Source organism: Leucoraja erinacea, chromosome 29 (genome assembly GCF_028641065.1).
Source record: "Leucoraja erinacea ecotype New England chromosome 29, Leri_hhj_1, whole genome shotgun sequence".
Lineage (NCBI taxonomy): Eukaryota > Metazoa > Chordata > Chondrichthyes > Rajiformes > Rajidae > Leucoraja > Leucoraja erinaceus.
Window position 1 is genome coordinate 2,632,759 of NC_073405.1, and position 72,089 is coordinate 2,704,847.

General features: G+C 48.9%; 2 protein-coding genes across 2 annotated transcripts in view; both read right to left on the reverse strand.

The window, feature by feature from the left end:
• Window positions 1-18,345: 18,345 nt before the first annotated feature.
• Window positions 18,346-40,635, reverse strand: LOC129710987 (cartilage intermediate layer protein 1-like). Its single transcript, XM_055658322.1, is given in 10 exon segments — window positions 18,346-21,234; window positions 24,097-24,151; window positions 24,153-24,246; window positions 25,396-25,504; window positions 27,399-27,713; window positions 28,570-28,728; window positions 30,332-30,514; window positions 32,278-32,547; window positions 37,071-37,166; window positions 40,403-40,635. Coding segments are annotated over 10 exon segments (3,717 nt in total). The 5' UTR covers window positions 40,461-40,635; the 3' UTR covers window positions 18,346-18,856.
• Window positions 40,636-56,486: 15,851 nt separating this feature from the next.
• Window positions 56,487-72,089, reverse strand: part of LOC129710921 (yjeF N-terminal domain-containing 3-like) — a 16,532-nt gene continuing 929 nt past the window's right edge. Inside the window, 5 exon segments of the mRNA XM_055658227.1 lie at window positions 56,487-59,361; window positions 63,458-63,605; window positions 65,069-65,182; window positions 68,174-68,266; window positions 68,268-68,285. Of these exon segments, the coding sequence (XP_055514202.1) occupies window positions 59,162-59,361; window positions 63,458-63,605; window positions 65,069-65,182; window positions 68,174-68,266; window positions 68,268-68,285 (573 nt within the window). The 3' untranslated portion in view covers window positions 56,487-59,161.

Consider the following 72,089-nt stretch of genomic DNA (forward strand, 5'->3'; position numbering starts at 1 on the left):
AGCATCTATGGAGACAAGGAATAGGCAACGTTTTGGGACTGAAGAAGGGTCTCGACCCGAAACGTTGCCTATTCCTTCACTCCATAGATGCTGATGTTCCTAGCTTGTAAGCTTCACCTTCTTTGAAAGGAGCTGAATGCAGGAGTCTGGCGGTAAACCTATTTTCTAAAGTCATAGAGTGATACAGTGTGGAAACAGGCCCTTCGGCCCAACTTACCCACACTGGCCAACATGTCCCAACTATACTAGTCCCACCTGCCAGCATTTGGTCCATATCCCTCCAAACCTGGCCAATCCATGTACTTGTCTAACTGTTTCTTAAAAGTTGGGATAGCCCCAGCCTCAACTACCTCTGGCAGCTTGTTCCATACACTCATCACCCTCTGTGTGAAAAAGTCACCCCTCAGATTCCTATTAAATCTTTTCCTCTTCACCTTAAACCTATGTCCTCTGGTCCTCAATACATGTACTCTGGGCAAGAGACTCTGTGCATCTACCTGATGACCTGCGTGGGTTATTCTGCGAGATCTTCGGTTTCCTCCCACGCTCCAAAGATGTACGGGATTGTAGGTTGATTGGTTTGGTGTAAATGTAAAATTGTCCCTAGCGTGTATAGGATAGTGTTAATGTGCGGGGATTGCTGGTCGGTGCGGACTTAGTGGGCCGAAGGGCCTGTCTTCATGTTGTATCTCTAAACTAAACTAAAAGAGATGTGAACTGAGGTACAGTGAAAAACCTTTGTTGTGTGCTAACCAGTCAGCGGAAAGACAATACATGATTAAGATATTTACAGTGTACAGATGCATGAGATGGGAATAACGTTTAGTGCAAGGTAAAGCCAGCAAAGTCTAATCAAGGATAGTCCGAGGGTCACCAATGAGGTAGAGAGTAGTTCAGCACTGCTCTCTGATGATTCAGGATGATTCAGTTGCCTGATAACAGCTAGGAATAAACTGTCCCTGAATCTGGAGGTGTGCGTTTTCACACTTCTGTACCTTTTTAATGCTGCAAAAGCCATCCACAGCCCAAATACCAATGACGGCCAAGAATATTCATAGAAATTTAGAAGGATAGGAGGGGATCTTATTGAAACATAAAATTATTAGGCTAGATGCAAGAAAAATGTTCCCCATGTTGGGGGAAGTCCAGAAGCAGGGATCACAGTTTAAGAATAAGGGGTCGGCCATTTAGGACTGAGATGAGGAAAACATTTTCACCCAGAGAGTTGTGAATCTGTGGAATTCTCAGCCACAGAAGGCAGTGGAGGCCAATTCACTGAATGTATTCAAGAGAGAGTTGGATATAGCTCTTAGCGCTAACGGAATCAAAGGGTATGGGGAGAAAGCAGGAACGGGGTACAGATTCTGGATGATCAGCCATTATCATATTGAATGGATGTGCTGGCTCGAAGGGCCGAATGGCCTACTCCTGCACCTATCTTCTATGTTTCTAACAGGGCGGATTCATCAGGAGTGGAGCAGTGAACTCATGTTGGAGGAAACACTGACGATCCCTCAAATGTGCCTGCCCTGAAGTGAGCTCCCCCGTTTCCATTCAATAGAAACAGGCCCTTCGGCCCACCAAGTCCGTGCTGACCAGCGATCACCCCATTCACCAGCACCAAATAACCTGTAACCCTGGGTACACAAAAAAGCTGGAGAAACTCAGCGGGTGCAGCAGCATCTATGGAGCGAAGGAAATAGGCAACGTTTCGGGCCGAAACCTTGGTTTCGGCCCGAAACGTTGCCTATTTCCTTCGCTCCATAGATGCTGCTGCACCCGCTGAGTTTCTCCAGCTTTTTTGTGTACCTTCGATTCTCCAGCATCTGCAGTTCCTTCTTAAACAACCTGTAACCCTGTACGTCTTTGGAGCGCGGGAGGAAACTGGTACACCCGGAAAAAACCCACGCAGTCACAAGGAGAGCGTAAAAACTCCGTACAGACAGCACCCGTAGGCAGGATTGAACCCGGGTCTCTGCCGCCCTCGTGGTTAGTGCAGAATTCTAACCTATTGAGGTCAAGAAGTCCAGAAACGAGTTACAAAGGAGATGCTTGAAAGTCCAAACCTGGATAGAGTGGATGTGGAGACGATGTTTCCACTAGTTGGAGTCTTGGACCAGAGGACACAGCCTCAGAATAAAAGGACGTACATTTAGAAAGAAGAGGAGGAATCTCTTTAGTCATAGGGTGGTGAATCTGTGGAATTCATTGCCACAGGGCTGTGGAGGCCAAAGCAATGGATATTTTTAAGGCAGAGATTGACTGGGGAGTTATAGAGAAAAGGCAGGAGAATGGGGTTGGGATGGAAAGATAGATCAGCCATGATTGAATGGCAGAGTAGACTAAATGGGTTGAATGGCCTAATTCTGCTCCTATAACGTATGAACAAGCATCCACTGCTATCAGTTCTATCTAGCACCTGAAGGAATCCCCTCTGCTATCCAACTCCTGAAGCATTCACCTCTTTCATACCATTCCCGGAGAAGCTGCCGTGGATATCTACTCTTAACTCTGCTTCATTGGTAATTCTGCTGCATTATTATTTTGCATCACTTGGCTTTGCACTCCAATCTTGTATTTTTTGTGTATCATTGTATTTTTTATTGCAATATGTCCACTGTTTGCTCTGTGAGTTTCATGTGAACAAGGATTTTCATTATACCCTGTAGTAAATGACAGTCTAATGTGTAATCTATACTAAACCATGACAGCAATTACAGTCATACATCATGTTTAATACAGCACAACATTCTAAAGCTTTTCACAAGAGTGCTTCTGAACAAAATGTGATTCCCAATGAGTTTAGACTTAAGAAATATAGCACGGAAACAGGCCCTTCGGCCCACCGAGTCCGCATGGACTAACGATCATCTGTACACTAGTTCGTTAATTCTAGGAGCAGAGTTAGGCCATTCGGCCCATCATGTCTGCCACGCCATTCAATAATGGCCGATCTATCTTTCTCTCAACACCATTCTCCTGTCTTCTACCCATCTATCCTGCACTCCAGGGACAATTTACAGAAGCCAATTAACATACAAACCTGCACATCTTTGGAATGAGGGAGAAACCCGTAGCACCCGGAGAAAACCCACGCAGGTCACAGGGAGAGCGTGCACACTCCGTACAGACAGCGCCCGTAGTCAGGATCGAACCCGGGTCTCTGCCGCAGTAACGCAGCAACTCCACCGTTGCGCCACCGTGCCGCCCTACGACAGACAACCAAACGTTTGTGCAAAAAGGATTGGTGCAAAGAGTTGTTAAAGCAGGAGGGAGAGCTGGAGAGGAGAGGAAATGGGAAACAAGGCTCAGAACAAGATATTTCTTGTGGCTGAGCACATTTTTTTTTATTTCTTCACCAGTTGTGACTCAATCTCAATTGAATTTGCATTTGCCAAAAAACAAATTCTGCAGCCAATTTGTTTGCACGTCCGATCGCTAAAAACTTGCAAAGACCACTCTCCATTGTGCTCAAGGCTTGGCACGGCGAGAACGACTGTGTCTCGTTCTTTGCCAGCAAGGTATTTCAGCATGAATAAGAGCTCAGTGTTCTTTGGCATGCAGGGTTCCATCTCCAGACTAGACAGCGGCCTGCGTTTGTCATTAACTGTTAACCTTGAAGAATTAAAAATGCGAGGAGTCAAATTGTCACTGACCTTCCTAAACCACACGTCCCGCGAGTGCCTGGCCTTCAAAGGAACAACCTGTCCCTGTTTTCATTCCTGCAAAAAGAATTTAGGAAATGTTTTCTTTCAAAATGGACTGGAAGAGACAAAGGAGGAAATGGTCGACTCACCACCTACAACCCAGAGCAATTCATTGACAGTGGCATAATGTTGTGGCGTGGAGGTTTTGAGTTTAATAGTTCCAGCCAAGCCGTCTGGCTCAGTGATAGAGTGCAGTGCGCGGCCTGTCTCAAGCAGCAAGACCCCAGTGTGTGCGGAGGAGGCGAGACGAGGTTGCAAGCAAGGGGATAGAGAGGGGATGAATCAGCCATGAGTCCTGGAAGAAAGACTGTGCACAGATTACATTACAAGATGGTGACCAGGTGGAGTGAGGCAGGACCTACATTAGTTTAGTTTAGAGTTGCAGTGCAGAAACAGGCCCTTCGGCCCACCGGGTCCGCACTGACCAGCGATCCCCAGATGATTAGTAAGGGTGTCAGTGGTTATGGGGAGAAGGCATGAGAATGGGATCGATCAGCCATGATTAAATGGCAGAGTAGACTTGATAGGCCGAATGGCCTAATTCTGCTCCTATCACCTATGATAGCACATTAACACTATCCTACACACACCAGGGACATTTTTTTACATTTATACCCAAGCCAAGTAACCTACAAACCTGAAGGTACACAAAATTGCTGGAGAAACTCAGCGGGTGCTTCGCCTATTTCCTTCGCTCCATAGATGCTGCTGCACCCGCTGAGTTTCTCCAGCAATTTTGTGTACCTTCGATCTTCCAGCATCTGCAGTTCCTTCTTGAACACCAACCTACAAAACCTGTACATCTTTGGAGTTTAGTTTCGAAATACAGTATGGAAACATGTGGGAGGAAACAGGAGATCTCGGAGAAAACCTACGCAGGTCATGGGGAGAACGTACAAACTCCGTACAGACAAGCACCCTTGGTCGGGATCGAACCCGGGCATCCGGTGCTGCAAGCGCTGTAAGGCAGCAACTCTACCGCTGTGCCACCGCGCTGCCCCTTAAGTTGGAAGAGTGGTTGAGGCATGAACTGATTGCTCATTTCTGTTCTCTTGTGGGACTAAATGATGTCTAGTGTGACGGACTTTAACAGACTGGTAGATTACAGAAGACACTGTGAGTGTGCAAGGCATCACTCATCCGCGGAGGCATTACTGCCGCGTGGGAGCGGATGCCTTCATTGATTCATGGAAGATACCTTGATGTTAACCGTGAATTATTTAGATTGGTTATAGATAATTACATTTTGTGATTTAATATATGAATAATATGAGAGTGAGTTTGCAGTATGTTCTCAAGGAGCAATCATTGTGTTTGGGTCTAGCGGAGAAGGGATTGATTGATGTGATTAGTTAATGACTTGTTAGATGATGTAATGATATATGTGGTAGACTATTGGAATAGGTTTATTGTTGTCGCTCGTACCTAGATACAGTGGGAAACTTTGCTATCCTGGCAAAAATCATGCTTAACTATATCAGGTCGTGCAACAGACAGAAGTAAACAGAATGTAGTGAACAGCTACGGAGAAAGTGCAGATAATAAAAAGAACATGGGCTGAAATTATGTAGATTGGAAGATCAGCTGTGCAGCGGTAGAGTTGCTGCCTCACAGCGCCAGAAACCCAGGTTCGATCCTGACTACGGGATGCATCCTGTACGGAGTTTATACATTCTCCCTGTGACTGCGTGAGTTTTCTCCGGGCGCTCCGGATTCCTCCTACATGCCAAAGACGTGCAGGTTTGTAGGTTATTCAGCTTCTGTAAATTGTCCCCAGTGTGTGTAGGATAGAACTAGTGTACGGGGTGATCGCTGGTTGGCGTGACTCAGCGGGCCGAAGGGCCTGTTTCCACGCTGTATCTCTAAACTAAACTAAAGTAAACCGAGTGGGAATTCATCCCTGCAAATGAGATTTATGCGATGTCTGATTACGAATACGAGAGCGATAACCCTCACTGTTTTCTTATCTAAAAGTTCCCAAATACTGATCCCCACTCAATGAAAACACTACAACTGCACCACCAAATAGTGTGACGTTATTAGTTATGAATCACAAGATTCAGGGGCAGTTTATTCCCAGCTGTTATCAGGCAACTGAAGCATCCTACCACAACCAGAGAGCAGTGCTGAACTACTATCTACCTCATTGGTGACGGACTATCTTTGATCGGACTTTGCTGGCTAACTGAACCATCTTATCCACAACTAAAGAGCAGTCTATCTACGATCTATCTACAGTGAAGTACTATCTACCTCATTGGAGACCCTTGGGCTATCTTCAATTGGACTATATCGGACTTTATCTTGCACTAAATATTATTCATGTTATTCCCTCTATCATGTATCTGTACACTGTGGACGGCTCAATTGTAATCGTGTTTTATCTTCCCATTGTCAAGAGACAAGATAAGAAACAAGAGACATTTATTGTCACATACACCAATTGGTGCAGTGACATTTGGGGTCACCACACAGCCATACGAATAAAAAGAGAAAAACAGAACACGATAGTCTTTAACATAAACACCCCCACACACAGTGGCATCAAAGCTTCCCACTGTGAGGGAAGGCACCATAGTTCAGTCCTCCTCCTCTGTTGTTCACCCGTGGTCGAGGCCTCCCGAGCCCTCCGCAGTCGCCGCTACTGGTGGCCCGATGTTCAGGCCCATTGTGTGGTTAGCACGCAACAAATGTTTTTCACTGTACCATGGTACATGTGACAATAAACTAAACTAAACTAAACTAAAACTTCATTGTTGCCTGCAGGATCGGGCTATTGTTAATGCACATACTGCCCTATGGCACCATCACCGTAAAGGATGGGATCAGTTTACACTGCCAACCAGTTCGACTACATTCTTTGTTGTTCAAGAAGGAACTGCAGACGCTGGAAAATCGAAGGTACACAAAAATGCTGGAGAAACTCAGCGGGTGCAGCAGCATCTATGGAGCGAAGGATGTGAGGAGACAGCTCGAGGGTTAAGGAAGGGGAGGAGACAGGGAGGAGACAGCAAGGGCCAAAGATCTTATAGCAGAGCATAAGATCTTTGGCAAGGGCTAGCAAAATTGGGAGAATTTTGCTAGCCCTTGCTGTCTCCTCCCCTTCCTTAACCCTCGAGCTGTCTCCTCCCATCCCCCCACCCTCGGGCTCCTCCTCCTCCCCTTTTCCTTCCTTCTCCCCCTCCCACCCCATCCTGATCACGGGTGCTGTCTGTACAGAGTTTGTATGTTCACCCCGTGATCTTCGTGAGTTTTCACCGAGACCTTCGGTTTCCCCCCACACTCCAAAGACGTGCAGGTTTGTTGGTTAATTGGCTTGGTATCAATGTAAAATTGCCCCTCGTGTGTGTGTGTGTGTGTGTAGGATAGTGTTTGTGTGTGGGAATCGCTGGCCGATGCTGACTTGGTGGGCCGAAGGGCCTGTTTCTGCACTGTATCTCTAAACTAACAGAGGTCACGGCTTTGTCTCTAAACTAAACAAAACGTATCTTTGCCATTGCTAAGACCACCTACTCCCCCCCCTCCATTACATGACACAACTCCTTGCCTGCCTAAACATATTGCGTTCTATGTTTTTGTTACGAAGATGGACACAAAATGCTGGAGTAACTCAGAGGGACAGGCAGCATCTCTGGAGAGAAGGAACGGGTGACGTTTCAGGTCAAGACCCTTCTTCAGAATGATAGCCACAGGAAAGCGAAACGCTACCAGAGGTTTCAATGTTTGACTGTTCTGGTCAATGCCCACTGCTTCATTCAGGAGATTTAAAAGTCTTCTCCCCCTGTGCAAACCTATATCATCACAGTCTCCATGCACCCTTGTGAACCTGCATGGGGTTTAAGTCTGAAGACATGTTACAGGGTGACGCCTGTACGGTGGTGAGTAGTCGCCCAAAGAGTCGTGCCTTTTTCTGGTCGCCGCTGGATTTTCAACATGTTGGAAATTTTCGGCCACCTGCTGCGACTATGACGGGTGCCGGCAAGTCACCGAATGTAAGTGGGACAGGGCCTTAAAGGTTACATGCAGTGTTCTATTGTTCAATAGAGACAAAAAGTTGGAGTAACTCGGTGGGTCAGACAGCATCTCTGGAGAGAAGGAATTGGTGACGTTTCGGGTCAGAGATGCTGCCTGACCCGTCGAGTTACTCCAGCTTTTTGAGTCTATCTTTGGTTTAAACCAGCATCTGCACTTCCTTCCTACCCTGTATGGTTCTATGCTCCTTGATCCCACCATGCCGTGTGCTTGTGGTCTCCTCTAGCTCCAGAACTCTGAGCTTTCTGCTCTCTGTTAATTAAACCCTTGAGCTCATTCCAGAGTGTAATGGCTCGACTGGTGTTTTTGTTGTGTCTGGGCTGTAAACAGCGGAAATTTCCCCTCCCGAAACCTCAGCCTTGTTTGTTGTCCTTAAACCCGGCTGCCTGGTCGATGGATTTATAAGCACTCATGTTCACGTGCACAAAAACAATGTAATCATGGTTGTATCATGCCAGTGGTCATTTCAACGTGAAGCTGTGGACATCAGTAATCTTTAGACTTCAGAGATCTGGCCTGGAAACACCCACCGAGTCAGTCCGCGCCGACCAGCGATCACCCCGTGCACTAACACTAACCTACACACACTAGGGACAATTTACAATTTTTACCAAAGCCAATTAACCTGCAAACCTGTCGGTCTTTTGGAGTGTGGAAGGAAACTGGAGAAAACCCACGCGGTCACTGTGAGAACGTGCAAACTCCATACAGACAACACCCGTGGTCAGGTTCGAACCCGGGTCTCTGGCGCTGTAAGGCAGCAACTCTATCGCTGCGCTACTGTGCCGTTGAGCAGTTTAGCATACCTGACCCTTTTTCTAGCATCAGATGCACATAGAAACATAGAAAATAGGTGTAGGAGTAGGCCATTCAGACCTTCGTGCCAGCACCGCCATTCAATACGATCATGGCTGATCATCCAAAATCAATACCCCGTCCCTGCCTTTTTCCCCATATCCCTTGATTCCATTAGCTCTGAGAGCTATATCTAACTTTCTCTTGAAAACTTACATTTATTGTGTTGCTATCATCTACATCGTTCCTCTTTAAGAATACAATGAGGTCAGTTAAAAAATCAATTCATGGCAATTTCCCTTCACTTTGCATGGATAACTTTATTTTTCCCACCACTGATTTTAAACTGGAAAGACTATATTTAATTTCCTTTCTTAAATGCAAATCCAACACACCTTTCATTCTGCCTCGACACCAGAAAACTTGAATAGCACATTATTTCAAGTGCCTTTGTATTCTCTATGTTGTTTTGGAATGTACATATGCGTTGGACTATCCATTGTAATGGATAGTGTAAAGCATATCTAATGATACATCTAATGATATTCCAAACCATGCATCAACTACTGGCTCCTATACCAGCAAAATTAGGCCGAGACCCGACTAGGCCCCGGAACCGTGGCAGCGGCAGCGACCACCCGCGGAGTTTGAACCGGCCCGTTCGCGGAGCACGGTTGAGCCGCGGGATTTACCATCACCCGGTGGGGTCACAACATCTGGAGCCTGGATCGCCTCGGCACAGAGGGAGAACAAAGAGGGAAGGGACAGAGACTTTAAGATTTTGCCTTCCACCACAGTGAGGACGTTTGGTGAACTCACTGTGGTGGATGTTAAATTTGTGTTGATTGTGTGTTTTTGTCACTTTTTATTATATGTATGCCTGCAGGGAAACTAAATTTTGTTCAGACCGAAAGGTCTGAATGACAATAAACAAATCTAATCTCTAATCTAATCTAATCTCTAAAACTAGATTTATTCAATGCAATCTACGGATGCTGTCTGTATAGAGTTTGTATGTAAGATTGTTAAGGGCTTGGACACGCTAGAGGCAGGAAACATGTTCCCGATGTTGGGGGAGTCCAGAACCAGGGGCCACAGTTTAAGAATAAGGGGTAAGCCATTTGGAATGGAGATGAGGAAACACTTTTTCTCACAGGGAGTGGTGAGCCTGTGGAATTCTCTGCCAGAGGGCAGTGGAGGCCAGTTCTCTGGATACTTTCAAGAGAGGGCTAGATAGGGCTCTTATAAATAGCGGTCAGGGGATATGGGGAGAAGGCAGGAATGGGGCACTGATTGGGGATGATCAGCCATGATCACATTGAATGGCGGTGCTGGCTCAAAGGGCCAAATGGCCTACTCCTGCACCTATTGTCTATTGTATGTTCTCCCCGTGACCGTGTGGGTTTTCTCTGGGTGCTCTGGTTTCATCCCACATACCATATTGGCTTCGCTAAAATTGTAAATCGTCCCTTGTGTGTGTGTGTGTAGGATAGTGTTAGTGTACGGGGTGATCGCTGGTCAACGTGGACTCGGTGGGCTGAAGGGCCCGTTTCCATGCCGAATCTCTGAAGTCCTTTGATATTTGGGAACCTGCAAAGATTTGAAGGGACACTGTGTAATTCTTTTCCCACACCTTTATTTAATCTTTATTTAAAGCAAACATTTATTCAACAAATACATTTGATCAAACACGTGGCAGCTTATTACACAGTTAACAGATATGTATAACTACAAATTAATATTCCACGTTTCCAGGGAGTAACACACAATAAAGACATGGATATAATGTTAACTTCACAGAAGGAAGCAATGAAGCCTTTGATGACGATGCGAAGCAAAGATACAAGAGAGATACCAGGAATTATGCAGTTGATTTTCTCAAAGAAGTTGGGATGGATCTTCAAAGAGAGAAGATTGCGGTCAGATTTAAAGCTGTCAAAGTAGTGCAGGAAGGCTGGATAGACACAAAATGCTGGAGTGACTCAGCGGGACAGGCAGCATCTATGGTAAGCTATTTAAAGTTTTCCAGCTCATTAGGAGTTTATTGAACAGGTAAATAAGACAAAACTCTTTGCCGGGTCTGTAACCGAGTTGGTGATTGTCAAAAGAAGAAAATGGGAATGTAGAAACATTTTGAAGTGTTGGAATGTGTCTGTGGAATTCACACACTAGATGGTGGAAGGGGATTCTTCAGGAACTTCCAAAAGGAATGGGATAATATACAAGGCAGCTATTTATTTCGCACTGTGCATGATCTCAAGGCATCCCAACATGCCTCACTACCAATGAAGAACAACACTTGAGTTATGAGCATGGTTAGCCAGTTTACCAGCAGTAAGCTTGCACAATTAGCTGTGATCGTTTAGTATAATTTAGAGTTACAATGTGGAAATAGGCCCTTTGGCCCACCGAGTCCATGCCGACCAGCAATCCCAGTGCAATAGTTCTATCCTACACACTAGGGACACTTTACCAAAGCCAATTAACCAACAAACCTGCAACGTCATCGGAGTATGGGAGAAAGCCGGAGCACCTGGAGAAACGGTCACGGGGAGAACGTACAAACTCCGTACAGACAGCACCCGTAGTCAGGATTGAACCCGGGTCTCTGGCGCGGTGAGGCAGCGACTCTACCGCTGTGCCACCATGCCGGTGACCATGTCTGATGCATTTAGCTAGAACAACTTTGAGACATGAGTGACTCTGTTCACCTGAGCAAGTGCGAGTTTAATAATTCATCTGCACTCAGTCCCATGTTCATACCCAAGTCTTCATCCTACGACCCGTTGATACTGTTTACTAGTTTTGTGAAACTTGTGCGTGCAAACCAGGTTCTGCATTTCTTACACTATAATAGTGGTGAAATACAGACTGTACACCATAATAGACTCTTACACTATAATAGTGACTAAACCTCAAATCTCATCACTGGTTGTAAGACGCTTGTTTTAAGGGTAAAACATAAGAGAGGTGATATAGAAATGCTAAATTTTTCTTGTTCAATATACATGAAGAGAAAACAGTTTCATGGATGTGGAGTCATAGTTACACAGCGTGGAATCAGGCCCTTCGGCCCAACTTGCCCATGCCGACCAACATGCCCCATCTACATTAGTCCCACCTTGCCTGCATCTGGCCCACATCCCTCTGAAACTGTCCTATCCATGTACACTAGTCCCATCCAGCCTCAACTACCTCCTCTGGCAGCTTGTTCCATACACCCACCACCCTTTGTGTAAAAAGATTGCCCCTCAGGTTCCTATTAAATCTTTCTCCTCTCATCTTAAACCCTCTGGAACTTGATTCCTCTATTCTAAGTCAAGAGAGCATGGGCAGCAGAGTAGCGTAGAGTTACTGCCTTACAGCGCCAGGGACCCGAGTTTGAACCTGACTGCGGGTGCTGTCTGTGCAGAGTTTGTACGTTCTCCATGTGAGCGCGTGAGTTTTCTCCGGGTGCTCCGGTTTCCTTCCACAACCCAAAGACCTACAAATTTGTAGGTTAAATGGCTTTGGTAAGATTGTAAATTGTCCCCAAACATGAAACATATAGGATTATTTAGGGTTTGGACACGCTAGAGGCAGGAAACATGTTCTTGATGTTGGGGGAAGTCCAGAACCAGGGGCCACAGTTTGAAAATAAGGGATAAGCCATTTAGAATGGAGACGAGGAAACACTCTTTCACACACAGTTGTGAGTCTGTGGAATTCTCTGTCTCAGAGGGCGGTGGAGGCCGGTTATCTGGAAACTTTCAAGAGAGAGCTAGATAGGGCTCTTAAAGATAGCGGATTCAGGGGATATGGGGAGAAGGCAGGAAAGGGGCACTGATTGTGGATGATCAGCCATGATCACATCAAATGGCAATGCTGGCTTGAAGGGCCGAATGGCCTACTCCTGCACCTATTGTCTATTGTCTAGTGTGTAGGGTAGTATTAGTGTACGGGGTGATCGCTGGTCGGCGCGGACTCAGTGGGCCAAAGGGCCTATTTTCGCGCTGTATCTCGAAAGTAAATTCAACTGAAGTTGTCAGCAGAATGATACTAACTTCTCATTTCATGAATAAAGATTGCAGTACATTTCCCCGTGTGTTACTTGCGAGCAAAGCACCAAGGCAAATTCGTAGGTAGACAAAAATGCTGGAGAAACTCAGTGGGTGAGGCAGCATCTATGGAGCGAAGGAATAGGTGACGTTTCGGGTCGAGACCCGGAAGGGTCTCGACCTGAAACGTCACCTATTCCTTCGCTCCATAGATGCTGCCTCACCCGCTGAGTTTCCAGAAGGGTCGAGATCCAAAACGTCACCAATTCCTTCGCTCTATAGATGCTGCCTCACCCGCTGAGTTTCTCCAGCATTTTTGTCTACCTTCGATTTTTCCAGCATCTGCAGTTCCTTCTTAAACATAAAGCAAATTCCTTGTATGTTTACATACTTGGCTCATAAAATTTATTCAACTCAAATTCAATTCAATTCAAAATAAGAAATATAAAGATACAAAACCAAACGTGCAGTAAATAAATTAAATAGAAACATAGAAAATAGGTGCAGGAGTAGGCCATTCGGCCCTCCGAGCTAGCACCGCTATTCAATATGATCATGGCTGATCATCCACAATCTGTACCCCGTTCCTGCCTTCTCCCCATACACTCTAATATTTAAACCCAGCTGAGTAAGATGAGTATATACCACAAAGCCGGCCAAAAAAAACCAAATAAAAATGTTTCCAACTGAACGGTTTGTATCCTTGTAGCAGATTGCCATTATTTTTTATTTGCTCTGGCTTAATAATACGTCTTCTTCTGGGATGTAGATCATATGTAATCTCTCCTACTTGATTTTGCCAAGCTCTACTGAATCCATTGCAGACATTCTGAATGAGAAGTCCCTGATTCCAGCTAACTGCATCCTTATGCCCCTGTCACACTTAGGAAACCTGAACGGAAACCTCTGGAGACTTTGCGCCCCCACCCAAGGTTTCCGTGCGGTTCCCGGAGGTTGCAGGTGGTTGCCGGAGGTTGCAGGTAGTGGAAGCAGGTAGGGAGACTGACAAAAACCTCCGGGAACTGCGCGGAAACCTTGGGTGGGGCGCAAAGTCTCCAGAGGTTTCCGTTCAGGTTTCCTAAGTGGGACAGGGACATTACAATCCGTCACCTCTGCGTTCATCCAATTTTGGCCTCTTGTACTTCTCCAATTGACGTTGCTCCTGTTTTGACAGTATTCAGCTCTCTAGCTCCAAAATTCTCTCAATAAACTTTCCTCCTTCTCATGACAAAAGGACGAGTCTCTCAGAATAAAAGGACGTATCTTCAGAAAAGAGATGAGGAGGTATTTCTTTAGTCAGAGGGTGGTGAATCTGTGGACCTCTTCGCCACAGAAGGCTGTGGAGGCCAAGTCATTGGGTATTGTTAAAGCAGAGATTGACATGTTATTGATTAGTAAGGGTGTCAATGGTTTCAGGGAGAAGGCAGGAGAACGGGGTAGAGAGAGAACGATAGATCAGCTGTGATTGAATGGCGGACTAGACTCGGTGGGCCGAATGGCCTAATTCTGCTCCTGGAAATTGGACAGGTACATGGATAGAACTGGTTTAGTGGGTAATGGGACACGCGCAGGCAGGTGGGACTAGTGAGCTAGTTTGTGGGCTAGTTTGGCCGAAGGGCCTGTTTCCACGCCGTGTGTGACTCTGTAAGCACGAACAACGAGACCTCTTCCAGTTTGTCAAAGTTGCTGTGAAAGCGAAACATAAAAGATGTTGGAAATGGCTGCGAGTCTGAGACAAGCAGTTGGCTAGCCCCGACCTTCACTGTCAATGAAGCATTTCTCAAGCATTGTCATCAATTTAGAGTGAAAAATACAGTAAAATTTACACTCAAGTACTAATTCCCCGTGTGGGGGCTGTTGGAAAATTGGGCGGAAGGTTCGTGTGACGGTCTAATACCTTAGAGGTAATTTTTCACTCGTTACTTGGCAGTGACCTCATCCATAGAATGCAACACCAGGTTCCCTTTGCCAAGTTATTTCAGTGTTGGCCCAATTTGCTGCAATCATCTGCTTACAGTGTGGCGTTCAACGTTGAACTGTTTTCCATTCACATCTACAAAGAGAACCTTCGGTTAAAATCCAAGGCCCATTGCTGATAAAAAAAATTAGGGAGAAGTGTTCAAGTACTTGCATTTTATGGTGCCTTTCACACCCCTTAGTCATCCCAAAGTTTCTTTACAGTCAATGAAGTAAAGTCTAATGCCCCTGTCCCACTTAGGAAACCTGATCGGAAACCTCTGGAGATTTTTGCGCCCCACCCAAGGTTTCCGTGCGGTTCCTGGAGGTTTTTGTCAGTCTCCCTACCTGCTTCCACTACCTGCAACCTCCTGCAACCTCTGGGAACCGCACGGAAACCTTGGGTGGGGCGCAAAGTCTCCAGAGGTTTCCGTTCAGGTTTCCTAAGTGGGACAAGGGGCAATAGAATCAGACAGCGTGGAAACAGGACCTTTGGCCCAACTTGGCCACACCGGCTAACATGTCCCATCTAACTAGTCCCACCTGCCTGCCATTGGTCCATATCCCTCCAAACCTGGTCTATCCATGTACCTGTCTAACTGTTTCTTAAACGTTGCCTCAACTACATCCTCCGGCAGCTCGTTCCATACACCCACCACCCTTTGTGTGAAAAGGTTACCCCTCAGATTCCCATTACAACATTCCCCCTTCACCTTAAACCTACATTGTCTGATGCTCGATTCCCCTACTCTGGGCAAGAGACTCCGTGTGTCTACCCGATCTATTCCTCTCATGATTTTGTGCACCTCTACGAGATTGCCCTTCAAACTGTATCATTCTATTACCTAAGATAGACACAAAGTGCTGGAGTAACTCAACAGGTCAGGTTTCATCTCTGGAGAACGGATGGGTGACGTTTTGGGGCTGGGACCCTTCTTCATCCTGAGGCCTAGATTTAAGAACCCCTCTCTGAACCTCCCAATTTAATTTTCCCTCCTTTCATTTACTTTTATGACCAAAGGAATCAGCTATTTGCCCTAATATCTCAGAGTCTGAAGAAGGGTCTCGACTCATACGATCAGCCATTCCTTCCCTCCAGAGATGCTGCTGTCCCGCTGAGTTACTCCAGCACTTTGTGTGTACCTTCGAACATTTCCTTACTTGATACGGTGTCGGGTTTTGTTTGATAACGCTCTTGTGTAGCTCCCGAGATATTTCTCTCTGTTCAGGGCACTGCTTAAATGAAATTTGTTGTAATCTGAGCCATCTGCCAGCACTCAAAACTCAGCCTTGGCTGCTCTTGTTCCCTAAAGGACATAAATGGCTGAGTTTTTTTATGACAGTCTAAAATCGTTAAAGTATTATTTACTAAGCCCAATTTTTTATTTCCTGATTTCCACTGGTAGGAACTGGCTAGGAGCATGTTCATAAGTCATAGAAGCAGAATTATGGTGTGGTGAATTTGTGGAATTCCATAGATGCTGCCTCACCCGCTGAGTTTCTCCAGCATTTTTGTCTACCTGTGGAATTCTGTGGTGAGGGGTGGTGATTCTGTGGAATTCTTTGCCACGGAAGGCTGCGAAGGCAAAGTCAGTGGATATATTTAAGGCAGAGATAGATAGATTCTTGATTAGTATGGGTATCAGAGGCCATGGGGAGAAGGGCCGAATGGCCTACTTCTGCACCTATTTTTCTATGTTTCTAAGGCAGGAGAATAGGTTTAGCATGGAGAAATAGATCAGCCATGATTGTATGCGGAGTAGACATGATGGGCCGAATGGCCTAATTCTACTATCACTTATGATCTTATGAAGTAGTACATTCGGCCCATCAAGTCTACTCTGCCATTCAATCATGGCTGATCAATCTTCCCCTCTTAACCCCTTTCCCCTGCCTTCTCCCTATACCCTCTGACACCCGCACTAATCAACAATCTGCCAATCTCGGCGTTAAAATGTCCTTGCATTGCAAGGTGTGACGTTGTGTTGTAGGATGCGAGCACCCCAAGGGCCTATTAAGATAGTCTCAACCATTATGGCAAAATCATAAGCCCATGAAAATAACGTGCAAACTCCGTATAGACAGCACCCGTAGTCAGGATCGAACCCGGGTTTCTGGCTCTGGTTGGCAGTAAAAAGGTCCTGTCCCACTTATGCGATTTTTTTCGGTGACTTGCCGGTACCCGTCAATAGTCGCAGCAGGTTGCCGAAAATTTTCAACATGTTGAAAATCCAGCGGAGACCAGAAAAAGGTACTACTCTTTGGGTGACTACTCACGACCAATAGTTGTACCTTTTTCTGATCGCCGCTGGATTTTCAACATGTTGGACATTTTTGGCAACCTACTGCGACTATGACATGTGCTGGCAAGTCGCTGAAAAAATCGCGTAAGTGGGACAGGCCCTTTACTCTACCGCTGCGCGACCGTGCCATCCATAGCACCAGCATGTCATTGCGGTAAACTGGACCCATGATCAAGAGGTGCAGACAGATCCTGAGCAGAGAAGGATGCCAAGATTCCTTTGTGTGGGCAGTTTGATTGTTGATTTTTATTAATAACAGCTTTTATTAACAAGTTTTGAAGCAAACGAGTTTGAATTCGCAGACTGACATGGCAGTATCTCATCTGCCACCCTCAAATAACACAATACAGTCCAACACACCAAACCTTTTCAAATATACTCTTGTCTGAAATGTCGCATCAATAGAAGATAGGCACAGAAAGCTGGAGTAACTCAGCAGGACAGGCAGCATCTCTGGAGAGAAGGAATGGGTGACGTTTCGGGTCAAGACCCTTGTTCAATAGACAATAGGTGCAGGAGTAGGCCATTTGGCCCTTCAAGCCAGCACTGTCATTCAATGAGATCATGGCTGATCATCAGACCTTCTCGCCAGAGATGCTGCCTGTCCCGTTGAGTTACGACAGCTTTTTATGTCTATCTTCCGTTTAAGACAGCATCTGCAGTTCCATCCTGCACATCAATAGAAGCCCCCATTGAAGAAACTCGGGGACTCTCTTTAATCAGAGTTTACTGGCATTGATTTTGCGCTAAACATTATTCCCATCAGGCAAGAGGAACAGAAGCAAATAACAAAGAAAGAACTAAAGGGTCTCGACCCGAAACGTCTTCGATTCCTTCTCTCCAGAGATGCTGCCTGTCATTTTGTGTCTATCTTAAACTAATCCCAAACCAGTCCTAACAACAGACACCCAACCGAACGCAAGGGTCCGTCCCACTTACGCGACCTTTTCGGCGACCGCCGGCACCCGTCATAGGTCGCCAAAAATGTTCAACATGTTGTAGACGCTACGACTCAGGTACACAAAATTGCTGGAGAAACTCAGCGGGTGCAGCAGCATCCATGGAGCGAAGGAATAGGCGACGTTTCGGGTCGAGACCCGGAAGGGTCTCGACCTGAAACGTCACCTATTCCTTCGCTCCATAGATGCTGCCTCACCCGCTGAGTTTCCAGAAGGGTCGAGACCCAAAACGGGAAATAGGCGACGTTTCGGGCCGAAACCCTTCTTCAGACCGCTACGACACTTTGGGAGACTGATACAATATGGGTGAAGCCTGAAAGCTACTCTTTGGTCGACTGAGGAGACGACTCATGACCGTACAGGCGACATGTGGCGGGGTGACGCCTGTACGGTCGTGAGTAGTCGCCCAAAGAGTCGGACCTTGTTCTGGTCGCCTCTGGATTTTCAACATGTTGAAAATTTTCGGCGACCTGTAACATCCGACATCGAGTGCCAGCAGTTGCCGATAAAGTCGTATGACATAGAAACCCATGACCGCCCAGAATCAAACTCCCAGCTACACCAGGTTCCGAGAAGTGAATGGATGAGAGGTTTGCCCGGGAACGTCCTCAGTAAACGTCCATGAGAGGTCTCAACCCGAAACGTCACCCATTCCTTCTCCCCAGAGATGCTGCCTGGCCTGTTGAGTTACTCCAGCATTTTTTGTGTCTACAGAATTAGGCGTGGTCTTCCCTGGTTGTCTCATAGAAACATTGAAAACATAGAAAATAGATGCAGGAGTAGGCCGTTCGGCCCTTCGAGCCAGCACCGCCATTCAATATGATCATGGCTGATCATCCAGAATCAGTACCCCATTCCTGCTTTCTCCCCCATATTCCTTGATCCCCTTAGCCCTAAGAGCTAAATCTCTCGAAAACATCCAGTGAATTGGCCTCCACTGTCGAATTCTTCACTTCTTGGTTTAAAATGTTTTTTTTATTAATCTTAAAGTCACTTAGAACACGAGCTGCAGAGTTCGCTATGTACAGAGTTTACATTGAGCCTGGGCCAAGGATGGTCCACGCTATCTACTGTGGTCTGTTCCTCCTCTGGCCTGCCCTGGTCCTGCGGTTTCTTTGAACAGAGGGATAGGCGATGACCCGAGCTGGGCCGGGCCGTGTTTGGACCAGTCTCCTCATCTCCGCCCCGATCTGGGCCACGGTGTCGGTGGGCGAATTCTGGAGGCGCTGGAAGAGGCTCTGGCGACTCACTGCCTTCTCCATGCAGGTGAAGGTGAGGGCGGTTCCAGCGTCCACCTTCATGGCCCGGGAGAAGCCATCGGAGGTGCCGTGGAAGCAGCGGCCGATGGCGATCTCCTTGGCCAACCGCGGGTTCTGGTCGGTGACGGTGTAGATGCCGTAGTTGTGTCCCAGCGGATCGACTGGCGCCAGCATGCTGAAGGCGGTCGTGTCGTTGTCGCGGCCGTGTCGGGCGTGGGGCGGGTGCCGGCGCAGGTACTCCCGCAGGAGGCTGTTGGTGGCGGTGTGCCGGCAGCTGCCTTGTGGAGTAACGGTGACTAGGGTACGGTCCACCCCACTCTGATCGAACAACATGCCGCCGCATTTAAACTCCACGCACGCCGACGACACGTTGGGTCGTAGCAGGTCGCGCACGCTGCGGGAGTCGCGGATGCCGTAGAGTTTCCCGGTGGTGTCAGGGTGGTTGCCGCCACTGTTGCGCGACCTGACCATCACCTCCTCGGGCCCCGACACACGCACCTTGATGTAGCAAGCCCGGAACTCCTGGGGGTTCGGCCACCAGGACAGGTGGTCGCCCACCCAACTGGTCAAGTCGTCCTCCTGGAAGGGAACCACGTTGTACTCGTACTTGTCCACCTCCACCTTGTAGAACCTGAAGTGGTTGGAGGAGACTGGAGCGTCCTCGCACTGCCTCATGTTCTGGTAGGGGTAAATCGGCCCGTCTCCCTCCTCCGCGCTGGGCTTGGGCAAGTTGATCTTGAAGGCCGTCTTCTTCAGCTGCTCATCCTCATGGTCGCTCCTCCTGTACTCCAGCTTGGCCAGCAGTGGCTGGGGAACCCCGACCACGTTGGGATTCATCTTGGGGGCCGAGGGGGCGGCCTCCAGCTCCTCCGCGCTCAGGGTGGCCGTCACGTAGGCGGTGTAGGCGTCCGGCCGCTCGGCATCGCAGAAGGCGGGCAGGCAGGCCCCGTTGGGTCCTGTGATCACGCTGTCGAAGCGGCCCCAGGCCCGCGGGTTGGCCTTGTAACCGGGCAGCGGCTCGAGGTTGATGAGCGACACCACCACCCCCTCCAGCTGTTCCCCCGGTAGGAACTTGTCGCTCATGTAAGCCCGCACCTTGACATAGCATCGCCGGCTCTCGGGGACATCCAGGTTGAAGAGGCGACGCTCCCGGATCTCCAGGTTGCCCACCAGGAAGGTCCTCTCCTCCCTCTTGTTCCTCCTCTTGCCCCCCTCGCTCCCCGGGGCGCGGAGGGTGCTCTCCTCCTCCCAGAAGCCGGTGTCGGGGTTGAGGGACCAGAGCCTCATCTGCCTCACATGCTCCGGCATCTTCACGCTGGCCGTGTCTAGGTACACCCGCACCCCTTCCGCGTCTAGGGGCAGGCCGGACGACTGCTCTCGGAAGTCCGCAGTGAACATGCCGTAAGTCCGCAGTGGCTTCACGTCGCCTCGCTGGTCGACAAAGTTGAGGTCGCTGGACGCGGCCATGGCCAAGCTGATGTTCCTCGGGTCCAAGAAGGTCACACTGGCTTTAACCTTCCCGCTGTAGGGTTGCCCGTCGCGCCGGCGGAAGGAATTGGCTGGGATTTCCAGCTCCCCAATAGTGTCCTGACCTCGCATCTCCCCCAGAGGTATGGTGACGCCTTGGGTGGAATCCACCTCGATGGCCTCCGATTTCCTCAGCAGCTTCACCTGGAAATACACCGCGCCGCTCCGGCGATCGAAGGGAAAGACTTTGACCGTGTCCACAAACTTGCCCGAGCCGTCCACAAACCTCACCACCAGCCTGTCCGTCTCTGCGGGGACCGGGATGGTGAATGTGCCCCGGTAGCCCGTCAGCCCCACTTGCTCGCCGCCGATGTAGATCTGGCCGAAGCGGAGAGGTTCCCCGTCGTCCGCCGCCGACGCCTGTCCTCGCACCGACACCCGGGGCTCCTGGCACCTCTGGCAGCCGCACTCGGTCACCACCTTGACCGGGAGGGTGTAGCCCTGGCACGGGATCTCCCGCAGATCTATCCGCTTCACCCCACAGCAGTAGCCCTTGCCGTCCTTACACCTCAGCTCATCGTCCAGGCTCCCCGCACAAGCCAGGCTGGGGCAGCGGCCCACGTTGTGGTAGAGGGTGCCGCTGGCCGCCTGCAAACAGTCGCCCGGCAGCTTGATCAAGCGCTCCAGCGGCTGCCGCCTGCAGCTCGGCTGCCCCTTGGCTAAGGAGGGAAGAGGTAGAAACACACAGAGACAAAACCATGAGAGGAATACCACATCTTGTGGTCAAACCAGCGGTGGCTGTTCCTTCCTGCACATCTTTTACTCTCATATGTCCCGCAACAGAACAGTGACAATCTTTCTTATCTATCCATTTATCTCTATCTGTCTGTCTATCTATCTATCTCTATCTCTATCTCTATCTCTATCTCTATCTCTATCTCTATCTCTATCTCTATCTCTATCTCTATCTCTATCTCTATCTCTATCCGTCTATCCGTCTATCCATCTATCCATCTATCCGTCTATCCATCTATCCATTTATCTCTATCTGTCTCTGTCTATCTATGTCTGTCTATCTATCTATCTATATCCGTCTATCCATCTATCCATCTATCCATCTATCCGTCTATCCGTCTATCCATCTATCCGTCTATCCGTCTATCCGTCTATCCGTCTATCCGTCTATCCGTCTATCCGTCTATCCGTCTATCCGTCTATCCGTCTATCCGTCTATCCATCTATCCATCTATCCATCTATCCGTCTATCCATCTATCCATTTATCTCTATCTGTCTCTGTCTATCTATGTCTGTCTATCTATCTATCTATATCCGTCTATCCGTCTATCCGTCTATCCGTCTATCCGTCTATCCGTCTATCCGTCTATCCGTCTATCCGTCTATCCGTCTATCCATCTATCCGTCTATCCATCTATCCGTCTATCCATCTATCCATCTATCTGTCTATCCATCTATCAGTCTATCCGTCTATCAGTCTATCCGTCTATCAGTCTATCCGTCTATCTGGCTGTGTGAGTCTGTACAGTATGTTGGCAAAGTCATAAGGAATAAGAGTAGAATTAGGCCATTCGGCCCATCAAGTCCACTCCGCCATTCAATCATGGCTGATCTATCTCTCCTTCCTAACCCCATTCTCCTGCCTTGTCCCCATAAGCACTGACACCCGTACCGATCAAGAATCTATCTATCTCTGCCTTAAAAATATCCACTGATTTGACCTCCACAGCATTCTGTGGCAAAGAATTCCACAGATTCACCCCCCATGACTAAATACATTTCTCCTCTTCTCCTTCCTAAAATAATGTCCTTTAATTCTGAGGCTCTGACCGCCTGCCCTAGACTCTCCCACTAGTGGAAACATCTTCTCCACATCCACTCTATCCAGGCCTTTCACTATTCTGGACGTTTCAATGAGGTCCCCCTTCATTCTTCTAAACTCCAGCGAGTACAGGCCCAGTGCCGACAAACGCTCATCATATGTTAACCCACTCATTCCTGGGATCATTCTTGTAAATCTCCTCTGGGCCCTCTCCAGAGCCGGCACATCCTTCCTCAGATATGGGGCCCAAAACTGCTCTCAATGATTCCAGATGTGGCCTTACCAGGGCCTTATAGAGCCACAGCATTACATCCCTGTTTTTGTATACAAGGCCTCTTGATATAAATGCTAGCATTGAGTTTGTTTTCTTTACTACCGATTCGACCTGCAAATTAACTTTTTGGGAATCCTGCACCAGCCCTGCCAAGTCCCTTTGCACCTCCAATTTCTGGATTCTCTCCCCATTTGGAAAATAGTCTATGCCTTTATTCCTGCAACCAAAATGCACGACTCCACACTTTGCTGCACTCTATTCCATCTGCCACTTCTCTGCCCACTCACCCAACCTGTCCAAGTCCCCCTGCAGAATCCCTGTTTCTCTGCCCCCCCCCCCCACCTATTTTCGTATCATCCACAAACTTGGCCACTTTCATTTCACTGCACATCTCGTATGTGTATGTGACAAATAAACTCGACTTGACTTGACTTCAATCCCTTCGTCGAAATGATTAATATACAAGAACCCGTTCATCTGTCAACGCCCTGAACCAGCTACTTTTCCCTTCATTCACTTGTGTATAGTTGTTGGCGGATGTACAGGGAAATGTTATGGAGCCATTTAAGTGCACAATCTAAACTTCTCTTTGAACTTTATCCATGTTAAATTGCTGTGCAGCAAGGCAGACTTGAGCAATTTAATCGCAAGGGCCAGGAACACAGTTGAACCAGATCCTATACCCATGTACACAAAATCCCTGGCGGGGAAGATGGTGACCCTCAGACTATCCTTGATCGGACTTTGCTGGCTTTACCTTGCACTAAACGTTATTCCCTTATCCTGTATCTGCACACTGCGAATGGCTCCATTGTAATCATGTATTGTCTTTCCGCTGACTGGATAGCAGGCAACAAAAGCTTTTCACTGTACCTCGGTACACGTGACAATAAACTAAATTGAACTCGTTTTAGCTTCCCAGGTGTTTAAGAAAGAACTACAGATGCTGGAAAATCGAAGGTAGACCAAAATGCTGGAGAAACTCAGCGGGTGAAGCAGCATCTATGGAGCGAAGGAATAGGTGACGTTTCGGGTCGACCCGAAACGTCTTCTATTCCTTTGCTCCATAGATGCTGCCTCACCAGCTGAGTTTCTCGACCCGAAACGTTGCCTATTCCTTCGCTCCATAGATGCTGCCTCACCTGCTGAGTTTCTCCAGCATTCTACCTTAGCTTCCCAGATGGGGGAAACGAGGGGCAGGTATATCTCCACTTTTTTCTTTTTTTCTTTTTTCCCCTTTTCCTCTCTTATATCTTTATTCACTCTCTGTCCCCACTACGTTGGTGGTCTAGGGGTCCTATCTTTTCACCTTTCACTTTTCTTCTCTCTTCTTTTCTCTCATTTTCAGGTTAAAAGATCAAAATGGAAGCAGTGCAATAATTGTACAATTTTACATTCTGCCGAATGTTTTATTCTTGTACAATTGCTTCTAATAAATTTTTTTTTTTTTTTTTTTTTTTTAAACTCACCGATGACTGTGAGAGTCGCTGGAGCCGATAAGATGGAGCCAAAGCCATTGGTGGACGTTGCATTGGTACACCCCTCCCTGCCGCCTCTTCAGCTTCCTCAGCGTGAGAGTTCTGTCATGCTCTGTGTCCAGTTGTGTGCCGTTGTGGTACCTGGGCACAAGCAGTAATTGTTCAGATCAGAAGCATCGCAACACTTATCATCTGCTCCCAGCATCACGTAAACATCCACATTTCCCATTATGAGATTCATCGGTATTTAGATTAAAAACCTAAAGGGCCCTGTCCCACTTAGCAATTTTTTAGGCGATTGCCGACGATTGTCACAGTCGTATCGGGTCGCCAAATAACCGCCGGTTCCCCCCCCTACGACAATGCCTACGGCAACCTAGTCGACGACACCCATCCGTTTTCTCCGGAGATGCTGCCTGTCCCGCTCAGTTACTCCAGCATTTTTTCGGTTTAAACCAGCACCTGCAGTTCCTTCCGACACATTTGATAATTGTCGCTGCAAAATGAGTGGACAATTGGCATCCCGCTTGTCCTTTGTCTGTATAAAGAGGCCGGCACAGTGGCGCAGCGGTAGAGTTGCTGCCTCACAGCGCCAGAGACCCGGGTTCGATCCTGACCACAGCTGCTGTCTGTACGGAGTTTGTACGTTCTTCCCGTGACCCACGTGGGTTTTCTCCGGGTGCTCCAGTTTCCTCTCACATTCCTAAGACGTGTGGGTTTGTAGGTTAATTGGCTTCTGTAAATTGTGCCTAGTGTGTGTAGGATAGAACAAGTGCTGCCTCACTAGTTGGCATGGACTCGGTCAGCAGGGGTTCGAGGGTTTCGGCCTGACCGTTGCCATTTCCTCGCATAGTCTGCTACCGCTGAGTTTCTCCAGCTTTTTTGTGTCCAGCCGTGATATGGAAGGGCTGCCGGAGGAGGTAAAAAGGCTGGGAATGTTTTTGGATGGGGACATGGATGGGACAGGTGTAGAGGGATATGGGACAAACACAGGCAGGTGGAACCAGTGTATGTGGGACATAAAAATGCTGGAGAAACTCTGGAGCGAAGGAAATAGGCAACGTTTCGGGCCGAAACCCTTCTTCAAAAGTGGGACATGTTGGCTGGCTTGGGCTGGAAGGCCTGTTTCCCCGCTGTATCATTCTATGAAACATCTCCCCCTCCCCCTCTTACCCCCACATGATGCTGTAGAAAGCGGAAACCTACACGGTTACCAACTGACCCCACCCCCACCTCCACCTCCACCTCCCACAGCCAGAGCGTTGACGTCAAGACATCTTCAAATCTCACCAGAAATATTTCAGTGGTGTTGGAGCCCCCGTGGCTCTGCAGCAGAACACCACCTGCTGATCCTCAAACCGCACTTTGGACTCCGGGTGCTTCACGATATAAGGGCTTTCTGTTGGTGAGAAGGAGACTCAGTGAAAGGCGATCACAACAGACTCACAGGTGTATCCACTCCAAAATGTAGACGGCCGCACTTCATTCTAAGAGTAGAACTCACGGTGCGGGCAATCTAAACATATACCAAACACTGTGTAGAGCGGCACGGTGGCGCCTTACACAGGTAGAGTCGCTGCCTCACGGTGCCAGAGACACGGGTTCGATCCTGACTACGGGTGCTTGTCTGCACGGAGTTTGCGCGTTTTCCCCGTGACCTGCGTGGGTTTTCTCCGGGTGCTCCGGTTTCATCCCACCTTCCACGCACATGCGGGTTTGTAGGTTAATTGAGGTAGTTCATTGGCTATATTTAAGAGGGAGTTAGATGTGGCCCTTGTGGCTAAGGGGATCAGGGGGTATGGAGCGAAGGCAGGTACAGGATACCGAGTTGGATGATCAGCCATGATCATATTGAATGGCGGTGCTGGTTCGAAGGGCCGAATGGCCTCTACTCCTGCACCTAATTTATGTTTCTATGTAATTGGCCTCGGTAAATTCAGTAAATAGACCTTTGTTTCGTGAAGTGATTGCAGAAATAAAGTTATGTGTGGGAAGGAACTGCAAATGCTGGTTTACACCGAAGATGGATAGAAAATGCTGGAGTAACTCAGCGGGACAGGCAGCATCTCTGGAGAGAAGGAATGGCTGAGGTTTCGGGTCGAGACCCTATTTCAGACTGATAGTCAGGGGGAGAGGGAGTCTAGAGATATGGTGAAGGGCCTGACCCACTTGGTGATTTTTTTCGGCGACTGCCGGCTTCATATCAGTGTCGCCAAAAGATTTTGAACATTTCAAAATCCAGTGGCGACAAAAAAAAAAAAAAATGTTGGGACACTTGAAAAAGCACCTGATACGCCAGTCAATGAAGCCGGCAGTCACCGAAAAATTCGACCAAATGGGACAGGCCCTTAAGGGCAAGGTGTGAAAACGACAGATCAAAGCAGACGATGATAAAGGAATGTAGAATGTTTAAGAAGGAATTGCAGATGCTGGAAAAAATCGAAGGTAGACAAAAATGTTGGAGGAACTCAGCGGGTGCAGCAGCATCTATGGAGCGAAGGAATAGACGACGTTTCGGGTCATCAGTCTGAAGAAGGGTCTCGACCCAAATCGTTGCATATTCCTTTGCTCCATAGATGCTGCCTCACCCGCTGAGTTCCTCCAGCATTTTTTGTCTACCTAGGAAATGTGGACTGGTTCATTGTTGGCTGAGGGGGAAGGTGATGAGGAGGTGTACAAGCAAACAGTAATATTAATCAGAAGGACAGTGAAACTAGTCGGAGAATTTTGGGGCACAAATGGAATAACGTTGGCTGACAGAGTGAACTGCAGATGAACCACAAGCTAATAGAGGACATCCTGGAGCTCTGCTAATGGGGCCATTTTATGCTGCGTTTTCCAGCCCACTGATTACTGGTTTTATAAGACAGAATGACATGTTGTTTCTGACAGGGACCACTGTATAACAGCAGGGGGGGGGGGGTGTGAGATCATAAGGTCAGGAGCAGAATTAGGCCATTCGGCCCATCAATTCTATTCCGCCATTCAATCATGGCTGATCTATCTCTCCCTCCTAACCCCATTCTCCTGCCTTCTCTCCCGACACCCGCACTAATCAAGAATCTATCTACCTCTGCCTTAAAGATATCTACTGACGTGGCCTCCACAGCCGCCTGTGGCAAAGAATTCTACACATTCACCACCCTCTGACTAAAGCAATCTCCTTCCTAAAAGAACGTCCTTACATTCCGAGTCCCAGACTTTCCCACTAGTGGAAACATCCTCTCCACATCCACTCTATCCAAGCCTTTCACTGTTCAGTACGTTTCAATGAGGTCCCAGTGGTGACTGACCCAGTTTGGTGAGTGTGGCGTTGATGATGGAAGTTTCTGAGCTGTTCTGCACAGAGTGGAAGACGGATGGAGCATATTTCCTGTGTTGGACCAGCAGATGTGTCCTTGCGTGGGAACACACGCCGTCGATGTGGAACCAGCCGGTATGGTCGGTCATTGCCAACGTGACGAGAGGCTGTTCCACCGTGGCCACCGTGCTGCCGGAGATGGCAGCCCCGTCTGTCGAGCGGACCGTCCCTGCCAGCATGTGTTGGGCACAAACGCAGCCGCGGCATTCACCGCCCACGCCGCTGCTCCGACACGCGTGTGGGCACTCTGCGGGGAAACAAGTCCATCCGTCGGCATTGAGAAACACTGCTGCCCCTTCACCCTGCAACGCCCACCCGAAACTACCCCATCCCACCCCCACCTCCCCCACCCCCCCCACAAACTTTCCCCCCACACCTTCACCCCACCCAAACCTCACCCCATTCCAACCCCCACCCCCACACAAACTTCACCCACCCCCCACACAAACCTCCCCCATCCACCCCCACCCCCACATAAAGTTCCCCCCACCCCCCACAAACTTTCCCCCCACCCCCCCCAAACCTCCCCCATTGGTTTATACTCTCTAGAATTTAGGAGATTGAGAGGGGATCTTATAGAAACTTACAAAATTCTTAAGGGGTTGGACAGGCTAGATGCAGGAAGATTGTTCCCGATGTTGAGGAAGTCCAGGACAAGGGGTCACAGCTTAAGGATAAGGGGGAAATCCTTTAAAACTGAGATGAGAAGAACTTTTTTCACACAGAGAGTGGTGAATCTCTGGAACTCTCTGCCACAGAGGGTAGTTGAGGCCAGTTCATTGGCTATATTTAAGAGGGAGTTTGATGTGGCCCTTGTGGCTAAGGGGATCAGGGGGTATGGAGAGAAGGCAGGTACGGGATACTGAGTTGGATGATCAGCCATGATCATATTTAATGGCGGTGCAGGCTCGAAGGGCCGAATGGCCTACTCCTGCACCTAATTTCTATGTTTCTATGTTTAACCCCACCCCCACACACAAACCTCCTCCCCATCCCACCCCCACAGTGCGAGAGCCCCTTGCTGCCCACCCCCACAGTGCGAGAGCCCCTTGCTGCCCACCCACCCACCTTCTCCGTCACTACCTGATCCCACACCCCCGTACCTGAGCAAGGTTCCCCGGTGCATCTTTTGACTTCGGTTGTACGCCCGACACAAGCCTGCCCGCCTGCGGTCCGGATGCAGTTCCGATGTCGCAGGGAATGCCCGCTGCCGCAGCTGACCGAACATGCCGTCCAAGATGCCCACTCCGACCAACGCGCCTCTTCACCACCGCACAGAGGGACAGGTGGAATAGGCGGCCAGCCACAGGTTTGGGTTTAAAAAAAAAACAAAAAATAAACAAATTCAATCAGCGATTGGGATAATATATAGGGTGATTACACGAAAGGTCACTGGAGCGTAGATCCGCACCCACGTGACCGAAAATCTCAACTGGAGTACATGCTATACATCCGGTACATGTTAGTGAATGGGAAAACACGCACTTTCGGACAGCGGACATTTGCCGTGGAGATTTAAAGGTCCAAAATATCGGGAATTATCGCGTTTGCTCGCTGAATTTCATCAAAAGTAAGGCAATAATGCCTTACTTTTGATGAAATTCAGCGAGCAAACGCGATAATTCCCGATATTTTGGATCTTTAAATCTCCACGGCAAATGTCCGCTGTTCACTTCCGCTGGATTGGCACCTTCAGCTCCCTCTTTAATTTACCTTAGTTTCTATCTTTTTTTTGGACTGTAAATCTAGGTAGCTGTGCCTCACGGTCACCCCGACTGGCACAGTAAATTGCAGCTCAAAAACTGTCCGTTTTCGATGTTTTTAACGGGTGGGAAAGTCCGTGTTTTCCCATTCACTAACATGTACCGGAAGTCTAGCATGTCCTCCAGTTGAGATTTTCGGTCACGTGGGTGCGGATCTACGCTCCAGTGACCTTTCGTGAAATCACCCTATAGGACTGGACCGCTGCAGGAGGACATGCTGAGGGACGCACTGAAGCTCGGTGCAGCCAACGCCAAGGCTCGGTGGGAGAGGGTAGGGGGCCAAGGCTGTCCGGGTTGGGTTGCCCCTGGGCCTGGCCAAGCTGACCATCCGCGAGTCACGGTGCCAGGCGGTGGAGGACTCTGCCCGAGCCGGCTGCCCGCCACTTTTCCGGGGTTAGGTGCGTGCCCGGGTGGTGTTAGAGAGGGAGCACGCCCTGTCCACGGGCACCCTGGGAGAGTTCCAGGACCGCTGGGCACCGCGGGGGGTGGAATGTATCCTTGACAAGGAGTGTAACATAGTTGTATACTAGTTTATTTAGTATATTTGTTTGTCTTGTATTATGGGGGTGGGTTCTGCTTTGTTTTATTGTATTGGAAATATTATTTTTAATAATTGAATACATTTGTTGATTAAGAAAAATCTCTGTGGGGGAGGACCACAGAGGGCCGAAGGGCCTGTTTCCGTGCTGTATCTCAAAACTAAACTACACTACAGTGAAAAGCTTTTGTTGCGTGCTAACCAGTCAGTGTAAATACAATACATGACGTGGACTCAGTGGGTTGAAGGGCCTGTATCTCTAACGTCCAAAGTAAAGTCTTTAAGTTGGGAATGTAGGAGTCATCTCCTGCTCGTCTCCCCATATGTGTCAGGGGTCACGGGGAGAAGGCAGGAGAATGGAAAGATAGATCTGCAAATTATTGAATGATAGAGTAGACGATAATAATAATAATAAATTTTATTTATGGGCGCCTTACAAGAGTCTCAAGGGCACCTTACAAAAATTTAGCAGGTAGAGGAAAAACATGTAAGGGGAATGAAATAAATAGTAGAGACGATGGGCCGAATGGCCTAATTCTGCTCCAAGAACAGGTTCATTCTCACCTTGACATGCGGGCATGGTGCATTTCCGCTTCTCGATGGCCTTCCCCTTGCACCTGGGAAAGATGAGGCGACGGAATCGCAGGTTGTTGGCGCAGGTGCGCTGCCGTGCTTGGACACCTGGAGCACCGCATGACATGGCCGAGCACGGACTCCACTCCGACCACTGTGACCAGCGGTTGTGAACTGTGTGTGTCAAGCAGACGAATGGAGGTGAAGCCCGAGTCTTTTACACAGCATGTTACAGTCTAGTTTATTGTCACGTGTACAGTGGTAAGCTTTTTCAATCAGCGATTGGGATAATATATAGGACTGGCCCGCTGCAGACTGCAGGAGGACATGCTGAGGTAACATAGGTACAGTGAAAAGCTTTTGTTGCGTGCTAACCAGGCAGCGGAAAGACAATACGCAATTACAATCGTACAGATACATGATAAGGGAATAACGTTTAGTGCAAGGTAAAGCCAGCAAAGTCCGATCAAGGATAGTCCGACATTGTAGATACTAGTTGAGCACTGCTCTCTGGTTGTGGTAGGATGATTCAGTTGCCTGATAACAGCCGGGAAGAAACTGTCCCTGAATCTGGAGATGTGTGCGTTCGTTTTCACACTTCTGTACCTCTTGCCTGATGGGTGAGGGGAGAGGAGGGAGTGGCCGGGGTGAGACTGGTCGTTGATGATGCTGCTGGCCTTGCCGAGACAGCGTGAGGTGTAGATGGAGTCAATGGAAGGGAGGTTGGTTTGTGTGATGGTCTGGGCTGCGTCCACAATTTGTTGTGGTCTTGGACGGAGCTGTTCCCAAACCATGCTGCAGTTGTACAAGACGTTGGTGAGTCTGCGTTTAGAATATTCTGTTCAGTTCTGGGACCATATTATCGGAAAGATGGTGCCAAGATGGAACGGGTGCAGAGAAGATTTACGAGGATATTGCCAGGATTCGAGTGCCTGAGCTATAGGGAGAGGTTGAGCAGGCTGGGACTCTATTCCTTGGAGAGCAAGAGGATGAGGGGAAATCTTATAAAAGTATATAAAATCATGAGACAAATAGATTGGGTAGATGCACAGTCTCTTGCCTAGAGTGGGTGAATTGAGGACCAGAGGACAAATGAGGGGGAAAAGATTTAATTGCAACCCGAGGGGTAACTTTTTCACACAAAGGGTGGTGGGTGTCTGGAACAAGCTGCCAGAGGAGGTAGTTGAGGAAGGTGCATTTAAGAAACATCTAGACAGGTACATGGAGAGAGGGATATGGGCCAAATGGGACCAGTGTAGATGGGGAAGTGGTTGAGGAAGGTGCATGGGTGCCAGGTACCGTGATGGCTCATTCAAAATGGCAACTCCCACCATTCAAAATGGCAACTCCCCCAACAACAACTTACATTTACGTAAGTTAGTATAGTACAGCATGGAAACAGGCCCTTCGGCCCACCGAGTCCGTGCCGACCAGTGATCAACCCGCTCACACTAGTTCTACACCCTACACACTAGGGACAATTTACAGAAGTCAACGGTTCACAAGTTCCAGTTATAGGAGAAGAATCAGGTCATCAAATCTACTCCGCCATTCAATCATGGCTGATCTATCTCTCCCCCCTAACCCCATTCTCCTGCCTTCTCCCCATAACCCTCGACACCCGTTCTAGCCAAGAGAGTTCTGGAAAGTCGCTGGTGGACACGTCCGTGGATAGGACCCGTTTGGAAGGTTTTGAAGAGACAGAAAGTCATAGAGTGATACAGTGTGGAAAGAGGCCCTTCGGCCCAACCTGCCCACCCTGGCCAATCCACTAGTCACTGGATGTGGGCCAAACGCGGGCAGGTGGGACTAGTGTGGATGGGGGGGGGGCGTTGGTCGGCGCGGGCAAGTTGGGACAAAGGGCCTGTTTCAACGCTGTGTGCATCTAAAAGCCCACAGAGGAGGGAACATCTGCGGCAGGTCAGGGGTGAACCTACCTACGGGGCACCTGAAGCGTATGTGATAGTTGGAGCAGATCCGGCCATGAGGCTGCTCCTTATTGACACACCAGAAGCCGCGGTCTGGGCTGTGATGGACCACCTCGCCCGTATGCTCCGCCTTCACCCAGTCGGTGGTGCGAGCCTCCATGGCCGCCGGCCGCGCGCACAGGCGCTCGCGGTAGTAGAAGCGGATCGCCTCCAGCCGCTCAAAGTCCCCGTTCCCCCCCGGGTGGTCGATGTTGAACCAGGAGGTCCACTCCGTGGCATCTGCAAGCAAGACCAATCATCAACGTCACACACACACACAACTGGATGGAACTGCAGATAGTGGAGGTGTCCATGACTAGGGGGACATACAGTGGGTGTGGAAGTTTGGAGATACAGCGCGAAAACAGGCCCTTCGGCCCACCGAGCCCGTGCCTACCAGCACATCCTACTAGCCCCATCCTACACCCACTAGGGACAATTTACTGAAACATAGAAAACATGGAAAATAGGTGTACTAGTAGGCCATTCGGCCCGTCGAGCCAGCACCGCCATTCAATACATCATGGCTGATCATCTGAAATCACAGATAGATTCACAACCCTCTGGATTCCCCCAACAATGTGTACATTCTCCCCATGACCGCGTGGGTTTTATCCAGCTGCTCCGGTTTCCACCCACACTCCAAAGAGGGCAGTTTGCATACCGTCCGAACAGGTCCACGGACGATGCGGTCTCCCAGGTCTTGCACACCGCTCTCTCCCATCTGGACAGCCAGAAGGGGGGCTACGTGAGGATGCTGTTCATAGACTACAGTTCAGCCTTCAACACGATAGTCCCCACCAGACTGGCCGGGAAGCTACTGGAATTGGGGCTCAACACCTCCCTGTGTGCCTGGGTCCTGGACTTTCTCACCGCCAGGCCCCAGGTAGTCAAGATGGGAGGGAATACATCGAAGTCCCTCACCCTGAGCACAGGATCGCCCCAGGGTTGCGTCCTCAGCCCCCCTATTGTACTCTTGTACACATGACTGTGTGGCTTTCAGCTCCAACTCAATAATTAAGTTTGCTGATGACACTGTGGTGGTGGGCCTGATCTCAGACAATGACGAGAAGGCCTATCGGGAAGAGGTGGCTGATCTAGCACTCTGGTGCCAGGATAACAGCCTCCTCTTGAACATCAAAAAAACGAAGGAGCTGATCATGGACTTTAGGAGGGCACATCGTCCGAGGACGTACACTCCATTGAGTATAAATGGGGATCCTGTGGATAGGGTGAACTGTTTTAAATATCTGGGAGTCCACATCTTTGAGGATATGACATGGTCATCACACGCCTCAGCACTGGTGAGTAAGGCAAGGCAGCGCCTTTACCACCTCAGGCAATTGAGGAAATTCAGAGTGTCTCTGAGGATCCTCCAGTGCTTCTACGCAGCAGCGGTGGAAAGCATCTTGTCCGGGAACATTACCATCTGGTTTGGGAATTGCTCTGCAAAGGACAAGAAGGCTCTGCAGAGAGAAGTATGAGAGCTTCAATCACCCCCCTGCAGGAACTATACAACAAGAGGTGCAACTCCAGAGCAAATAAAATCATGAGAGAGACATGTTCCAGCCGCTGCGGTCAGGCAAACGCCTCCGTTGCCATGCAGTGAGAACGGAGAGGTTGAGAAGGAGTTTCTTCCCAGAGGCAATTCGGACTGTAAACGCCTTTCTCACCAGGGACTAACTGTACAGAACGTTTTTCCTTCTATTATTTATTACGTAAAATAATATGTGTGATTGTGTTTAGAATTTGTTTGGTTGTTTTGTTGTTCCGTGAGCATTGCCACTTTCATTTCACTGCACATCTCGTATGTGTATGTGACAAATAAACTTGACTTGACTTGACTTGACTTGTTTCCCTCTCCCCTGACTCTCAGTCTGTAGAAGGGTCTCGACCCGAAACGTCACCCATTCCTTCTCTCCGGAGATGCTGCCTGTCCCGCTGAGTTACTCCAGCATTTTACATCCTAGCCATGTACCTGTCTAAATGTTTCTTACCCGTTGCGATAGTCCCTGCATCAACTACCTCCTCCATCAGCTTGTTCCACACACCCACCACCCTTTGTTCAAGTTCAAGTGAGTTTATTGTCATGTGTCCCTGTATAGGACAATGAAATTCTTGCTTTGCTTTGCAATGCATTTCGTTGTCTCTGTACTGTACACTGACAATTAAAATTGAATCTGAATCTGATTCAGCAAACAGAACATAGTAGGCATTTACTACAAAACAGATCAGTGTGTCCATATACCATAATATAAATATATACACACATGAATAAATAAATTGATAAAGTGCAAATAACAGATAATGGGTTATTAATAATCAGAGTTTTGTCCGAGCCGGGTTTAATAGCCTGATGGCTGTGGGGAAGTAGCTATTCCTGAATTCCTGAACCTGGACGTTGCAGTCTTCAGGCTCCTGTACCTTCTACCTGAAGGTAGCAGGGAGATGAGTGTGTGGCCAGGATGGTGTGGGTCTTTGATGATACTGCCAGCCTTTTTGAGGCAGTGACTGCGATAAATCCCCTCGATGGAAGGAAGGTCAGAGCCGATGATGGACTGGGCAGTGTTCATCCTTTGTGTGAAAATGTTACCCCTCAGGTTCCCATTAAATCTTTACCACCCCCCTCACCTTAAACCTATGCCCTCTGGTTCTTGATTCTCCTACTCTAGGCAAGAGACTAGGTGATCTATTCCTCTCATGAACTTTCACACTTCTGTTCTGAGGCTCGTGTGTTTGGGTGATCTATTCTGGTCTGGTCTGTTCTTGCCTCAACTCCTCCGCCATCCCCTACCTGAAACGCCACCTGTTCCTTCTCACCAGAGATGCTGCCTGACCCGCTGAGTTACTCCAGCACTTTGTGTCTATCTTGGGTGTGAACCGGCATCTGCAGTTCTTTGTTTCTGCACTGATCTCACAGAGTTACTGACTCACAGACGAGCAGCTGCCCACACCACCCCTGGGCTAGATGTCATCGCTTTGATGCTGGGCTCATTGCTGATCAGAGAGCGGTGATCAATGATCAAACCCTCTGTCGGGGAGAGCAAGAGCATTGAACGACAGTCCTGGTGAGGGCAAGAGAGAGCGCTGCTGGAGGACAGGCGTACCGTTAGCGATTGGCCGCTCCTCTAACGCAAACACTCAATCACTCACAAGTTCACGTTATAGTACAATTAGGCCATTCGGCCCATCAAGTCTACTCCGCCATTCAATCTTGACTGATCTATCTCTCCCTCCCAACCCCATTCTCCTGCCTTCTCCCCATAACCTCTGACACCCGCACTGATCAAGAATCCATCTGTCTCTGCCTTAAAAATATCCACTGAAGTGGCCTCCACAGCTGTCTGTAGCAAAGAATTCCACAGATTCACCACCCTCTGACTAAAGAAATTCCTCCTCATCTCCTTCCGAAAAGAACGCCCTTTAATTCTGAGACTGTGCCCTCTGGTCCTAGACTCTCCCACTAGTGAAAATATCCTCTCCACATCCACTCTATCCAAGCCGCTCAGTGTAGGTGTGGGCAGTGGAGAGGTGGGGAGGGGAGAGGGGGGGGGGGGGGGAGGGGGGGGGGGGAGGGGGGGGTGGGGGGGGGGGGGGGGGGGGGGTGGGAGAGGGGGTGGCCCCTCTCTGCATGGTCCCACCAGGCCCGGAGAGACCCAGTGAAATTACACAGATTCACCACCCTCTGACACACACACCCTATTGTCTGCAATGTGTAAGGAGGAACTGCAGATGTTGGTTTAAATTGAAGAAAGACACAAACAGCTGGAGTAACTCAGCGGGTCAGGAGGCATCTCTTGGAGAGAAGAAACGGGTGAGGTTTCGGGTCTGAAGAAGGGTCTCGACCCAAAACGTCACCCACTCCTTCTCCCCAGAGATGCTGCCACAGAAGGGTGTGGAATTCTCTGCCTCAGAGGGCGGTGGAGGCAGGTTAGACTTAGATCCTTTATTTGTCATTCAGACCTTTAGGTCTGAACGAAATGTCGCTCAGTGTAGGTGTGGGCAGTGGAGAGGTTGGGGCTGACCACCTGCTTCACGGTGTGGTACAGCAGTTGCACCGTAGCGGACAGGAAGGCACTACAACGGGTGGTGAAAACCGCGCAGTACATCATCGGTGCCCCGCTCCCTGCCATGGATGCCCTCCACCGAAAACGGTGTCTGAGACGGGCCGGGAAGATCATCAAAGACCCCTCACACCCCAACCATGGACTGTTTGCCCTCCTCCCATCAGGGAGGCGGTACAGGAGCCTCAGGTCACGTACTAGTAGGATGAGGAACAGCTTCTACAACAATACAATCACATTGCTGAACTCGGAGTCCCCACCGATAGATTTCTCCGGTCCCTCCGTCCCCATTGTTTAATTATTCTGTATTTTTCGATTATTCTGTATCTTCTCTCTTTCTATTTTTTTTATTTCTTTATGTACAACTACTACGGACTGACGCAAAACTGCATTTCGTTGTACTCATACTTGTATTTGTGCGATGACATTAAAGTTGAATTGAATTGAACTTTCAAGAGAGAGCTGGATAGGGCTCTTAAATATAGCATAGTCAGGGGATATGGGGAGAAGGCAGGAACGGGGTACTGATTGGGGATGATCAGCCATGATCATATTGAATGGCGGTGCTGGCTCGAAGGGCCGAATGGCCTACTCCTGCACCTATTGTCTATTGTCTAATGTCTGCCTGTCCCGCTGAGTTGCTCCAGCTGTTTGTGTCTCTCTTCTCTGCAGTGTTGTGTTTGTGGGACTACCGTTTACCTGGGCGTAGTTCCTGCACCTCGTTGGACCCCAGTTTGCGGTTCCTCTGTTTCCATTTCTGGGCTGTGGCTTCCTTCACCTCGGCTGCCGAGGAAACTGTGGATGGAAAGAAACCGTTTCAAAAGGAGCTGGGTATTATTTTAAAACTTGCCTTGATATATCGCTCGTCAGACACAAATTAAACACTGAGAACAGCAAAGATGAAGGAGAGAAGGAGGTGGCGTCCCAGATCTCAGTACTTCCACTTAGACGACAAGCATTGATCACAGCTTCAGACAGGATTCTCTCAGTTTCAGCAGATGTGTACACACACGCACACTAAAATAACGAGCAGAGTGCACGACTTGTGATGGAAGGAACTGCAGATTCAGCCCTTCGAGCCAGCACCGCCATTCAATATGATCATGGCTGATCATCCAGAATCAGTACCCCATTCCTGCTTTCTCCCCATATCCCTTGATTCCATCAGCCCTAACTCTCTCTTGAAAACATCCAGTGATTTGGCCTCCACTGCCTTCTTTGGCAGAGAATTCCACAGATTCACAACTCTCTGGGTGAAAAAGTGCAGGGAACATCGTGCAGGGAACATTTGTCCTGCATCGAGCCTGTCCAATCCCTTAATAATGTTTCATCAGATCTCCAAAGCCATGCGGGGGAGTCTTTATCTGCATTGAGTCACGACATTTAGTTTAGTTTAGTTTCACGATACAGCGTGGAATATTTCAATAGATTTTTTAAAGGCACAGATAGATAGATTCTTGATTAGTACGGGTGTCAGTGGTTATGGGGAGAAGGCAGGAGAATGGGGTTAGGAGGGAGAGATAGATCAGCCACGATTGAATGGCGGAGTAGACTTGATGGGCCGAACGGCCTAATTCTGCCCCTATAACATAAAACCTTATGAAGCAGGCCCTTCGGCCCATCGATGATCACCCGTACGCCAGCACTACCCTACATACATTAAGGGGAATTTTCAATTTTACCGAAACCAAACCTGTCTGTCATTGGAGTGTGGGAGGAAACCTGGTGCACCCGGAGAAAACCCACGCAGGTCACACAGCGGGGGGGGGGGGGGGAAACGTACAAACTCCGTACAGACAGCACCCGTAGTCGGGATAGAACCCGGGTCTTTGGCCCTGTGAGGTAGCAACTCTACCGCTGCGCCACCGTGCCAGCCTCTGCCTTGTAAATCAAGATCCCACAAAGAGCACTCTCATGACAAGCAAATAATATGCTTTAATGTGTAATGGTGATGGGGAATAGTTTCAGCTCGGGACACTGGGAAAGACTCTCCCACTCTAGTTCAGAACAGAACAATGTCAGTTTTCTCTAACGTCAAGTAACCCTTACATCCCCTCTCCCTCCGTCCCCAACCCACCCAACTCGTACCAGCTTCAAAGTCGTCTTGTTGAGTCTCATTGTCGGCAACTTGTTGTCACCTAGACCACAGCTAACAATGGCCTGTTCCCTTCATCATCGTTAATTTGTTGCATATCTTTCATTCATTTGTTCTATATCTCTCTACATCATCGCCTATATCTCTCGTTTCCCTCTCCCCTGACTCTCAGAAGAAGGGTCTCGACTCGTAAAGTCACCCGTCCCTTCTCTCCAGAGATGCTGCCTGTCCCCCTGAGTTACTCCTGCATTTTTGTGTCTATCTTCGGTTTAAACCAGTGCTTGCAGTTCCCTCCTACACAATGTGAGTGTTTACACACAACTGAAAGAGGAGAAGTGCCGAGAGTCAAAAACACACAGCGTGCTGGAGTAACTCAGCGGGTCAGGCAGCATCTCTGGAGAACATGGATAGGTGATGTTTCACAGAGTGCTGGAGTAACTCAGCGGATGCAGCAGCTTTTATGGAGCTAAGGAAATAGGCAACGTTTCGGGCCGAAACCCTTTCGGGTTTCGGCCCGAAACGTTGCCTATTTCCAGAAGGATTTCGGCCCGAAACGTTGCCTATTTCCTTCGCTCCATAGATGCTGCTGCACCATAACTCAGCGGGTCAGGCAGCATCTGTGGAGAACATGGATAGGTGACGTTTCACAGAGTGCTGGAGTAACTCAGTGGGTCAGGCAGCATCTGTGGAGAACATGGATAGGTGACGTTTCACAGAGTGCTGGAGTAACTCAGCGGGTCAGGCAGCATCTGTTCACATGGATAGTGACGTTTCACAGAGTGCTGGAGTAACTCAGCGGGTCAGGCAGCATCTGTGGAGAACATGGATAGGTGACGTTTCACAGAGTGCTGGAGTAACTCAGCGGGTCAGGCAGCATCTGTGGAGAACATGGATAGGTGACGTTTTTCTGGTCGGGACCCGTGTCCACACTGCCAAATCAGATTCCAACCCGGATCATCACCTATCCAGCAGCATAATCAAGGACCAGTCTCACCCCCGGTCACTCCCTCTTCTCCCCTCTGGCAAGAGGTACAGAAGTGTGAAAACGCACACCTCCAGATTCAGGGACAGTTTCCTCCCAGCTGTTATCGGGCAACTGAATCGTATTTTCACCAACTAGAGAGCGGTCCTGACCTCCCGTCTACCTCATTGGAGACCCTCGGACTATTTTTTATTGGACTTTACCTTGCACTAAATGTCATTCCCTTTATCCTGCATCAAGGACCTGTATCATGTAGTCGTGTATTGTCTTTCCGCTGACTGGTTAGCGCGCAACAAAGAACTTTTCACCAGACAATAGTAAACTAAACTAAACTAAAACTAAAATTATATAAACATCCTCGAGGGAAAATAACCTTAGAAAAAAGAAGAAATGAAACAAGATGAAACAGATAGACGCAGAAAGCTGGAGTAACTCAGCAGGAGTTACTCTGGAGAGAAGGAATGGGTGACGTTTTGGGTCGAGACCCTTCTTCAGACTGAGAGAAGAGGGAATCTATAGTCTGAAGAAGGGTCTCGACCCGAAACATTACCTATCCTTTTCTCCAGAGATGCTGCCTGTCCCGCTGAGTTACTCCAGCATTTTTGTGTCTATCATCGGTCTAAACCAGCATCTGCAGTTGCTTCCTAAACAAGATGTAGCAGACCTGATTGAAATCATTCTCAGGTGGGAGATCGGATGTGGGCTGGGGGGGTCTGACAACAAAGAACCATTTAAGACATTTGATGTTCTTTGGTAAATTGGGAAAGGCATCACAAAATTGTTTAAAGGTTGTTGGGGAATCCCTTGGTGGAAAATTCAGTGGGAAAAAATCACAAAATCGTTTAAATGTTGTTGGGGAATCCCTTGGTGGAAAATTCAGTGGGAAAAAACAAAAATGAGGAAAAGATGGCTTTAAAATTAAAAAAATATATACATTGTTAAGCAGTGTCTTACCTCGAGCTGAAATATACTGTTGCAAGACGAGGAAAATCCAGACCGCACAAACCTCCATCTGCAACTCCACGAATGGTTTTTGTCGGTGCCTTTTAGGAAGAAGTCAAGTCGTTTTAATAAAGGAACAGTGGCGACTTTCTAAAGTGCAGGTCAGACCTGTGGTGTGTCACAGTGCGGAGGCTCTGGATATCTGTACAGAGAGCTGAGACTGTTTGCTGCTAGACAGCTCTCTCTCTCCCTTTATATATGTTGCTGGCTCTATCCCTAACATTAACATGACTGGGGCAAGATTACAGACACATTACTGACCTTGATAGGCAACGTGAGCCAGGCAGGGAGGGTCTGATGAGGGTGTGATTTGACTTTTGTTTGGTTGAAATCCAAAGAATAATAAATAAGTGAATTCCCACTTTTATTCATTAGCAAATTAAAAAATATATATTTTTTAAAAATCTTTCCACTCCCCACCTGACCTGGGTGTGCCAAGGGCTTGGCAGGATTCTTGCAAGCGACTGTATTCCCTGCTGTGCCCCCGGAATCCACTTAAAGTCTGTTTGTGCCGATGAATAGATTGTTTTAAAAAGGTCCCTGGTGTTGAGAAACACTGGCAGGTCCAAGGATTCACGGGTACGCAGGAAGGAACTGCAGATGCTGGTTTACACTGAAGACAGACACAAAATGCTGGAGTAACTCGGCGGGACAGGCAGCGTCTCTGGAGAGAAGGAATGGGTGACGTTTCGGGTCGAGACCCTTCTTCAGACTGACCCAAAACATTGCCAATTCCTTCTCTCCAGAAATGCTGCCTGTCTCGCTGATTTGCTCCAGAATTTCGGACAATAGACAATAGGTGCGGGAGTAGGCCATTCGGCCCTTCAAGCCAGCACCGCCATCCACCCGGCGCGGCCTGCGGACTTTGGAAGCCGCCGACTCCGGTAGAAGGGGGCCGACTCTGGTGTCCACGCCGTTGAGGACATCCCTCAGCCCCGACGTCAGACTTGCATCACCCTGGCGAGCGGTCCTGGACATCGGGCCGCCCGTAGCTGCAACTGCGGAGGGCTTGGGGAGGCCCTGACAACGAGGAACAGTGGAGGAAGAGACTGACTTTGGTGCCTTCCCACACAATGGGGAAACTTTGATTCTGCTGTGTGGGGATGTTTTATGTTAAATTCTATAGTGTGTGTTCTTTATACCCTTTCTGGCTTAATCCCTCCCTTCACCACCTCCAGTTTAAATTCCAGTTGGAATATTTTGGAGGACCCAAGAACCAAGTTATGTGATCATGGCAGACCATCCACAATCAGTACCTTCTCCCCATGTCCCCCTGACTCCACTATCTTTAAGAGCCCTATCTAGCTCTCTCTTGAAGGTACCAAGATAACCGGCCTCCACCACCCTCAGAGGCTGTAACGGGTATAGCTTGGACCCAATAGCAGCACAGAATCAGGCAGGTATAATTGGTCATGAACTTTATTACGATACTGTAACACAGAGTAGAAACACAGGAATGGGTACACCGTACTCACACAGAGGCTCAGGATTGAGCGAGGGTTCCGAAGAGGGGCAGGCAGGAGACGTAGTTGGGGTAGCGGAAGGTCCGGTAACCAGGAGATCCAACACACGATGCAAACAAACCAGCGAGGGACAGACGAAAGGAGAGTCGAAGCCAGGCAGGAAGTCGAGGAGCCGTTGCAGGGATACACCAAACAGCCCAGGAGAGAGGCAGACAGAAACCAGGAGGTACGGGACAAAGGCCGTGGTCGGGGACAGAAGGCTGAGGTGATATCCGGGAAGACGACAGGACGGAATGGTCAGGGGCAGGCAGGTTTGAATCCGTGTAGGCAGTCGGGAAATCGCTGGAGAGTCTTGCATGAATGCTGAGAACAATCTGGCCCTGTGTGAGCGGTGAGGAGAGTCTATATACCGGGTTAATAGGTGATCAGAGGCAACTGAGTGCAACAGGTGAGGAGAGTTGGGCTGATGAGAGGGGAGTGGCAGGCAGGCAGGTGAGGAGAAGGAGGGACCGGTGGAAAAGTACTGGGAGGTGAAGTGGATGAGAATGAGGAGAGGGCAGACTGTGACAGAGACAGAGAATTCCACAGACTCACAACCCTCTGTGTGAAAAAGTGTTTCCTCATCTCCATTCTAAATGGCTTACCCCTTATTCTTAAACTGTGGCCCCCGGTTCTGGACTCCCCCCAACATCGGGAACATGTTTCCTGCCTCTAGCGTGTGTGTCTTCGATTTAAGCCAGCATCTGCAGTTCATCCCTACACAGCATGCCTTCTTGGCACAGGTCGATGCCACAGATACTTTAGACTTTGGAGATACAGGGGCGGAAACAGGCACTCCGGTCCACCGAGTCCGCGCCGACCAGCGATCACCCTGTACGCTAGCGCAATCCTACACACTGGGGACAATTTACACTCTTTCTGACTGTCGGGGGAGAGGGAGATAGAGAGATAAGGAAGCGTGAGGTGTGAAAACAAGACAAAGGGGGCGGTGATCATGCACAATGTAGAATAGATCATCGTGTTTAAGAAGGAACTGCAGATGCTGGAAAATCGAAGGTAGACAAAAATGCTGGAGAAACTCAGCGGGTGCAGCAGCATCTATGGAGCGAAGGAAATAGGCAACGTTTCGGGCCGAAACCCTTTTGGGTTTCGGCCCGAAACGTTGCCTATTTCCTTTAGGGTTTCGGCCCGAAACGTCGCCTATTCCTTCGCTCCATAGATGCTGCTGCACCCGCTGAGTTTCTCCAGCACTTTTGTCTACCTTAGAGTGTAGCGTTGAATGAGTGGACTTGTTGCCTCCGTAATGTTGAACATGTTACATATATTTCACTCTGACAGCAGTAACTGGGACATGATATTGGCTGGTCAGACCCATATAAGCGTGAAGATCAACGCTGGGACCACGTTATATATTCTCGCCCATTCAATGATGGAGAAGGTTTACAATGAGCCAACAAACATAGAAACATAGGAACATAGAAAATAGGTGCAGGAGTAGAGGCCATTCGGCCCTTCGAGCCTGCACCGCCATTCAATAAACGTTGCCTATTTCCTTTCAGACTGGGAGAAGGTAAGAACAAAGCAAACCGAGATAAAATGTAAACTTCGACAGTCAGACTGGTCGGAGAAGTGGAAAGGGGAGAGGGATGGAGAGAGGGGAAAGCAAGGGTGCCTTGAAGTTAGAGAGGTCAATATTCATACTGAGGATAGACACAAAAAGCTGGTGTAACTCAGCGGGACAGGCAGCATCCCTGGAGAGAATGAATGGGTGATATATTCATACCGCTGGGGTAGAAGTTGCCCAAGCGAAATATCAGATTCACTGCTGCTTTAAGTAAGTAAGTAAGTAAGTTTATTGGCCAAGTATTCACATACAAGGAATGTCACATGTGCTAAAATGCAGTGGAATTCTTTCCAGAGTCGTCAGATGTTGGCTCCATTTCCATTCTCCTCTCCTCTCCCCTCCTCTCCCCTCCCGCCCGGCCATCCTTGTGTCCCTTGAGGGCACTGGAGTGTAGACCACGGTTCCCTTTCCTCCCGGCCTTGCTCCTGGCGTTCCCTCCCCACCAGCTTCTCCGGTTGCCGCGGGGAACTAGGAGTAGGCCCGGGCTCAGCGGCTCCCCCTACTGGCAACGGCCCACAGGATCTCCCCGGGCCTGGTGGGACCATGCAGAGAGGGGCCACCCAGCCTGGGTGTTGGACCCTACCCCTCCTCTCTCCCCCTCACTCTCCCCCTCACTCTCCCCTCCCCAACCCCTCCCCATCCCCACCACCGCCCACACCTACACTGAGAGGCCTGGATAGAGTGGATGTGGAGAGGATGTTTCCACTAGTGGGAGAGTCGAGGAACAGAGGGCACAGCCTCAGAATTAAAGGACGTTCTTTTAGAAAGGAGATGAGGAGGAATTTGTTTAAGAGGGAACTGCAGATGCTGGAGAATCGAAGGAATTTCTTTAGTTAGCGGTGGATCTGTGGAATTCTTTGCCACAGACGGCTGTGGATATTTTGAAGGCAGAGATAGATAGATTCTTGATTAGTACGGGTGTCAGAGGTGACGGGGAGAAGGCAGGAGAAGGGGGTTAAGAGGGAGAGATAGATCAGCCATGATTGAATGGCGAAGTAGACTTGATGGGCTGAATGGCCTAATTCTACTCCTATTCCTTTGACCTTATGAGAGTCTGCTTCCCCACTGTGCCACTCAATGACTCGTTCTTCAGGATGCTTCGTTTAGTTTAGAGAGAAACAGGCCCTTCGACCCACTGAGTCCATGCCGACCGGTGACCCTTGTACATTAACACTATCCTACACGCTGGGGACAATTTACAATTTTTACCGGAGCCAATTAGCTTTTGAATCTGTACGTCTTTGGTGTGTGTGAGGCATATTTGATTATCAAATCTTATTTTATTGAAAATATTTCCAAATGTAAATGCTCGACAAACTTGACTTGACAAAGTATTCCTGCACTTTGTGTCTACCTCCAGCTTGCCGTAAAAGGGACAATTTCCTATTTTGCAGAAGCCAATTAACCTGCAAACCTGTATTTCTTTGGAATGTGGGAGGAAACTGGAGCACCCGGAGAAAACCCACGTGGTCTCTGGTCTCGAGAAAAGATGCAGTCGTCGAAACATAGAAACATGGAAAATAAGGTAGACAAAAATGCTGGAGAAACTCAGCAGGTGCAGCAGCATCTATGGAGCGAAGGAAATAGGCAACGTTTCGGGCCGAAACCCAAAGGAAATAGGCAACGTTTCGGGTCGAAACCCAAAGGGTTTCGGGCCGAAACGTTGCCTATTTCCTTCTCTCCATAGATGCTGCTGTACCCGCTGAATTTCTCCAGCATTTTTGTCTACCTTCGATTTTCCAATTTTCCAGCATCTGCCGTTCCTTGTTGAAAACATAGAAAAAAAATAGTGCAGGAGGAGGCCATTCGGCCCCTCGAGCCAGCATTGCCATTCATTGTGATCATGGCTGATCGTCCCCTATCAATAACCCGTTCCTGCCTTCTCAACATATCCCTTGACTCCACTAGCCACTAGAGCTCTATGTAACTCTCTCTTAAATCCATCCAGTGACTTGGCCTCCACTGCCCTCTGCGGCAGGGAATTCCACAAATTCACAACTCTCTGGGTGAAAAAGTTTTTTTCTCACCTCAGTCTTAAAATGACCTCCCCTTTATTCTAAGACTGTGGCCCCTGGTTCTGGACTCATCCAACATTGGGAACATTTCTCCTGCATCTAGCCTGTCCAGTCCTTTTATATGTTTCTATAAGATTCCCCCTTATCCTTCTAAAGATACCCCCTCATCCTTCTAAACTCTAGTGAATACAAGCCTAGTCTTTTCAATCTTTCCTCATATGACAGTCCCGCCAGTCTTCACAAGTGTGTAGATAATACAGGAGTCAGCTGGGAGAAGAGGAGAGGAGTGGAATTTTATTGAAAGAGGCTTTCTGAGGGAAAGAGTTAAGGATAATTCCATGTGCAGACAGACTCCAATAACCTCATTCCCCATGTGCACAGATATTTTTATTTCTTGGACACAAACATCAATTTACATGTTCTGTCTGGCTCTGAAATTGTGTGCAAAAAAATGGGAAGTGATTTGGGAGTTTGGAATTTTAATGCTGCGATCACGAGAATTCCGATATAACGTGCTGGATTGGGAAGTGATTTGGGAGCTTGGAATTTTTCACCAGTCTGTATGAGTTGTGCTGAAGAGTTCCGGTGTCTGAGCAGTAGTCCACAGTCAATACTATTCTGATCAAAGGCACTGAATTATACGACCAGTCGGAGACCATTCGGGCCTGTCGTGCCGGTACTAGACCTTTGGCTCTCTGTCTGAGGGGTGGTATCGACCTGAAACTTTGCCGATTTCTTTTCTCCAAAGATGCTGTCTGACCCGCTGAGATACTCCAGCTTTTTAGGGGTCTATCTTTGGTTTAAACCAGTGTCTTCAGTTCTTCCTGCACATTTGCACGGCTCCACTTGGTTCAGGATAGTTTTGTTTGGTTTAGAGATACAGCGCGGAAACAGGCCATTCGGCCCACCGAGTCCGTGCCGACCAGCGATCCCCGCACACTAACACTACCCTACGCACACTAGAGACAGTTTTATATTTTAGACCAAGCCAATTCACCTACAGTCTGATCAGTCTGATGAAGGGTCTCGACCCGAATCGTCACCCATTCCTTCGCTCCATAGATGCTGCCTCACCCGTTGAGTTTCTCCAACATTTTTGTGTACAAACCTGCACGTCTTTGGAGTGTGGGAGGAAACCGAAGATCTCGGAGAAAACCCACGCAGGTCACGGGGAGAACGTGCAAACTCCGACAGCGCGGAGCTCCCTCACTGCCTTTCTGACACAGATCATCACAGCACAGCACAGGAACAGGCCCTTCAGCCCATAATGTCTATGCAGACCATAAGTCATTTAAACTACATGATATGTATCCCTTCACTCCTGCTTTATCTTGTTTCTGTTTAAATACCTCTTAAACATTTGGTATCATTCTTGTTTCCACCACTTCCTCCAGCAGTGTGTTGGAGTTACTTACTGCAGTCTGTGCAAAAACAAGCTTGCCTTGTAAACCTCCTTTAAACACTCCTTTCTCATGTCAAAGCCATTCCCTATGGATTTACCTAGGCTTAAGATGAGGGGGGAAGATTTAATAGGGACCTGCGGGGCAACTTGTTCACACAAAGGGTGGTGGGTGTATGGAACGAGCTGCCGGTGGAGGTAGTTGAGGCATGGACTATCACCTTTGGACAGATACATGGATAGGACAGGTTTAGAGTGATATGGACTAAATGTAGGCAGGTGGTATTAATGTAGATGGGGCTGTGTGGGCAAGTTGGGCCGAAGGGCTTTTTTCCAAGCTGTTTGACTATATAATATTTGACATTTCTACCAGGGGAAAAAACCCTCTAACTTTTTACCCTGTCTTTGCCTTTCAGTTTTATACACACATTTAGTTTCATTCATTTAATAATTATTTAGTTTAGTTTAGAGATGCAGCGCACCGTGTCTGCGCCGACCAGCGATCACCCCGTACACTAGTTCTATCCTACACACTAGAGACAATTTACACAGGCCAATCAACTTATAAACCTGCACGTCTTTGAATGTGGGGGTAAATCAGAGAACCCTGGCACAAGGGGCGGCACGGTGGTGCAGTGGTAGAGTTGTTGCCTTACAGTGCATGCAGCGCCGGAGACCCGGGTTCGATCCCGACTGCGGGTGCTGTCTGTATGGAGTTTGCACATTAACCCCTTAACCGTGTGAGTTTTCTCCGAGATCTTCGGTTTCTCCCCACACTCCAACGAAGTGCAGGCTTGAAGGCTAATTGGCTACAAGTGGATAGTGTTAATGTGCGGGGATCGCATGGATGATCAGCCATGATCATATCGAATGGCGGTGCAGACTCGAAGGGCCGAATGGCCTACTCCTGCACCTATTTTCTATGTTAAGGATCTGTTTCCACGGCTGTATCTCTAAACTAAACTAAACTAAAATTTGAACCGGGATGTGGATAGGGATCGGGATAGCGCTAGTGTGCAGTTGTGCGGGGATCGCTGGTCGGCGTGGACTCGGTGGGCCGAAGGGCCTGTGTCTCTAAAGTCTAAAGTCATTGCTGGGAACAGTCGCGCTGGCCTACATGCAACCTTACAGGGACAGAACAAATGGCCTGCCAATATTCAGCAGGACTACATCACACATTGCCGACAGTTACAAATATATCCTGGAGGAACCATAGCAGGAATGCTGCCACTAATCACTGAAATGTCGATCTCTGACATTTCAGCCCCTGATTCCAGACTGTGTAACTCATTGCCTGTGTCTGAAATCCACTCCATAACTCCTCCCCCCATCGCCAGATTCCCTTTGATGTGGTTCCAGCCGGCAGCTTCTGTTTTTCCTTAAGGTATTGAGTATTACAACATCATTTGGGTCGAATGCGTAATCCTCTACGCTTGGATTGTAGGGAACAATCCCACTATTAAAATGTGTTGTTTTTGCAGCAAAAGCCAGTATGTCTTGTGGTCAAGAAGGAACTGCAGATGCTGGAAGATCGAAGGTACACAAAATTGCTGGAGAAACTCAGCGGGTGCAGCAGCATCTATGGAGCGAAGGAAATAGGCGACGTATCGGGCCGAAACCCTTCTTCAGACTGATGGGGGGTGGGGAGAAGGAAGGAAAAGGGGAGGAGGAGGAGCCCGAGGGCGGGCGGATGGGAGGGTGGGAGGAGACAGCTAGAGGGTTAAGGAAGGGGAGGAGACAGCAAGGGCTAGCAAAATTGGGAGAATTCAATGTTAATGCCATCCGGACGCAAGCAACCCAGGCGGAATATGAGGTGCTGTTCCTCCAATTTCCGCTGTTGCTCACTCTGGCAATGGAGGAGACCCAGGACAGAGAGGTCGGATTGGGAATGGGAGGGGGAGTTGAAGTGCTGAGCCACCGGGAGATCAGGTTGGTTATTGCGGACTGAGCGGAGGTGTTCGGCGAAACGATCGCCCAACCTACGTTTAGTCTCCCCGATGTAAATCAGCTGACACCTAGAGCAGCGGATGCAGTAGATGAGGTTGGAGGAGATACAGGTGAACCTTTGTCGCACCTGGAACGACTGCTTGGGTCCTTGAATGGAGTCGAGGGGGGAGGTGAAGGGACAGGTGTTGCATTTCTTGCGGTTGCAACGGAAAGTGCCCCGGGGAGGGGGTGGTGTGAGAGGGAACATGCGTGTGGCCACATCCAAAAATATTCAGTAAAACTTAGAACTGAGAAGCCTGACATTACTGAATAAGTTGGCCTTCCTTTTCAAGTAAGTCAGGGCGGCACGATGGCGCAGCCTCACATCGCCAAAGACCTCGGTTCAATCCTGACCATGAGTGCTGTCTGTGCGGAGTTTGCACGTTCTCCCCGTGACCTGCGTGGGTTTTCTCCGGGTGCTCCGTTTCCTCCCACACTCCAAAGATCTACGAGTTTGCAGGTTAATTGGCTTCGGTAAAAATTGTAAAATAGCCCCCTAGTGTGTGTAGAAGATTGAGAGGGGATCTTATAGAAACTTATAAAATTCTTAAGGGGTTGGACAGGCTAGATGCAGGAAGATTGTTCCCGATGTTGGGGAAGTCCGGAACAAGGGGTCACAGTTTAAGGATAAGGGGGAAGTCTTTTAGGACCGAGATGAGAAAAAAAAATTTCACACAGAGAGTGGTGAGTCTGTGGAACTCTCTGCCACAGAAGGTAGTTGAGGCCACAGTTCATTGGCTATATTTAAGAGGGAGTTAGATGTGGCCCTTGTGGCTAAAGGGATCAGGGGGTATGGAGAGAAGGCAGGTACGGGATACTGAGTTAAATGATCAGCCATGATCATATTGAATGGCGGTGCAGGCTCGAAGGGCCGAATGGCTACTCCTGCACCTATTTTCTATGTTTCTATGTTTCTATAAGCCCGAACGAGAATGGCCACTTAAACCATCTGGTCTGATCGATACGACACCATTCTGAGCATCAGCCATCTGAGGTGTTAATTATCCCGGCATAATGAGTGGAAGACACAATTATTTAATCAATACACACACACACACCGAGTTTGCTGCTGGCGTTATTGATTATATACACAGTAATTGCTTAATGTTGACTGTGAGAGGTTATTAACAGACTAGGCAGGAAGATACAACAGTGCTGAATGGAATTCCAGCTGTTGACGTGTGAGCTAACTCACTAGGAGATGAACAAGGCAAACTGCGACTGGTGGTAAACTGATATGTGTGGTGGTAAATACAAATGCTGGAGAAACTCAGCGGGTGAGGCAGCATCTATGGAGCAAAGGAATAGGCGACGTTTCAGGTCGAGACCCTTCTTCAGACTGATGTGGGGTTGTGGGGGGGGGGGTAATAATTTCACTGTGCATAGAAGTATTTCAGACGTCTGAAGAATAGACAACAATAGGTGCAGGAGTCGGCCATTCGGCCCTTCGAGCCAGCACCGCCATTTAATGTGATCATGGCTGATCATCCCCAATCAGTACCCCGTTCCTGCCTTCTCCCCATATACCCTGACTCCACTATCTTTAAGAGCCCTATCTAGCTCTCCCTTGAAAGTATCCAGAGAACCAGCCTCCACTGCCCTCTGAGGTAGAGAATTCCACAGACTCACCACTCTCTGTGAGGAAAAAGTGTTTCCTCGTCTACGTTCTAAATGGCTAAATACCCCTTATTCTTAAACTGTGTGGCCCCTGGTTCTGGACTCCCCCAACATCGGGAACATGTTTCATGTCTCGACCCGAAACGTCACCCATTCCTCCTCTCCAGAGATGCTGCCTGTCCCACTGAGTCACTCCAGGACTTTGCATTTATCTTCGGTGTAAATCAGCATCTGCAGTTCCTTCTGCATATTTCACTGCACTGTTGCACATGCGACATGTGAAATCTGAAGAAGGGTTTTCGACCCGAAACGTTGCCCATTTCCTTCGCTCCATAGAAGCTGCCGCACCCGCTGAGTTTCTCCAGCATTTTTGTCTACCTTCGATTTTCCAGCATCTGCAGTTCCATCTTGAACATGACATGAAAAGCACCGTGTATAGTTAAGGGCCATTACACTAATAGCCTACACTTGCTCCATTTCTTGTGTTAAATGGTTTTACAAACTAGGGAAGAAAATAAGATTTAACTTTGAGATGCAAGTCACACGTTGTGGAATTTATCCCAGTGACCTGTGACCAGAAGGTTGATCTTTCATCGTGGAATTTTATGCTTCATCTCGTTAGAACATTATACGTGCTGGAGTAATTTGCTAATTTTGACACGAATGAAGACGAAACTGTGATCTTAAGCGGTGTATTTCGGTGTATTTCGAAAAGATGTGTGGATTTCGTCTTCAAAGCATTCCAAATGTTCCCAATTTAAATACCATCTGAATATTAGTTTTTTGCAAACGAGCAGAAAGATGCAGATGTTTAAGAAAGAACTTGAAAGGGCTCTGGTGAGACCACATCTGGAGTATTGTGTACAGTTTTGGTCTCCTAATTTGAGGAAGGACATTCTTGTGATTGAGGCAGTGCAGCGTAGGTTCACGAGATTGATCCCTGGGATTGCAGGACTGTCATATGAGGAAAGATTGAAAATTTCTATTTCTATATAAGGCTTTTTCACTGGAGTTTAGAAGGATGAGGGGGGGGTTCTTATAGAAACATATAAAATTATAAAAAGACTGGACAAGCTAGATGCAGGAAAAATGTTCCCAATGTTGGGCGAGTCCAGAACCAGGGGCCACAGCCTTAGAATAAAGGGGAGGTCATTTAAGACTTAGGTGAGAAAAAAAAGTTTTCACCCAGAGAGTTGTGAATCTGTGGAATTCCCTGCCACAGAGGGCAGTGGAGGCCAAATCACTGGATGGATTTAAGAGAGAGTTAGATAGAGCTTTAGGGGCTAGTGGAGTCAAGGGATATGGGGAGAAGCAAGCATGGGTTATTGATAAGGGACGATCAGCCATGATCACAATGAATGGCGGTGCTGTCTTGAAGGGCTGAAGGGCCTCCTCATGGACCTGTTTTCTATGTTTCTATGTTTTTAACTGCAGATGCCTGAAAAATCAAAGGTGGACAAAAATGCTGGGGAAACTCAACGGGCGAGGCAGCATCTATGGAGCGAAGGAATAGGTGACGTATCGGGTCGAGACCCTTCCGGGTCGAGACCCGAAAACGTCACCTATTCCTTCGCTCCATAGATGCTGCCTCACCGGCTGAGTTTTTCCAGCATTTTTGCCTAGAAAGATGTAGATAGTCACAGCGCTGAGGGACATCTTGTGAACATTTTCTCTGAAGAGGGGCGAGTGTTCGCTGGAAAATGTACAAGTCCACATTACGTTTGGTGGATACAGCCCATGTTTACTGCAACGCAGTCTCAGTGAGAAGTCATTTCTTACCTTTGATAAAACCATTGAAGTATCTCTCACATTTGTTATGGGATTGCAGGAGGCATTGAATCTACATCAACCCTCAATATAATCCCACCGACCATTCAAGATTCAAGATTCAAGATAGATTTAATTGTCACGTGTGCCTGATGGCACAGTGAAATGAATTTCCATACAGCCATACAATACAAAATCAACAGGACACAACACACTATAGGGTTTGACATAAAACATCCCCACACAGCACAATCAAAGTTACCCACTGTGTGGGAAGGCACCAAAGTCAGTCTCTTCCTCCACTATTCCCCGTGGTCAGGGCCTCCCCAAGCCCTCCGCAGTTGCCGCTACGGGCGGCCCGATGTTCAGGACCGCTCGCCGGGGTGTTGTAAGTCCGACGTCGGGGCTGCGGGACGTCCTCAGTGGCGTGGACACAGAGTCGGCCCCTCCTACCGGAGTCGGCGGCTCCCAAAGTCCATAGGCCGCGCCGGGTGGAGACTGCTGCTGGCGACCCTCTGCAAGGCGCCCGAGGACTCCACGATGCCATTCAGCGCCGCCCGCGTTGGAAGCTCTCCGCACCTGAGCTCCACGATGTTGGAGCAACGGCCCAACGCTCCGGAGCTCCAACGGCGACCCAGGTAGGTATTCCCACAGTATCGTGCTGTCATTATTGCTTCTAGGATAACAATCTACTCACTGTGTGAGCGGTGCAGTGGCCCAGGGGTTACAGACAATAGATAATAGGTGCAGGGGTCGAGGCCATTCGGCCCCCCGAGACAGCACCGCCATTCAATGTGATCATAGCTGATCATCCCCAATCAGTACCCCGTTCCTGCCTTCTCCCCGTATCCCCTGACTGCGCTATTTTTAAGAACCCTATCTAGCTCTCTCATGAAAGCATCCAGGGAACCGAACTCCACCGCCCTCTGAGGCAGAGAATTCCACAGACTCACCACTCTCCGTGAGAAAAAGTGTTTCCTCGTCTCCGTTCTAAATGGCTTACTCCTTATTCTTAAACTGTGGCCCCTAGTTCAGGACTCCCCCAACATCGGGAACATGTTTCCTGCATGGTTGGAGCTGTGGAGTTGCTGCCTTACCGTGCCGGAGAACCGGGTTCGATCCCGACTACGGGTGCTGTCTGTGGAGAGTTTGCACGTTTTCCCCGTGACCCGCGTGGGTTTTCTCCTGGTGCTCTGGTTTCCTCCCGCGCTTCAAAGTAGGTTAATTGGCTTCGGTAAAAATTGGGTGTGTGAGTGAGAGTTAGTGTGCAGGGATCACTGGTCGGCACGGACTCGGTGGGCCGAAGGGCCTGTTCACCCGCGCTGTATCTCTAAAGTCCTCAAGGTCCAATAAGATACCTTATTGAAACTTACAAAATTCTTAAGGGGTTGGACAGGCTAGATGCAGGAAGATTGTTCCCGATGTTAGGGAAGTCCAGGACAAGGGGTCACAGCTTAAGGATAAGGGGGAAATCCTTTAAAACCGAGATGAGAAGAACTTTTTTCACACAGAGAGTGGTGAATCTCTGGAACTCTCTGCCACAGAGGGTAGTCGAGGCCAGTTCATTGGCTATATTTAAGAGGGAGTTAGATGTGGCCCTTGTGGCTAAGGGGATCAGGGGGTATGGAGAGAAGGCAGGTACGGGATACTGAGTTGGATGATCAGCCATGATCATATTGAATGGCGGTGCAGGCTCGAAGGGCCGAATGGCCTACTCCTGCACCTAATTTCTATGTTTCTATGTTTCTAAGATGGAGTTGAGACAACATCTGGAAAAGTTGCTACTGTGGAGTCCAGAGATGACCAATATTTTGCGACATGCGTTACAAAGGACACAACAAGCCCCATGGACACCACGTCTATTTATTACACGTTTCAAACGGAATCAACAATAATCTGGCAAACATTAAAACTCACTTCCCTTTCCCGCAATATAGTATCGTATCTGAGCTGAGCAGAGTTTATAAAGAAGTCCTTAAAGTTTAGGAGTATCGGAAGTGAAGTCATGAGCTGTGTGTGTGTGTGTGCTCAAAGGTAACTGGCCACTAGAGTGTAGCATTGTGTTTAAGAAGGAACTGCAGATGCTGGAAAATCGAAGGTAGACAAAAGTGCTAGAGAAACCCAGCGGGTGCAGCAGCATCTATGGAGCGAAGGAAATAGGCAACGTTTCGGGCCGAAACCTGAAAGGGTTTCGGCCCGAAACGTTGCCTATTTCCTTTAGGATTTTGGCCCGAAACGTCGCCTATTTCCTTCGCTCCATAGATGCTGCTGCACCCGCTGAGTTTCTCCAGCACTTTTGTCTACCTTAGAGTGTAGCGTTGAATGAGTGGACTTGTTGCCTCTGTAATGTTGAACATGTTACATATATTTCACTCTGACAGCAGTAACTGGGACATGATATTGGCTGGTCAGACCCATATAAGCGTGAAGATCAACGCTGGGACCATGTTATATATTCTCGCCAATTCAATGATGGAGAAGGTTTACAATGAGCCAACAAACATAGAAACATAGAAACATAGACAATAGGTGCAGGAGTAGAGGCCATTCGGCCTTTCGAGCCTGCACCGCCATTCAATATGATCATGGCTGATCATCCAATTCAGTATCCTGTACCTGCCTTCTCTCCATACCCCCTGATCCCTTTAGCCACAAGGGCCACATCTAACTAACCACATCTAATGACAAATAAATTGAATTGAATTGAATTGAATTGAATTGAATTGAATTGAATTGAACTCTCTCTTAAATATAGCCAATGAACTGTGGCCTCAACTACCTTCTGTGGCAGAGAATTCCACAGATTCGCCACTCTCTGTGTGAACATTTTTTTTTCTCATCTCGGTCCTAAAAGACTTCCCCCTTATCCTTAAACTGTGACCCCTTGTTCTGGACTTCCCCAACATCGGGAACAATCTTCCTGCATCTAGCCTGTCCAACCCCTTAAGAATGTTGTAAGTTTCTATAAGATCCCCCCTCGATCTTCCAAATGCTGACAGGTTGGACTGCCAGCTGGAGATCACAGAGGAACGTTCGCCTCCACTAGTAGGCACATTAGAGGGTGGTCTTCCCCAGGTGTCGTGGCCGCTGTGTCTGCCCAGAAGACCCAAAGGCTCGGCAGTCAGTTGGCGGAACCGGGAGTGAGCTGGAGGCACGGGGCGTGAGGAGCAAGGAGGGTGGACGGGGTAATGTCTCCTGCTGCAGGCTTCAGGGTCGGCTGCAGGGGGGTGGCCGGGAGAGGAGAGGAGAGGAGAGGAGAGGAGAGGAGAGGAACGGAGAGGAGAGGAGAGGAGGAGAGGAGAGGAGAGAGGAGAAGAGAGGAGAGGAGAGGGGAGCAGACAAGAGCAGAGGAGAGGAGAAGAGAGGAGAGGAGAGGAGAGGAGAGGAGAGGAGAGGAGAGGAGAGGAGAGGAGAGGAGAGGAGAGGAGAGGAGGAGAGAGGAGAGGCGACGGGAGGAGAGGAGGGGAGAGGAGAGGGAGGGGAGAGGAGAGGAGAGGAGAGAGAAGAGAGGAGAGGGGAGGAGAGGGAGGAGGGGAGGAGAGGAGGAGATGAGAAGAGAGGAGAGGAGAGGAGAGGATAGAGGAGAGGAGACAGTCTCTCACCTAGTCCATTTTGCAAGTAGGTTTGGTGCTAGTGGGGAGTGGAGGGGGAGAGGGAGGGGGAGGAGAGGATCGAGCCCGCGGGAGGAGAGGACTTTGGAGAAGAAAAATGGAAGACTGGAGGAGGGGACTGAGAGAGGAGAGGAGAATGATCGAGGAATGGAGGGGAGAGGTGAGGGGAATGGGGGACTACTGGAGAGCAGTCTAGGATCATTCAAGAGGGGATTTGGACAGAGTACGTGGAGGAGGTTTAGGTGGATGGAACAGGGAGGCAAGTGGAGGACTAGAGAGAAGAGGAGAAAGGAGGAGTGGAGGGGAGAGGTGAGGAAGGGGGAGGAGAGGAGAGGAGAGGAGAGGGGAGGAGAGGAGAGGAGAGGAGAGGAGTGCAGAGGGGAGGAGGGGTGAAGGGCAGAGAGGGATGTGGGTTCACTGGAACTGCTCCAGTACATCGAGCCCGCGGGGTGACCGGACCTTGGACTTTGAATAACGGCGCCAAAACATGGCGCGCCTAACGTTAGGCGGGGTACTGATTGGGGATGATCAGCCATGATCACATTGAATGGCGGTGCTGGCTCGAAGGGCCGAATGGCCTACTGCTGCGTCTATTGTCTATCATTCAAGAAACATTTGGACAGGTACGTGGATAGGACAGGTTTAAGTGGATATGGAACAGGCGCAGGCAAGTGGGACTAGTGTGGATGGGACATTGTTGGCCGGTGTGGACAGGTTGGGCCGAAGGGCCTGTTTCCATGCTGTATCATTCTATGACGCTCTGTGTAATATATGCATAAAGAATTTCACTCTGCAGTTGCGTTTGTGACGAATGAAGCTCCATTGAAGGGTTTCCTCAAAGATTCCCATGGCAGCGAGGCCAGATACAAAGTCGAGTTCATCATCACTCTTCCATCGGTCAGTGACGGAAGGGACACCATGGATGAGACACGGAACTGGGCTTGTCCCAACATTGTCCCATCAGACTCTTCAACTCAGATATCAATTAAAACTCAAGATAGACACAAAATGCTGGAGTAACTCAGCGGGACAGGCAGCATCTCTGGAGAAAAGGAATGGGTGGAACAGAGATAAGGAAAGGTAAAGTGTGAAAACGAGACATGAAAGGGGATGAAGCTCAAGGAGGATGTAAAATAGATCATTGTTATCGAGGAGAAGGTGACAACAACTCAAACAGAGATAAAAATGTAATCAGGGACAGTCAGACTGGTGGGAGAACTGGGAAGGGGGAGGGATGGAGAGAGAGGGAAAGCAAGGGTTAATTGATGTTAGAGAAGTCAATGTCCATACCGCTGGGGTGTAAGATGCCCAAGCGAAATATGAGGTGCTGTTCCTCCAACTTGCGCTGGGCCTCACTCTGACAGTGGAGGAGGCCCAGGACAGAGGGGTCAGTGTGGGAAAACTCTCGGAGGGTAGAGACAAAATGCTGGAGTAGCTCAGCGGGTGAGGCAGCATCTCTGGAGAAAAGGAATGGGCGATGTTTCAGGTCGAGACCTTTCTTCAAACTGTCTCTCCACTCTCCCTTCAGGCCTGTTGATGTGACCTTTGGGTTGTGTGTCGTAAGGCCAGCTTCCAAGTCTCTTAGTCTCTAATGCAAAGTAAAAAGTTGAACCCGGTCTGACATAGGCTAATGTATTAATCTGTGGAAGAGATATAGAACAGTGTGTCCATATCTGCCACCTCATACTGCTGAATAAACTCTGCCCAGCATCAAAACATACCATCGATAATGCAAAAAAGCAAATATTATATATATATATATATTGTTACGTTAAATATGTGTAATATATTCAAAATTTTACAGCACACCCTATCCTCTGCAGAATGCAATCCTGTGCTCACACTTATAAGAGAAATCCTCTAACAACTTGTGTAGGAAGGGACACCATTCCTTCTCTGCAGGGATGCTGCCTGCCCCGCTGAGTTACTCCAGCTTTTCGGGTCTACCAAGGAACTGCAGATGCTGGTTTAAACCGAAGAGAGAAACGGAATGCTGGAGTAACTCAGCGGGACAGGCAGCATCTCTGGAGAGAAGGAACGGGTGACCTTTCGGGTCGAGACCCTTCTTCAGTCTGTCTTCCTCCAACAACTTGTCAAATTGTAATCGCAGCGCCACCTCCAGTGGGAGTGTGTAATTACAACGTGACGTATTACATACATTATTTGCTGTTATAAATGTGAGACTCAGAATAGCAGAAAATCTAAAATTAACATCAGATTAAATGTCTTTAGATGGGATGGGGAGAGGGTGGGGGTGGGGGGATCTAGTTACATCCATATATTCCCCAATCTAGTTATTCCTTTCCTTCCATCTAGTGTCCTAATTACTGATACGGAATGTCTTAGTTCAGTCCAGTCAGGTTTATCGTTACTCACTGGTCAGCAAGCAATAAAGCTTTTCACTGGACCTCGGTACACGTGACAATAAACTAAACTGAACTAATAATCTACAATCCCATCCCCCACTTCCACCTCCAGAAATGAAACAGGTTGGAACCCGCTGGGATTATGTAAAGGGGCGGCAAGCTGGTGCAGCGGTGGTGTTGCAGCCTCACAGCGCCAGAGACCCAGGTCCCATCCTGTCTGTAGGGAGTTTGTACGTTCTCCCTGTGATGGCGTGGGTTTTCTCCGGGCGCTCCGGTTTCCTCCCACACTCCAAACACGTGCGGGTTTGTAGGTTAATTGGTTCTTGCAAATTGTAAATTGCCCCGCGTGGGTAGGATAGCGCTAGTGTACGGGGCGATCGCTGGTCAGCGCGGACACGGTGGGCCAAAGGGCCTGTAGTTCTAAAGTCTAAAGTCTAATGTTACAGTTACATGAAATGCCCTGTAACATGGGCATGGACAGGAGCTAAATGCACAGATATAAAGATCACCAAGAGATACACTAAACTGTGGCCTGGTCTGAGGGTTAATGTCTCTTGACTTTACCTAAAGATCATTCAGGAAATAAAGGAAATAAACCATTACAATTCACAACACACAGATAATCTGAAGATAAATAGGACGGTGCTGGTCGGGTTCACAGCCCAAACCACTTCCTGAGGAGATGCATTTTCCGTGGTACGTTCCGTTGGAAGGGGTGGCATGAGCAAGCAGTGGGATTCTTGGAGAGTGCATCTCCCATCGTGTGTCGGAGACGAGAGTGAAGACCACCCTTCCCCGGGGCAAGCTTCCAGTTGGGGGCCAGTCCTCTCTGGGGTTTGATCGGCCACTTTGGGTGCGAGCCCCTAGAGCTGTACGATGCAGTCAGTTCCCGGGTAGTCGGGGAGATTCAGGTCGTATTTCCTCTGCAAGTCGTAGGGCAGGTAGCGGCCCGCCAGGAAATGGTACTTGCCGGAAAACTGCGTGGCGCACTTCTTGGGCACGGCCAGGGAGATGAGGGCCTCGGGACTGATGCCATCACCTTTGCCCTTCTCCGCGTCCCAACCTGCACAATGTAAGTAAGTAAGTTTATTGGCCAAGTATTCACATACAAGGAATTTGCCTTGGTACTCCGCCCACAAGTAACAACATGACATACAAAGACAAGAATGACCTCCCGCCGGTAAAGAGGGCGGCACGGTGGCTCAGCGGCAGAGTTGCTGCCTCAAAGGAAAGATGCTTTGGAAAAATCTGTGGAATTCTCTGCCACAGAAGGTAGTTGAGGCCACAGTTCAATGGCTATATTTAAGATGGAGTTAGATGTGGCTAAAGGGATCAGGGGGTATGGAGAGAAGGCAAGTACGGGATGCTGAGTTGGATGATCAGCCATGATCAAATTGAATGGCGGTGCAGGCTCGAAGGGCCGAATGGCCTCTACTCCTGCACCTATTTTCTATGTTTCTATGCTGTCAATCTTGGGATGGTTTAGAGAAGATTTACCAGGATGTTGGCAGGACTCGAGGGTGTGAGCTATAGGGAGAGGTTGACTAGGCTGGGACTCTTCCTTGGAGCGCAGGAGGATGAGGGGTGATCTTATAGAGGAGCACAACATCATGAGAGGAATAGATCAGGTAGACGTACAGAGTCTCATGCCCAGAGTAGGGGAATTGAGGACCAGAGGACATAGGTTTAAGGTGAGTGGGGAAAGATTTACTAGGAATCTGAGGAGTAACTTTGTTGCACAAAGTGTGGTGGGTGTATGGAACGAGCTGCCAGAGGAGGTAGTTGAGGCAGGGAGTATCGCAAAGTTTAAGAAAGTCAGAGACCCGTGTTCGATCCTGACTGCAGGTGCTGTCTGTACGGAGTTTGCACATTCTCCCTGTGACTGCGTGGGTTTTCTCCAGGTGCTCCGGTTCCCTCCCACACTCCAAAAGACGTATAGGTTTGTAGGTTAATTGGCTTCAGTAAATTTGTACATTGTTTCTAGATTGTAGGATGGGGCTAGTGTACGGGATGATCGCTGGTCGGTGCGGACTCGGTGGGCTGAAGGGCCTGTTTCCGCGCTGTATCTCTGAATTCACTAGAGTTCAGAAGGATGAGGGGGATCTTATAGAAACATATAAAATTATAAAAGGACTGGACAAGCTAGATGCAGGAAAAATATTCCCAATGTTGGGCGAGTCCAGAACCAGGGGCCACAGTCTTAGAATAAAGGGGAGGTCATTTAAGACTGAGATGAGAAAAAACGTTTTCACCCAGAGAGTTGCGAATTTATGCAATTCCCTGCCACAGGCCAAGTCACTGGATGGATTTAAGAGAGAGTTAGATAGAGCACTAGGGGCTAGTGGAGTCAAGGGATATGGGGAGAAGGTACACAAAAAAGCTGGAAAAACTCAGCGGGTACAGCAGCATCTATGGATATGGGGAGAAGGCAGGCACGGGTTATTGATTGGGGATAATCAGCCATGATCACAATAAATGGCGGTGCTGGCTCGAAGGGCCGAAGGGCCGAATGGCCTCCTCCTGCACCTACTTTCGATGTTTCTATGTAAGTCTAAAGTGGAATTCGGGCAGCCTCAGCAGTTGGCTGGCATGAATCAAATGGATTGAGAAACCTCTTCCGATTCCTCCAATTTCTGTCATGCTATGATTTTGAAAGCCAGGCCAAATCTGATTAAAAACATGTCTTCTGGTATTAAATCAGATCAACTAAATCAGAAGGCTTAATTACAGACATTAACTGCTCATGATATCCATCATTGATGGCTCTAACTCCTGGAAACATCATGAGAGCAGCTTCAGTGGAGGCTGTAGTTGTTTATGGGGACCGCTCACAGAAACAGGCCCTTCAGCCCACCGAGTCCGTGCCGACCAGCGATCCCCGCACACTAACACTATCCTACACACACACACACACACTAGGGACAATTTACACATACACCAAGCCAGTTAACCTACAAACCTGCACGTCTTTGGAGTGTGGGAGGAAACCGAAGGTCTCGGAGAAAACCCACGCAGGTCACGGGGAGAACGTGCAAACTCCGTACAAACGGCAGCTGTAGTCGGGTTCGAACCCGGGTCTCCGGCGCTGTGAGGCAGCAACTCTACCGCTGCGCCACCGTGCCGCCCAAATTGGGACTGGTCAATGAATGTGGGCCTTGCTACAAATGGCAACATCACCCCGGTCACTCCTCCTCCTGCCCGCTCCCATCAGGCAAGAGGTACAGAAGTGTGAAAACGCACACCTCCAGATTCAGGGACAGTTTCTTCCCAGCTGTTATCAGGCAACTGAACCGTCCTACCACCAACTAGAGAGCGGTCCTGACCTCCCATCTACCTCATTGGAGACCCTCGGACTATCTTTGATTGGACTTTACTGGACTTTATCTTGCACTAAACGTTATTCCCTTTATCCTGTATCTGTACACTGTGGACGGCTCGATTGTAATCATGTATAGTCAGTCTGTCCACTGACTGGGTATCAAGTGGAAGAAAGCTTTTCTCTGTACCTCAGTCCATGTGATAACAGCAGCTAAACTGAATCCTGTGAAATAATCGAGAGTTTAATTGTCAGATGCTCTGATTACGGAACAATCGTGCGACACGGTGGCGCAGCGGTAGAGTTGCTGCCTCACAGCGCCGGAGACCCGGGTTCCACCCTGACTACGGGTGCTGTCTGTGTGGAGTTTGTACGTTCTCCCCGTGACCGCGCGGGTTTTCTCCGGGTGCTCCGGTTTCCTCCCGCACTCTAAAGGGCCTGTCCCACTTGGGCGTCATTTGCGCATCATAATTTACGCTTCATGATGCGCGCACGGCGTGCATTACGCGCGCATGGTGCGTGGTGACGTCGGCAGTGACGCGAGGTCGCGCGCGGCGCCCCAGAATTTTGGGGATTCACAAAACCTTCGCCCACCACCTGCGTGACGCGCAAATGATGCCCAAGTGGCTAAGGGGATCAGGGGGTATGGAGAGAAGGCAGGTACAGGATACTGAGTTGGATGATCAGCCATGATCATATTGAATGGCGGTGCAGGCTCGAAGGGCCGAATGGCCTACTCCTGCACCTAATTTCTATGTTTCTATGTTAAGTGTGACAGGTCCTTTAAGGTTTGTAGGTTCTCGCCGGGACAGCGTGGGTTTTCTCCGGGTGCTCCGGTTTCCTCCCACACTCTAAAGATGTGTAGGTTCGTGGGTTACTTGGCTTCTGTAAATTGTTAATTGCCCCTGGTGTGTGCAGGATAGTGCTAGCGTACGGGATGATCGCTGGTCGGCACGGGCCAGTTTCCACGCTGTATCTCTAAAGTCGAAAGAGGAATTGGCCAGAGCTGGGTGTTTATAACGGAGGTGGGTGAAGGGAGATTTCAATCGGGAAGAAATTGGCTTGGTTAAAATTGTTACATTTGTCCCTGGTGTGTGTAGGACAGTGCTAGCATACGGGGGGGGGGTCGCTGGTCGGTGCGGACTAGGTGGGCCGAAGGGCCTGTTTCCGTGATGTATCCCTAAAGTCTAAATGAAAGAATAAGAATCATTTTGAACATAATGAAAGAATCCCAACAAGAAAGTCATGTAATGGGAAGGACATTCTTGCCATAGAGGGAGTGCAGAGACGGTTCACCAGACTGATTCCTGGGATGTCAGGGCTGTCTTATGAAGAAAGACTGGATAGACTTGGTTTATACTCTCTAGAATTTAGGAGATTGAGAGGGGATCTTATAGAAACTTACAAAATTCTTAAGGGATTGGACAGGCTAGATGCAGGAAGATTGTTCCCGATGTTAGGGAAGTCCAGGACAAGGGGTCACAGCTTAAGAATAAGGGGGAAATCCTTTAAAACCGAGACGAGAAGAACTTTTTTCACACAGAGAGTGTGGTGAATCTCTGGAACTCTCTGCCACTGAGGGTAGTTGAGGCCACAGTACATTGGCTATATTTAAGAGGGAGTTAGATGTGGCCCTTGTGGCTAAGGGGATCAGAGGGTATGGAGAGAAGGCAGGTACGGGATACTGAGCTGGATGATCAGCCATGATCATATTGAATGGCAGTGCAGGCTCGAAGGGCCGAATGGCCTACTCCTGCACCTAATTTCTATGTTTCTATGAAAACATTCCATGTTGATCCACTAAGGGGTGGTCGTGAGAGGAAGCAGTTTGCCGGCCCTTTACCTGAAGGGACATCGATGCTGATTACAGGTATTTTCACATGTTTCATTGTAGAGAGGATATTGCAATACAGCTCCTTCAGCCCCAGCTCATCAGACAGACCCAGCACGGCATCAATGATCAAGTTATAGGCATCATTTATCAGCTGCACCTGTGGGGGGAGGAGGAGGAGACAGGAACATTTCACTTTTGGCGAAGACATACAAATGTCCACACTAAACTTCATAAGTGATTGGAGAAGAATCAGGCCATTCGGCCCATCAAGTCTACTCCACCATTCAATCGTAGCTGATCTAACTCTCCCTCCTAACCCCATTCTCCAGCCTTCTCCCCATAACCCCTGACACCCGCACTAATCAAATTTATTGATTTTTTTCCCCGAGACACAGCGCGTAAACGGCCCACCAAGTCCGCGCCGACCATCAATCAGAGTCTCTCCGGGCCAAGGGGGACCGTGCAGAGAGGGCCCCCCCTCCCCTCCCTCGCCCCCACGCTCTCCCCTCCCGAACACCTCCCCATCCCCACCACTGCCCACACTGACACTGAGATCGAGTGGATGTGGAGAGGATGTTTCCACTAGTGGGAGAGTCGAGGACCTGAGGTTATACCCTCAGAATTAAATGACGTTCTTATGGGAAGGAGATGAGGAGGAATTTCTTTAGTCAGAGGGTGGTGAATCTGTGGGATTCTTTGCCACAGAAGGCTGTGGAGGCCAGGTCTGTGGATATTTTTAACCCAGAGATAGATAGATTCTTAATCAGTGCGGGTGTCAGGAGTTATGGGGAGAAGGCAGGAGAATGGGGTTAGGAGGGAGAGATAAATCAGCAATGGCAGAGTAGACGATGGGCTGAATGGCCTAATTCTACTCTTGTAACTTATGACTTATGAGAGTCTGCTTCCACACTGTGCCACTCAATGACTCGATCTACAGGATGCTCTATTTAGTTTAGAGATACAGCACAGAAACAGGCCCTTCGACCCACTGAGTCCATGCCGACCGGTGACCCCTGTACACTAACACTATCCTGAATCTGAGGAATTATTTGCCACAGAAGGCTGTGGAGGACAAGTCAGTAGGTATTTTTAAAGATAGATTCTTGATCAGATTCAGATTCAGATTCAGATTCAATTTTAATTGTCATTGTCAGTGTACAGTACAGAGACAACGAAATGCATTTAGCATCTCCCTTGAAGAGCGACATAGCAAACGATTTGAATAAATAATAATAAGTGTCCGGGGGGGGGGTCGGGTTGGTGATTGGCAGTCACCGAGGTACGTTGTTGAGTAGTGCGGGTGTCAGGGGTTATGGGGAGAAGGCAGAAGAATTGGGTTAGGAGGGAGAGATAGATCAGCCATGATTGAATGGCAGAGTAGACTTGATGGGCGGAATGGCCTAATTCTGCTCTTATAACTTATGAATTGTCTTTCTGCTGACTGGTTAGCACGCAACTAAAGCTTTACACTGTACCTCGGTACACATGACAATAAACAGTAACTGCAACGATCACATCACATGATGGTAGCCAGCATGCCCAGGGTGACCGGCAGTACCCCACCCCCCCACCCTCGGTGTTAAAGGCACCCGCGGGAGTCACGACGTCCAGCTTTCTTACCTCATTTGGAAGGTAGGAGAGAAACGGAATGTCCAGCTTCTCGCATTGAATGGTGAAGTCCAGGAAGAGGGACTTGCAGGAGCGTTTGGGGTAGTAGACGGTCGGTTCGTAACCCTGGTGGGAAACCAAGACGTGGATAAGCAGAAGGTTACACAAAAAAGCTGGAGAAACTCAGCGGGTGCAGCAGCATCTATGGAGCGAAGGAAATAGGCAACGTTTCGGGCCGAAACCCTTCTTCAGACTGATCGGGGGCGGGGGTGGGTGGGGACAAGAAAGGAAAAAGGAGGAGTAGCCCGAAGGCTGGGGGATGGGAGGAGACAGCAGGGGGGCTGAGGAAGGGGAGGAGACAGCAAGGACTAACAAAATTGGGAGAATTCGATGTTCATGCCCCCGGGGTGCAGACTCCCCAAACGGAATATGAGGTGCTGTTCCTCCAATTTCCGGTGCTGCTCGCTGTGGCCATGGAGGAGACCCAGGACAGAGAGGTCGGAGACGGAGTGGGAGGGGGAGTTGAAGTGCTGAGCCACCGGGAGGTCAGCTTGGTTATTGCGGACCGAGCGGAGGTGTTCGGCGAAACGATCGCCCAACCTCCGCTTGGTCTCACCAATATAGATCTGCTGACATCTAGAGCAGCGGACGCAATAGATGAGGTTGGAAGAGATGCAGGTAAACCTCTGTCGCACCTGGAACGATTGCTTGGGTCCTTGAACGGAGTCGAGGGGGGAGGTAAAGGGACAAGTGTTGCATCTCTTGCGGTTGCATGGATAATCAGAAGGCTTGGTCGGAGGGACAATCTGGATGGGTAATCAGCAAGAGGGATCCCGACCAAAAACGTCACCTATCCGTTTCCTCCAGAGACGTTGTCTGACTTACTCCAGCACTTTATGCCTATTGTATAAACCAGCATCTGCCATTCTTTGTTTTTAACCATATAACCATATAACAATTACAGCACGGAAACAGGCCATCTCGGCCCTACAAGTCCGTGCCAACACAACTTTTTTTCCCTTAGTCCCACCTGCCTGCACTCATACCATAACCCTCCATTCCCTTCTCATCCATATGCCTATCCAATTTATTTTTAAATGATACCAATGAACCTGCCTCCACCACTTCCACTGGAAGCTCATTCCACACCGCTACCACTCTCTGAGTAAAGAAGTTCCCCCTCATGTTACCCCTAAACTTCTGTCCCTTAATTCTGAAGTCATGTCCTCTTGTTTGAATCTTCCCTATTCTCAAAGGGAAAAGCTTGTCCACATCAACTCTGTCTATCCCTCTCATCATTTTAAAGACCTCTATCAAGTCCCCCCTTAACCTTCTGCGCTCCAGAGAATAAAGACCTAATTTATTCAACCTATCTCTGTAACTTAGTTGTTGAAACCCAGGCAACATTCTAGTAAATCTCCTCTGTACTCTCTCTATTTTGTTGACATCCTTCCTATAATTGGGCGACCAAAATTGTACACCATACTCCAGATTTGGTCTCACCAATGCCTTGTACAATTTTAACATTACATCCCAGCTTCCGGGGTGTAATGTTAAATAGCTTAGTCTGTAAGTGAGTTGTAAATAGCTGTAATAGTTGTAAATAGCTTAGTCTCACACAGGTTGAAGCACAAGCATCTTTGTTGTCCAGTTCATCATCACACCTGCAGTACATCACACGTCTACTGCAGCTACTGCCAGGCGGCAGGCCAGTTCTTACACCATAGATCAGATAATTAGGCAGAGTTATAATTACTTAGCATTCTGACTGGCTACTATGCAATAGGCAATCTACAATGTTTTAACACATTTGGAAGTTTGGACAGGTACATGGAGAGGACAGGTTTAGAGGGATGTGGGCAAGAAGGGGACAGAGAGAGGGGGGGCAGAGAAAGAAAGGGGAAAGAGAGAAGGGAGAGAGGGGGGGGGAAGGGAGAGAGGGAGGGGGGGGGGGGGGGGGGGGGGGGGGGGGGGGGGGGGGGGGGGGGGGGAGAGGGGGGGGGGGGGAGAGAGAGAATGGGGAAAGAGAGAAGGGAGAGAAGGGGAGGAAGGGGAGAGAGAAGAGGGAGGAAAGGGGGTGAGCAGGGAATGGGGGAGAGAAGGTGTGCAAGGAAGTGGGGTGGGCAAGGAAGGGGAGGGGAGAGAAGGCAATGACTGCCACCATCCAGTGCAGGAAGCAGGTTAATTGGGGATTTGTATCCATGCCAACGCTGGGAGATGATTTCCAGTCCCGCTGTGGGGACCGGCATCACTGAGACCGTGGCCTCGTTTCACAAGGAGTAACGCAGCGGGTGAGGCAGCATCTCTGGAGAGAAGGAATGGGCGACGTTTCGGGGCGAGACCCTTGTTCAGACTGAGAGTCAGGGGAGAGGGAGACACGGAGATATAGATGCGGAACAACAAGAGCTCTGACACACCTTACATTATCTGTGTCACCTTCCCAATCTCTCTGTCTCCCTCTCCCCTGATTCACAGTCCCTTCATCTAACTCTCTCTTGAAAACATCCAGTGAATTGGCCTCCAGTGCCTTCTGTGGCAGAGAATTCCACAGATTCACAACTCTCTGGATGGAAAAAGTTTTTCCTCATCTCAGTCCTAAATGGCCGACCCCTTATTCTTAAACTGTGTGACCCCTGGTTCTGGACTCCCCCAACATCGGGAAAAGAATTCCTGCATCCAACCTGTCCAATCCTCCAACCTGTCCAATCCTTTAAGTTAAAGGATTTTAAATCCTCCCCCCCCTCCCTCCTCCCCCCTCACTTCCCCTCCCCCCCCTCCCTCCTCCCCCCCTCCCTTCACCGCTCCCCTATCCCCCCCCTCACCCCCTCCCCTCCCCCCCTCCTCCGCCCCTCCCATCCATTGCAGATTCCCCGCTCCCCCCCCCACTGCCCCCCTCTCCATCACCCCCATTCTCCGTCCTCCCCTCCCTCAGATTCAGATTCAGATTCAGATTCAGATTCAATTTTAATTGTCATTGTCAGTGTACAGTACAGAGACAACGAAATGCATTCCCCCCCCCCCCCCCCCCCCCTGCCCACTCACCCCCCCCCCCCCCCCCCCCCCCCCCCCCCCCTCCCCCCCCCCCCCCCCCCCCCCGTTTCCCAGCCCGGTACCTACGAACGTGCGGAGGTGCCGGGCACACACCAGGCCGACAGCCCCATTCTGCTCCTGCCCACAGATCACCAGTATTGTCGGATGCTTCCTCTGTAATCGACGCCCGTGGATAGGCCTGAGTGGGGAAAGTGGTACAAAGTTAGTGGGTTGTGAACTGCAACCTCAGCACTCAGATCCACAGACAAGGGATGGAACCGGTCCCTGAGGTCTCATCGCCTGAAGGGGAAAGGAGACATAGGCAATAGGTGCAGGACTAGGCCGTTCGGCCCTTCGAGCCAGCACCGCCATTCACTAATCTGGCACAACCTGATCCAATGTCTTCTGAATCTCACTAGGACTAATGAACATGTAAAATTCTTAAAGGCCGTGCTGTAATTGTTATATGATTATATGGGTTATGGTATGAGTGCAGGCAGGTGGGACTAAGGGAAAAAAAGTTGTTCGGCACGGACTTGTAGGGCCGAGATGGCCTGTTTCCGTGCTGTAATTGTTATATGGTTATATGATTGGACAGGCTAGATGCAGGAAAAATGTTCCCGATGTTGGGGGGGAGTCCAGAACCAGGGATCACACAGTTTAAGAATAAGGGGTCAGCCATTTAGGACTGAGATGGGGAAAAACTTTTTCACCCAGAGAGTTGTGAATCTGTGGAATTCTCTGCCACAGAAGGCAGTGGAGGCCAATTCACTGGATGTTTTCAAGACAGATTTAGATTTAGCTCTTGGGGCTAACGGAATCAAGGGATATGGGGAGAAAGCAGGAACGGGGTACTGAGTTTAGATGATGATCAGCCATGATAATATTGAATGGCGGTGCTGGCCCGAAGGGCCGAATGGCCCACTCCTGCACCTATTTTTCTATGTTTCTATTTCTACGAATGATGTACAAATTCCATTGAGCTAAGATGTTGTGAGACTAGTGGACCCAAGGTAGTTCTGGCCCAGGCACAGGTGTGAGAGGTTGCTGAACTGCCAGACAATGTCCCCGTGGGTGAGATGCAGCCGGCCAGCTTCTCATAAACCTCGGAAGGACCAATGATGTCATTTATACCACGGCCAAATTAATGAAGGTTACACCTCGTTTTACGGGAGGCAAAATAGACATTATCCAATAACGAAAAATTGCCTTAATCCCAAAATATCAGACTTTAATGTCAAAAGTCAGGAGTGTTAATTGTCATATGTTCCGAAACGGAACATTGTCATTCTTACTTGTAGCAGCACAACAGATATGGAAAAATAGTACACTGTCAAACACCGTAATAACATAGAAACATAGAAAATAGGTGCAGGAGTAGGCCATTCGGCCCTTCGAGACTGCACTGCCATTTGCTATGATCATGGCTGATCATCCAACTCAGTATCCCATCCCTGCCTTCTCTCCATACCCCCTGATCTCTTTAGCCACAAGGGCCACATCTAACTCCCTCTTAAACATAGCCAATGAACTGTGTGGCCTCAACTACCTTCTGTGGCAGAGAATTCCACAGATTCACCACTCTCTGTGTACAAAATGTATTTCTTATCTCGGTCCTAAAAGACTTCCCTCTTATCCTTAAACTGTGACCCCTAGTTCTGGACTTCCCCAACAATCTTCCTGCATCTAGCCTGTCCAACCCTAAATATATATATTTATAGGGTAGACAAAGATGCTGGAGAAACTCAGCGGGTGAGGCAGCATCTATGGAGCGAAGGAATGGGTGACGTTTTGGGTCGAGACCCTACTGGAAACTCAGCGGGTGAGGCAGCATCTATGGAGCGAAGGAATAGGCGATGTTTCGGGTTGAGACCCTTCCGGGTCTCGACCCGAAACGTCGCCTATTCCTTCTCTCCATAGATGCCGCCTCACCCGCTGAGTTTCTCCAGCATTTTTGTCCACCTCCAGTTATTTACATAGGTGCATGGATAGGACAGGAGAGTTGCGAAAAGCTGGAGTAACTCAGCGGGACAGGTAGCATCTCTGGAGAGAAGGAATGGGTGACATTTCGGGTCAATCTGAACAAGGATCTTGAACCGAAACGTCACCCATTCCTTCTGTCCAGAGTTGCTGCCTGCCCCCCTGAGTTACATAGAAACATAGAAAGACAGGTGCAGGAGTAGAGGCCATTCGGCCCCTTTGAGCCAGCACTGCCATTCAATATGACCATGGCTGATCATCCAAAATCAGTACCCCTTTCCTGCTTTTTCCGCATATCCCTTGATTCCGTTAGCCCTAAGAGCCACTTCCAACCCTCTCTTGAAAACATCCAGTGAATCGGCCTCCACAGATTCCACAGATTCATAACTCTCAGGGTGAAAAAGTTTTTCCTCATCTCAGTCCTAAATGGCCGACCCCTTATTCTTAAACTGTGTGACCCCTGGTTCTGGACTCCCCCAACATCTGGATCATTGTTCCTGCATCTAGCCTGTCCAATCCTTTAGGAATTGTATCTGTTTCAATGTGTTTTTATCTATAAGTTCCCCCTTATATATTACACAGAATGACTCTGGCATTTTGTGTCTATTTGCGGTGAGGCTGCGGTCCTTGCAGCAACAACAGCGGCTGTTTGTGGAAAGATGGGGGCAGGTGATGGATGAACACACTCAGCGAGTAAACAAGAGCGAGCTGCAGGGCTACAAAACCTGCCCAGACATTGCCAGCTCCTCCCTGCCCTGTCCCTGGGGATTTGTGCTGCCTCATCGTGCTGCTGCTGTTTGTGCTGCAGCCTCTCCACCCGCAGCTTGTTGGATGCTGCTCACAGCTCACACGCAGATACCAGCGCTGCTTTAGTCCAAGGCACTGCACCCGAAAACCTCACCCATTCATCCCTTCTCTCCAGAGATGCGCTGCCTGTCCCGCTGAGTTACTCCAGCATTTTGGAAACGGAGAAACATAGAAAAATAGGAGACAGACAAAATTTGCTGGGGAAACTCAGCGGGTGCAGCAGCATCTATGGAGCGAAGGAAATAGGCAACGTTTCGGGTCGAGACCCTTAAGGGTGAGGCAGCATCTATGGAGCGAAGGAATAGGTGACGTTTCGGGTCGAGACCCTTAAGGGTGAGGCAGCATCTATGGAGCGAAGGAATAGGTGACGTTTCGGGTCGAGACCCTTAAGGGTGAGGCAGCATCTATGGAGCGAAGGAATAGGTGACGTTTCGGGTCGAGACCCGGAAGGGTCTCGACCCGAAACGTCACCTATTCCTTCGCTCCATAGATGCTGCCTCACCCGCTGAGTTTCTCCAGCATTTTTGTCTACACCCAGAAAGTTATAAAATGGTCACTAGAATCAAAGGATTATTTAGATGCCAACAGGGCCAGATGGAATGCATTCAATAATAATCAATGAAACAAAAGCTGTAATAGGAGGAGGCATGGTTGAAATATTTTGCAGCTCATTATTAAACATGAGGCCAGAACCAGATGAATGATTTGGGCTAAATTCCTGCTTCCAGCTCAGTCGGCCAACTGTCCTGACGGGTATAATGGAAAATACGATGATGGGGAAATAACTCCGGCCAATTCACAGGAGCAAAGGTGACGTTTCCACGGCAGCAAAAATGTTCGAGGATGCTGTGTTCAAGGAGGAACTGCAGATGCTGGAAAATCGAAGGCAGACGGAAATGCTGGAGAAACTCAGCGGGTGCAGCAGCATCTATGGAGCAAAGGAAATAGGTGGCGTTTCGGGCCGAAACCCTTCTTCAGACTGATGGAAGGGTTTTCGGCCCGAAACGTTACCTATTTCCTTCGCTCCATCGAGGATGCAGGTCAAACTAAAACTAACAGTGTGCAGGTCTAACTCCAGGTTACAGGTGTCAGAGGTTTTCCTTCCGCCCACAATATTTAATATGTAAAAGAATATGTGATTCTGTTCCATACTGTTTGCAGTTTGTTTGTTTGTTTGAGTATAGGAGCAGGGAGGTTCTACTGCAGTTGTACAGGG